At 32.6% G+C, this 72,089-nt stretch overlaps 2 protein-coding genes across 2 annotated transcripts; one reads left to right on the plus strand and one right to left on the minus strand.

Moving 5' to 3' along the window:
• The first annotated feature begins 30,015 nt into the window (after positions 1-30,015).
• On the plus strand, positions 30,016-32,019 carry LOC139904078 (uncharacterized). The gene is made up of 3 exons (XM_071886012.1): positions 30,016-30,208; positions 31,516-31,716; positions 31,831-32,019. Exons 1-3 carry the CDS (start codon positions 30,098-30,100, stop codon positions 31,864-31,866), a joined length of 348 nt encoding a protein of 115 aa, XP_071742113.1. The 5' UTR covers positions 30,016-30,097; the 3' UTR covers positions 31,867-32,019.
• A 32-nt stretch (positions 32,020-32,051) lies between these two features.
• On the minus strand, positions 32,052-35,725 carry LOC139904077 (transcription factor bHLH35-like). The gene is made up of 5 exons (XM_071886011.1): positions 35,575-35,725; positions 34,875-35,040; positions 34,420-34,656; positions 34,147-34,317; positions 32,052-32,503 (listed from the first exon to the last, which is right to left on the minus strand). The coding sequence occupies exons 1-5, from the start codon at positions 35,646-35,648 to the stop codon at positions 32,414-32,416; spliced, it is 738 nt and encodes a 245-aa protein (XP_071742112.1). The 5' UTR covers positions 35,649-35,725; the 3' UTR covers positions 32,052-32,413.
• Between the last annotated feature and the right edge of the window lie 36,364 nt (positions 35,726-72,089).

A 72,089-nucleotide genomic window follows, 5' to 3' on the forward strand; every position in this document is an offset into this window, starting at 1 on the left:
TGAAATCCAAATCAATGAAAAACTCCAATTCATCGAAGAACTCGTCGAAATAATGGATCGTGAGGTTAAAAGACTTAAGCAAAACAAGATACCAATTGTTAAGGTTCGATGGAATGCTCGTAGAGGACCCGAGTTCACCTGGGAGCGTGAAGATCAGATGAAGAAGAAATACCCGCATCTATTTCCAGAAGATTCGTCAACACCTTCAACAGCTTAAAATTTCGGGACGAAATTTATTTAACGGGTAGGTACTGTAGTGACCCGAACTTTTCCATGTTTATATATATTAATTGAGATTGATATTTACATGATTAAATGTTTCCAACATGTTAAGCAATCAAACTTGTTAAGACTTGATTAATTGAAATATGTTTCATATAGACAATTGACCACCCAAGTTGACCGGCGATTCACGAACGTTAAAACTTTTAAAAACGACATGACGATATATATATGGATATACATATAGTTAACATGAGATTATGATAAGTAAGTATCTCCATAAGTATATTAACAATGAGTTATATACATATAAACAAGACTACTAACTTAAGGATTTCGAAACGAGACATATATGTAACGATTATCGTTGTAACGACATTAAAATGTATATATATATATAGCATATTAAGATATATTAATATATCATAATATCATGATAATATAATAATTTAACATCTCATTAGATATAATAAACAATGGGTTAACAACATTAATTGAGATCGTTAACTTAAAGGTTTCAAAACAACACTTACATGTAACGACTAACGATGACTTAACGACTCAGTTAAAATGTATATACATGTAGTGTATTAAGATGTATTAAAATACTTTTGAAAGACTTCAAGATATATATCAAAACACTCATACTTAACAAAAATGGTTACAGTTACTTTCCCATTCTTTTCTTTCATCAAGAATTCTAGTCGTATTTTTACCCGTATTATACACAGCTTCAAAACGTACTTACTATGGGTATATACCAATAGGAACTAGCATGGGATTCCACTCTTGATTATGTCATGTATGAATAATCAATTTTAACTTCTACCATGAGCTAGTCAACTAACTAGAACTCTTTTTAACCCCACTCACCACTCACCAATTACCACTCATCATTCACTCCATTTCACTTCCAATTCTCTTTCTAATTCTCTCTCAACACACACACACTATTATGAACGTATTTTTCCAGTAGTTAATCATCATATTTATCAAAAATCACTTCAAGAATCAAGCTATAATCATCATAGGAAGAACACTTCAAGAACACTTCAAAAATCCCTTCAAGTTTACTAATTTACTTCCAAGCTTTCTAATCCATTCCAAGTAATCATCTAAGATCAAGAAACCTTTGTTATATATAGTAGGTTATCTTTCTTATTTAAGGTAATATTCATATTCAAACTTTGATTCAATTTCTATAACTATAAACTATCTTAATTCGAGTAAAAATCTTACTTGAACTTGTTTTTGTGTCATGATCCTACTTCAAGAACTTTCAAGCCATCCAAGATCCTTTGAAGCTAGATCATTTCTTGTCACTTCCAGTAGGTTTACCTACTAAACTTGAGGTAGTAATGATGTTCATAACATCATTCGATTCATATATATAAAACTATCTTATTCGAAGGTTTAAACTCGTAATCACTAGAACATAGTTTAGTTAATTCTAAACTTGTTCGCAAACAAAAGTTAATCCTTCTAACTTGACTTTTAAAATTAACTAAACACATGTTCTATATCTATATGATATGCTAACTTAATGATTTAAAACCTGGAAACACGAAAAACACCGTAAAACCGGATTTACGCCGTCGTAGTAACACCGCGGGCTGTTTTGGGTTAGTTAATTAAAAACTATGATAAACTTTGATTTAAAAGTTGTTATTCTGAGAAAATGATTTTTATTATGAACATGAAACTATATCCAAAAATTATGGTTAAACTCAAAGTGGAAGTATGTTTTCTAAAATGGTCATCTAGACGTCGTTCTTTCGACTGAAATGACTACCTTTACAAAAATGACTTGTAACTTATTTTTCTGACTATAAACCTATACTTTTTATGTTTAGATTCATAAAATAGAGTTCAATATGAAACCATAGCAATTTGATTCACTCAAAACGGATTTAAAATGAAGAAGTTATGGGTAAAACAAGATTGGATAATTTTTCTCATTTTAGCTACGTGAAAATTGGTAACAAATCTATTCCAACCATAACTTAATCAACTTGTATTGTATATTATGTAATCTTGAGATACCATAGACACGTATACAATGTTTCGACCTATCATGTCGACACATCTATATATATTTCGGAACAACCATAGACACTCTATATGTGAATGTTGGAGTTAGCTATACAGGGTTGAGGTTGATTCCAAAATATATATAGTTTGAGTTGTGATCAATACTGAGATACGTATACACTGGGTCGTGGATTGATTCAAGATAATATTTATCGATTTATTTCTGTACATCTAACTGTGGACAACTAGTTGTAGGTTACTAACGAGGACAGCTGACTTAATAAACTTAAAACATCAAAATATATTAAAAGTATTGTAAATATATTTTAAACATACTTTGATATATATGTATATATTGTTATAGGTTCGTGAATCAACCAGTGGCCAAGTCTTACTTCCCGACGAAGTAAAAATCTGTGAAAGTGAGTTATAGTCCCACTTTTAAAATCTAATATTTTTGGGATGAGAATACATGCAGGTTTTATAAATGATTTACAAAATAGACACAAGTACGTGAAACTACATTCTATGGTTGAATTATCGAAATCAAATATGCCCCTTGTTATTAAGTCTGGTAATCTAAGAATTAGGGAACAGACACCCTAATTGACGCGAATCCTAAAGATAGATCTATTGGGCCTAACAAACCCCATCCAAAGTACCGGATGCTTTAGTACTTTGAAATTTATATCATATCCGAAGGGTGTCCCGGAATGATGGGGATATTCTTATATATATGCATCTTGTTAATGTCGGTTACCAGGTGTTCACCATATGAATGATTTTTATCTCTATGTATGGGATGTGTATTGAAATATGAAATCTTGTGGTCTATTGTTACGATTTGATATATATAGGTTAAACCTATAACTCACCAACATTTTTGTTGACGTTTAAAGCATATTTATTCTCAGGTGAATACTAAGAGCTTCCGCTGTTGCATACTAAAATAAGGACAAGATTTGGAGTCCATGTTTGTATGATATTATGTAAAAACTGCATTCAAGAAACTGATTTTATTGTAACATATTTGTATTGTAAACCATTATGTAATGGTCGTGTATAAACAGGATATTTTAGATTATCATTATTTGATAATCTACGTAAAGCTTTTTATACCTTTATTGATGAAATAAAGGTTATGGTTTGTTTTAAAATGAATGCAGTCTTTGAAAAATGTCTCATATAGAGGTCAAAACCTCGCAACGAAATCAATTAATATGGAACGTTTTTAATCAATAAGAACGGGACATTTCAGTTGGTATCCGAGCATTGGTCTTAGAGAACCAGAAAATTTGCATTAGTGTGTCTTATCGAGTTTGTTAGGATGCATTAGTGAGTCTGGACTTCGACCGTGTTTTCTTTAAAAATGATTGCTTAACATTTTTGTTGGAAACTATATATTTTTAACATATGAATATTATGTGATATATTAATCTCTTAACGTGTTTGATATTATGTGATAGATGTCTACCTCTAGAACAAGTCCCATTGACTCACCTAATAATAATGAAGAGTCAAATGTAAATTGGAATGATTCGTGGACTGATTCACAAGTTCCCGAAGAGGAACCGGAAGAAGAGTCGGAACCGGAAGAAGAATCGGAACCGGAAGAAGAATCGGAACCGGAAGAAGAAATAGAACCGGTGGGGGAAATAATAAAACGGTTAAGTAAAAGAGAATCCTCAACCAACCGACCAAGGTTAATTATGGTCAATGGTGTTTCCGCCAAGGAAGCAAAATATTGGGAGGATTACCAATTCTCCGATGAATCGGATTCCGACGAGAATTCCGATGATGTTATAGAAATTACCCCAACTGAATTTAAAAAGGCAAAAGAAAATAATAAGGGAAAGGGCATAAAAATAGAGAAATCTAATTCCAACCCCGATGAACTTTATATGTATCGTCAACCCCCAAAGTCCTTAAGTTGTAACAATGACCCGGGAACCTCTAAACCACCAGGTTTTTCTAAACCAATGTGGATAACGACGGCTCGTATTAGGGGAACATCATATATCCCTAGAAACTTGGCAAAACGAACCAAAACCGAAGAAGAAGAAACAAGCGAGTCGGAATAAGATAGTTGTATTCGTGTGGTGTAATATAAGTAATATAGTGTGCTTATGCTTTATGATATATGTAAAAATTGCTTGTATTAATAAGTATTTTTTTTATGAATCTAACTCTTGTCTATTTTACAGTATAAAAACACAAAATGGATAGACAACCCAATATTTTAAGAGACCTACCCGGAGACATGATTGATGAAATCTTGTCTAGAGTCGGCCAGAATTCCTCGGCACAACTATTTAAGGCGAGATCAGTTTGTAAGACATTCGAAGAACGTTCCAAGAATGTCTTGGTTTATAAGAGACTTTGATTTGAAAGATGGGGGATATCACATTGGGAAACCCATAAGTTACGATGTGTTTACTTTGACGCATATATTGCGGGGAACCCAAATGCTATTTTACGCAACGGGTTAAGAAATTATTTTGACTCAATATATCCGAATATTGGACTTCGTGATTTAGAAAAAGCGGCTAACATGCAACATAAAGAAGCATGTTATGCTTAAGGATTAGTAATGTTCGCTTCTCACCAAAGTGAGAACAAGAACATCGGGCTACAACTATTAAACAAAACGTTTCCACAAGTGACGGAGTCGGTAATTGGGGTAAGAAATGAGGTTTTTAGATTGTTACGGGACTGTTGGACATTACGTAACCCTCGTCCCTTTGACGACGTTACAACACGCTGTCTTATCAACGGCCATAACGGTTATGTTCCACAAGACCAAGGATGGGAAGTAGTCCTAGTAAAACCAGAATGCATGACTTGTTTCTGGACGTATGAATTACGTGTCTTTATTGCCTTTGCTGAACGACTTGTGTACTAGCTAGAATTATCTTCACAACTATCTTGTATCAAAGTTATTGTAACATCCCGCGTTTTTCCGTTAAATTTATTTTTAACACCGTCTTTTTTTTTAAATAATACTTTTCGTTATTTAAATTCGTAGTTTCCGTTGACTAACGTTCATAATAATTCCGTCATTCAATTATAACATCTCTCGTTAACTTGCGTTTTAAAAATATTCGATCGGTTAAATCCCGCACCCGCTTTGAAACTCGAGGGACCGGAGTTGCCAAATGGGCAAACTAGTTGACTAGGTCAACTAGTCAACCCATTTTTCCACCATTCAATCCCTCCATCTATCTCTCTTTCTTTCTTTTTTTCTCTCAAGAACACAAACATAATTCATCATCTAAATTCGGATCGGGAAGCAAACTTCAAAACAAATTACATATTCGTGATCCTCTCATCATCCTCTTCGATTTGATACCAACTTCATCTCGTTTGGGTAACATTTCTAAAACTCTAGATTTCTCTAAATTCGTGTTTTTGATTTGAAATGGTGTTAGTTAGTGTCTATGGCTCAAGTCTAACATGAATATATGTTTGGTTTGCTCGATTTGTTGTTTTTGGAGTAACTAGCATGAACTTGAAATGGGTTTGCTTAATCCTTGATTTTGGATGAGTTAATGTTGTTAGATTGTTAAAGTGCATGTTTTAATTGTGTTACTAGTATCACTAGCTTCGTTTTGATGCGTAGGTTGATTAAGAAAACTTCAAAAACCCGATTAATGATTTTGTGATGTTTGACTAGGGTTTGATAGTTCTTGACATGAACTTTTGGATGCTTAAATGCCATGGAATGTTAATTGTTAGTGTTTAGTAGTAATGTATGCTTCATTACCTTCAAAACGGCATATCGTATGTGTAAATTGGATTCCCGGAACTCAAAATACGTTTTACGAACTTGAAACTTTGAAAATAAACTTTTCTTGATCAATTGACGAGTTTTCGGTTATTGTAAATGATGTTTTTGATTGATGATATGTGGTTAGTTGTATTTCTCGTCAAAATACCTTTTCGACGATATATGATAGGCATTATAAGTGTTTGCGGGTCAAGAATTGGGTTGGAAAAGGTTTTGGTTCGTGCACACTTGGAAAAACTGACCAGAATTCTCTGGCCAGGTAGTGGCGCGCCGCGCCACATCCCCGCGCGGCGCGCGGATTGGCCTGGCCAGATTCTGCCTTGTTTGGCGCATTTCACGCGAAATGTTTGACTAGCTACCGACCTCCGATTCACATGAAACTTGTTTTAATATACTTGTATATGAATATTTAGCATAGAAAAATAGTTCGGGACCCGACCCGAACGCGTTGACTTTTTCGTTGACTTTGACCAAGTTTGACTTTTAGTCAAACTTAACCAAACTTTTATGCAATCGTTCTAACATGCTTTTATACGTGATTCTTGTATGAAACTTGACAAATTGATTCACATGCTATATTTAATCGAGTCGTAACGAGCCATAGGACTAATTGAACACATTTCACCCGACTTTGTGTCGTAACCGGTTAATTGATACAACTTACTTGTTTAGGTCAAGGCTAAGCAACTTTCATGCACACGTTTACTTGTTGAAGTACCTTTATACTCGTGCACTCGAGGTGAGATCATAGTCCCACCTTTTCAACAACTTTTTATACTTTTAAATCGTGGGCTGAGAAACATATACATTACATACTTATATACATTTCACATGTATATATACTTTTCATACTTTTATACTTTGGACACAATACGAATACAAGGATACAGACGAGTTAGAACAAAAGTCCTCAATCCAATTATCATTAGTTCCACTTGCAGGGTGTAAGTGTAAGCGAGTGATTATGTTGTGTGGCCATACGGGTTTAACGAACCCTCATTCAGACGGTTCGCTACCGTTAGTGGATGAAATATAATTTCAACGTGCATAGTGTATGTTCTAACACTATATTCAAAATTCAGAGGGAAGATTCAGTTAAGCTTTGGTAATTGGGTGCTCGCAATACAAACTACATTCTTCGGAATAAATACGATTTGGTTAATCATCTATACAAACTATTGTGGTTCAAAATATACTTTTACAAATACATTTATGATCTCACCAACGTTTTTCGTTGACAGTTTTCTATATGTTTCTCAGGTTCATACATGGCTATTTGATACATGCTTCCGCGTACATTCATACTTGCTTGGGGTCAAGCATACATGCATACACTCTGATTTCTTGCTTGGGGTCAAGCATACATACATACATACGCTAGGGATAGCACTTTTGGATTCAAACTTTTGTTTACATACTTACGCTATTTATAGCAACTGTGTTTTTCAACTTATATTATGTCGCAAGTTATTTCATTTATACTTTATGACTTTTGTAAACTTAGACTTGCTGTCGAATGGTTTTGTAAACTAAACTTGCAAGTCTTGTGCCTTTCAAATGAATGCGACATAATTTTGGTCAAACGAGTCTCATATAGGGACTACGACCACGCAACGGGACCTAAGTTAACGGCGCCGTCAATAACGGTTTTGGTCGGGTCGTTACAGATGGTATCAGAGCGTTGGTTGTAGGGAACTAGGACGTGCATTAGTGTGTCTAACAGAGTCGTTAGGACGCATTAGTGAGTCTAGACTATAACTGGATAGTAGCATTTGCATTCTGAGATACATTTGCTATAGATAGCACTTACTTGACTACTTGTGCATTATACTTGAATCATTCTTAGGAAAACTTTTTAATGGTACCCAACCTTCATCATACGAACTCGTATTCCGCCACTTTTTGGTAACACACGTAAATTCATGATTCATACACGTATGGATGACGACGACTTCATTAGTCACACTTGTTCGGGAACTCTGTCTCCCGGATTGTTATTTGCCACCGTTTCAACTTACTATCGGTTTCCCACTGGTGTTTCTTACTATCTATTTTTTGGTATTACTACCATCACTACTCTAGGTGAGTATCGTCATCAACATTTATCACTACGGTTGCGTGCTACTCGTTATCATGACTCGTTACTCTTTTCATACCTAAATACATTATTGTTTGAATCGAACCGATTTGACGTTAACAATCATTTATACACTTCCCGCGGGGAAACGCTTCTTTAGAGTTGTAGGAACTATTTCGATTTAATACGAGTCACGTTTGAGACGTCGTTACATTTTGTTCATTTTAGATTTTCGCGATGACACGAACTTGAATCTATAGAGTGATGTGGGAATGGAGGTATGAGTTAGCGTAATATAACGACACTCGATCAACGTGGTTATATTACGGTAAGACATACCAAAGTTCTAGTGACGCGTGATGGTGGTTAGACTCGATCAACCTAAACACCACCATGTGCCATGTACATGACTTCATCTTTTCAGGTTTGGACATCCGAAACCTCCGAGAATATTTATAACAACCATATCGGGGACACACCTTCAATTATTGTCAAATTATATTTATGCTTCCGAATGAATTACCGATTCCATTCGACTTCAACCGTATGTCACACGAGTATACTAGCTCGTCCTCGCGCAGTCTTATTGACTAACTACAATTTACTCGTTATGCTCACATCGGGGCGGGAACTTCTCTTGCATCACCCTCGTACTTCCGGTTCAGGAGGTCCTTATTCTAAATTCTCAATGGAGAGCAACTCTTCACGTCATACAAGTATTCGCCGCGAGGGTGGATAGTCCTAACAATCGTTTTCAAAACCCGATAAGAACTTGCCCCGACGAACGTTTTTGGAAACCGATAAATCTTCTGCGACGCGAATTTTCTTGAGAAACTTGTCCTAGCTAACGTTTTCAATTCCTAGCAAACTTGTTCAATATGCCTTAGGGAAATGTACCCCGTTTCGGATCGAGATCCTCGTTTCACTTCTAGATTTTGGAATGCCTCACAAAAAGTCTCGGGACCACGTTTAAACATGAGTACAACACATCAACCACAACCCGACGGACCGAGCAAACATACGATTCAAACCTTGGAAACCATAAAACGAATTTGCGTTATCAACTTCAATTTACTTGAGAAAAGTAGTTTCCTTTAGCCGAATTCTCTTACTACAATAATTTTCATTCGAGTATTAACGTCACACTTTTCGAGGACCCGTATAGCCGCTATCATCGTTTTCTTAATCGTTGAACCGAAGTAGGTGACAAGCGAACCACCGGACCCGAAATCATTCATGAAACAACCGGAAAATTTTTCAATTCCAAGAAAGACCCAACACGACTCGTTGTCGCCAAATGAGCTACGCCGATTTAGACGTAAACATTTCAAATTCCACGTGGGAAACCGCGTCACGTTAAGAGTCGCACCTTGGAAAGGTGCAATCCGTTTCGGGAAAACGTAGGAAGCTAAATCCGCGATATTTTGATCCTTTAAATTCTTGGGGTGTTTTGGACCCGTCGCTAGCCGTTTAGACTTTTCCGACTCATTTTGAGTCTCCGTTTATCCTACATTCGATGTATCAACTCAAAGACGTGTTTTGCGAAACGAGAACTTGTTATCTCCTTTGATGAACTCACTATCGACGATAACCCTCACTTCCTAGGAGGACCGGTTGAAACCATGAATCATGGAAGCCAAACCTTAAAACAACATATGATCCCGACCGTCAAAATTCGTGGAAATACTCAAGGACGTACCTTCACTTATTCGTAGAATTGGCAACACAAAATCTCGAGGAAGATTCAACAACTACTACTTCCAACTAAATTTCGGGACGAAATTTCTTTTGAGGTGTGGATAATGTAACATCCCGCGTTTTTCCGTTAAATTTATTTTTAACACCGTCTTTTTTTTTAAATAATACTTTTCGTTATTTAAATTTGTAGTTTCCGTTGACTAACGTTCATAATAATTCCGTCATTCAATTATAACATCTCTCGTTAACTTGCGTTTTAAAAATATTCGATCGGTTAAATCCCGCACCCGCTTTGAAACTCGAGGGACCGGAGTTGCCAAATGGGCAAACTAGTTGACTAGGTCAACTAGTCAACCCATTTTTCCACCATTCAATCCCTCCATCTATCTCTCTTTCTTTCTTTTTTTCTCTCAAGAACACAAACATAATTCATCATCTAAATTCGGATCGGGAAGCAAACTTCAAAACAAATTACATATTCGTGATCCTCTCATCATCCTCTTCGATTTGATACCAACTTCATCTCGTTTGGGTAACATTTCTAAAACTCTAGATTTCTCTAAATTCGTGTTTTTGATTTGAAATGGTGTTAGTTAGTGTCTATGGCTCAAGTCTAACATGAATATATGTTTGGTTTGCTCGATTTGTTGTTTTTGGAGTAACTAGCATGAACTTGAAATGGGTTTGCTTAATCCTTGATTTTGGATGAGTTAATGTTGTTAGATTGTTAAAGTGCATGTTTTAATTGTGTTACTAGTATCACTAGCTTCGTTTTGATGCGTAGGTTGATTAAGAAAACTTCAAAAACCCGATTAATGATTTTGTGATGTTTGACTAGGGTTTGATAGTTCTTGACATGAACTTTTGGATGCTTAAATGCCATGGAATGTTAATTGTTAGTGTTTAGTAGTAATGTATGCTTCATTACCTTCAAAACGGCATATCGTATGTGTAAATTGGATTCCCGGAACTCAAAATACGTTTTACGAACTTGAAACTTTGAAAATAAACTTTTCTTGATCAATTGACGAGTTTTCGGTTATTGTAAATGATGTTTTTGATTGATGATATGTGGTTAGTTGTATTTCTCGTCAAAATACCTTTTCGACGATATATGATAGGCATTATAAGTGTTTGCGGGTCAAGAATTGGGTTGGAAAAGGTTTTGGTTCGTGCACACTTGGAAAAACTGACCAGAATTCTCTGGCCAGGTAGTGGCGCGGCGCGCCACATCCCCGCGCGGCGCGCGGATTGGCCTGGCCAGATTCTGCCTTGTTTGGCGCATTTCACGCGAAATGTTTGACTAGCTACCAACCTCCGATTCACATGAAACTTGTTTTAATATACTTGTATATGAATATTTAGCATAGAAAAATAGTTCGGGACCCGACCCGAACGCGTTGACTTTTTCGTTGACTTTGACCAAGTTTGACTTTTAGTCAAACTTAACCAAACTTTTATGCAATCGTTCTAACATGCTTTTATACGTGATTCTTGTATGAAACTTGACAAATTGATTCACATGCTATATTTAATCGAGTCGTAACGAGCCATAGGACTAATTGAACACATTTCACCCGACTTTGTGTCGTAACCGGTTAATTGATACAACTTACTTGTTTAGGTCAAGGCTAAGCAACTTTCATGCACACGTTTACTTGTTGAAGTACCTTTATACTCGTGCACTCGAGGTGAGATCATAGTCCCACCTTTTCAACAACTTTTTATACTTTTAAATCGTGGGCTGAGAAACATATACATTACATACTTATATACATTTCACATGTATATATACTTTTCATACTTTTATACTTTGGACACAATACGAATACAAGGATACAGACGAGTTAGAACAAAAGTCCTCAATCCAATTATCATTAGTTCCACTTGCAGGGTGTAAGTGTAAGCGAGTGATTATGTTGTGTGGCCATACGGGTTTAACGAACCCTCATTCAGACGGTTCGCTACCGTTAGTGGATGAAATATAATTTCAACGTGCATAGTGTATGTTCTAACACTATATTCAAAATTCAGAGGGAAGATTCAGTTAAGCTTTGGTAATTGGGTGCTCGCAATACAAACTACATTCTTCGGAATAAATACGATTTGGATAATCATCTATACAAACTATTGTGGTTCAAAATATACTTTTACAAATACATTTATGATCTCACCAACGTTTTTCGTTGACAGTTTTCTATATGTTTCTCAGGTTCATACATGGCTATTTGATACATGCTTCCGCGTACATTCATACTTGCTTGGGGTCAAGCATACATGCATACACTCTGATTTCTTGCTTGGGGTCAAGCATACATACATACATACGCTAGGGATAGCACTTTTGGATTCAAACTTTTGTTTACATACTTACGCTATTTATAGCAACTGTGTTTTTCAACTTATATTATGTCGCAAGTTATTTCATTTATACTTTATGACTTTTGTAAACTTAGACTTGCTGTCGAATGGTTTTGTAAACTAAACTTGCAAGTCTTGTGCCTTTCAAATGAATGCGACATAATTTTGGTCAAACGAGTCTCATATAGGGACTACGACCACGCAACGGGACCTAAGTTAACGGCGCCGTCAATAACGGTTTTGGTCGGGTCGTTACAGTTATTGTGTGCTATATTTCATGCTTTATGTAAAATAAGCGGTATTGTAAGTTTGTAAAATATTGTATAAAAGTTTGAACGCGAAATATTATTATAATTAGTTTTTCATATAGAATTGTAGTAGTTGAATTGTATATTAGCTACTAAGTATGAACTTAACGGGTAGGTACTACCCGAATTTAAACTTATAAAACGCTAATATGAAGAAAAAGCTTTTATAAATGAGTTCATATTATGCTACGAAATACTATTAACTACTCTTAATATTCTGTATGATTAACTTGTTCCATTTGATTATTTTGAAGGAAATGGCACCGACTACTCGATACACCGTGAATATGAATGAAGAGGAATTCCGTACTTTTCTAGCTTCAAACATAGCCGCAGTACAGGCTACGCTACATACCAACAATAACCTTGGATCTAGCAGTACAGGAAATCGTGTAGGATGCACCTACAAAGAATTCACTGCCTGCAAACCTTTGGAATTTGATGGAACCGAAGGACCGATCGGATTGAAACGGTGGACCGAGAAGGTCGAATCGGTGTTTGCCATAAGTAAGTGTACTGAAGAGGACAAAGTGAAGTACGCTACGCATACCTTCACAGGTTCTGCGTTAACATGGTGGAATACCTATCTAGAGCAAGTGGGACAAGATGATGCGTACGCACTACCGTGGTCAGCATTCAAGCACTTGATGAACGAGAAGTACCATCCCAGAACCGAGGTCAATAAGCTCAAGACAGAACTTAGAGGGTTACGAACCCAAGGATTTGATATTACCACGTACGAAAGACGATTCACAGAATTGTGCCTATTGTGTTCGGGAGCGTTCGAAGATGAGGAAGAGAAGATCGACGCGTTTATGAAAGGATTACCGGAAAGAATCCAAGAAGATATAAGTTCACACGAGCCCGCCTCCATACAACAGGCATGTAGAATGGCTCACAAATTAGTGAACCAGATTGAAGAAAGAATTAAAGAACAGACTGCTGAAGAGGCCAATGTGAAGCAAGTCAAAAGAAAGTGGGAGGAAAACGGTGATAAGAATCACCAATACAACAACAACAGCAATTACAACAATAATCGCAACAATTATCCCAACAATCGCAACATCAATCGCAACTACAACAAACGGCCCAACAACAACAACAACAACAACAACAACAGCAACTACAACAATCATCCCAACAACAATAATAACCGCAAAAACAACAACAATCAGAAGCAGCTATGCCAAAGGTGTGAAAAGTATCACTCGGGGTTCTGCACCAAATTTTGCAACAAGTGTAAAATAAATGGTCATAGCGCGGTGAAGTGTGAGGTCTACGGACCAGGGGTTAATAGAACGAAAGGAACAAATGGTGTCGGAACGAGTAATGGAGGAGCAAGTAGTGTCGGAGCAAGTTATGCCAATGTAGTTTGTTATAAATGTGGAAAATCGGGCCACATTATTAGAAATTGCCCGAACCAGGAGAACACGAATGGACAAGGCCGCGGAAGAGTTTTCAATATTAATGCGGCAGAGGCACAGGAAGACCCGGACTTGTTACGGGTACGTTTCTTATTGACAATAAATCTGCTTACGTTTTATTTGATTCGGGTGCGGATAGAAGCTATATGAGTAGAGATTTTTATGCTAAATTAAGTTGTCCATTGACGCCTTTGGATAGTAAATTTTTACTCGAATTAGCAAATGGTAAATTAATTTCAGCAGATAATATATGTCGGAATCGAGAAATTAAACTGGTTAGCGAAACATTTAAGATTGATTTGATACCAGTAGAGTTAGGGAGTTTTGATGTGATAATCGGTATGGACTGGTTAAAAGAAGTGAAAGCAGAGATCGTTTGTTACAAAAATGCAATTCGCATTATACGAGAAAAAGGAAAACCCTTAATGGTGTACGGAGAAAAGGGCAACACGAAGCTACATCTTATTAGTAATTTGAAGGCACAAAAACTAATAAGAAAAGGTTGCTATGCTGTTCTAGCACACGTCGAGAAAGTACAAACTGAAGAAAAGAGCATCAATGATGTTCCCATTGCAAAAGAATTTCCCGATGTATTTCCGAAAGAATTATCGGGATTACCCCCACATCGATCCGTTGAATTTCAAATAGATCTTGTACAAGGAGCTGCACCAATAGCTCGTGCTCCTTACAGACTCGCACCCAGCGAGATGAAAGAACTGCAAAGCCAATTACAAGAACTTTTAGAGCGTGGTTTCATTCGACCAAGCACATCACCGTGGGGAGCTCCTGTTTTGTTTGTCAAGAAGAAAGATGGTACATTCAGGTTGTGTATCGACTACCGAGAGTTGAACAAACTTACCATCAAGAACCGCTACCCACTACCGAGAATCGACGACTTATTTGATCAACTACAAGGCTCGTCTGTTTATTCAAAGATTGACTTACGTTCCGGGTATCATCAAATGCGGGTGAAAGAAGATGATATTCCAAAGACTGCTTTCAGAACACATTACGGTCATTACGAGTTTATGGTCATGCCATTTGGTTTAACTAATGCACCAGCTGTGTTCATGGACCTTATGAACCGAGTGTGTGGACCATACCTTGACAAGTTTGTCATTGTTTTCATTGATGACATACTTATTTACTCAAAGAATGACCAAGAACACGGTGAACATTTGAGAAAGGTGTTAGAAGTATTGAGGAAGGAAGAATTGTACGCTAAGTTTTCAAAGTGTGCATTTTGGTTGGAAGAAGTTCAATTCCTCGGTCACATAGTGAACAAAGAAGGTATTAAGGTGGATCCGGCAAAGATAGAAACTGTTGAAAAGTTGGAAACCCCGAAAACTCCGAAACACATACGCCAGTTTTTAGGACTAGCTGGTTACTACAGAAGGTTCATCCAAGACTTTTCCAGAATAGCAAAACCCTTGACTGCATTAACGCATAAAGGGAAGAAATTTGAATGGAAGGATGAACAAGAGAAAGCGTTTCAGTTATTGAAGAAAAAGCTAACTACGGCACCTATATTGTCATTGCCTGAAGGGAATGATGATTTTGTGATTTATTGTGATGCATCAAAGCAAGGTCTCGGTTGTGTATTAATGCAATGAACGAAGGTGATTGCTTATGCGTCTAGACAATTGAAGATTCACGAGCAAAATTATACGACGCATGATTTGGAATTAGGCACGGTTGTTTTTGCATTAAAGACTTGGAGGCACTACTTATATGGGGTCAAAAGTATTATATATACCGACCACAAAAGTCTTCAACACATATTTAATCAGAAACAACTGAATATGAGGCAGCGTAGGTGGATTGAATTGTTGAATGATTACGACTTTGAGATTCGTTACCACCCGGGGAAGGCAAATGTGGTAGCCGATGCCTTGAGCAGGAAGGACAGAGAACCCATTCGAGTAAAATCTATGAATATAATGATTCATAATAACCTTACTACTCAAATAAAGGAGGCGCAACAAGGAGTTTTAAAAGAGGGAAATTTAAAGGATGAAATACCCAAAGGATCGGAGAAGCATCTTAATATTCGGGAAGACGGAACCCGGTATAGGGCTGAAAGGATTTGGGTACCAAAATTTGGAGATATGAGAGAAATGGTACTTAGAGAAGCTCATAAAACCAGATACTCAATACATCCTGGAACGGGGAAGATGTACAAGGATCTCAAGAAACATTTTTGGTGGCCAGGTATGAAAGCCGATGTTGCTAAATACGTAGGAGAATGTTTGACGTGTTCTAAGGTCAAAGCTGAGCATCAGAAACCATCAGGTCTACTTCAACAACCCGAAATCCCAGAATGGAAATGGGAAAACATTACCATGGATTTCATCACTAAATTGCCAAGGACTGCAAGTGGTTTTGATACTATTTGGGTAATAGTTGATCGTCTCACCAAATCAGCACACTTCCTGCCAATAAGAGAAGATGACAAGATGGAGAAGTTAGCACGACTGTATTTGAAGGAAGTCGTCTCCAGACATGGAATACCAATCTCTATTATCTCTGATAGGGATGGCAGATTTATTTCAAGATTCTGGCAGACATTACAGCAAGCATTAGGAACTCGTCTAGACATGAGTACTGCCTATCATCCACAAACTGATGGGCAGAGCGAAAGGACGATACAAACGCTTGAAGACATGCTACGAGCATGTGTTATTGATTTCGGAAACAGTTGGGATCGACATCTACCGTTAGCAGAATTTTCCTACAACAACAGCTACCATTCAAGCATTGAGATGGCGCCGTTTGAAGCACTTTATGGTAGAAAGTGCAGGTCTCTGATTTGTTGGAGTGAAGTGGGGGATAGACAGATTACGGGTCCAGAGATTATACAAGAAACTACCGAGAAGATCATCCAAATTCAACAACGGTTGAAAACCGCCCAAAGTCGACAAAAGAGCTACGCTGACATTAAAAGAAAAGATATAGAATTTGAAATTGGAGAGATGGTCATGCTTAAAGTTGCACCTTGGAAAGGCGTTGTTCGATTTGGTAAACGAGGGAAATTAAATCCAAGGTATATTGGACCATTCAAGATTATTGATCGTGTCGGACCAGTAGCTTACCGACTTGAGTTACCTCAACAACTCGCGGCTGTACATAACACTTTCCACGTCTCGAATTTGAAGAAATGTTTTGCTAAAGAAGATCTCACTATTCCGTTAGATGAAATCCAAATCAACGAAAAACTCCAATTCATCGAAGAACTCGTCGAAATAATGGATCGTGAGGTTAAAAGACTTAAGCAAAACAAGATACCAATTGTTAAGGTTCGATGGAATGCTCGTAGAGGACCCGAGTTCACCTGGGAGCGTGAAGATCAGATGAAGAAGAAATACCCGCATCTATTTCCAGAAGATTCGTCAACACCTTCAACAGCTTAAAATTTCGGGACGAAATTTATTTAACGGGTAGGTACTGTAGTGACCCGAACTTTTCCATGTTTATATATATTAATTGAGATTGATATTTACATGATTAAATGTTTCCAACATGTTAAGCAATCAAACTTGTTAAGACTTGATTAATTGAAATATGTTTCATATAGACAATTGACCACCCAAGTTGACCGGCGATTCACGAACGTTAAAACTTGTAAAAACGACATGACGATATATATATGGATATACATATAGTTAACATGAGATTATGATAAGTAAGTATCTCCATAAGTATATTAACAATGAGTTATATACATATAAACAAGACTACTAACTTAAGGATTTCGAAACGAGACATATATGTAACGATTATCGTTGTAACGACATTAAAATGTATATATATATCATATTAAGATATATTAATATATCATAATATCATGAAAATATAATAATTTAACATCTCATTAGATATAATAAATAATGGGTTAACAACATTAATTGAGATCGTTAACTTAAAGGTTTCAAAACAACACTTACATGTAACGACTAACGATGACTTAACGACTCAGTTAAAATGTATATACATGTAGTGTATTAAGATGTATTAAAATACTTTTGGAAGACTTCAAGATATATATCAAAACACTCATACTTAACGAAAATGGTTACAGTTACTTTCCCATTCTTTTCTTTCATCAAGAATTCTAGTCGTATTTTTACCCGTATTATACACAGCTTCAAAACGTACTTACTATGGGTATATACCAATAGGAACTAGCATGGGATTCCACTCTTGATTATGTCATGTATGACTAATCAATTTTAACTTCTACCATGAGCTAGTCAACTAACTAGAACTCTTTTTAACCCCACTCACCACTCACCAATTACCACTCATCATTCACTCCATTTCACTTCCAATTCTCTTTCTAATTCTCTCTCAACACACACACACTATTATGAACGTATTTTTCCAGTAGTTAAACATCATCTTTATCAAAAATCACTTCAAGAATCAAGCTATAATCATCATAGGAAGAACACTTCAAGAACACTTCAAAAATCCCTTCAAGTTTACTAATTTACTTCCAAGCTTTCTAATCCATTCCAAGTAATCATCTAAGATCAAGAAACCTTTGTTATATATAGTAGGTTATCTTTCTTATTCAAGGTAATATTCATATTCAAACTTTGATTCAATTTCTATAACTATAAACTATCTTAATTCGAGTAAAAATCTTACTTGAACTTGTTTTTGTGTCATGATCCTACTTCAAGAACTTTCAAGCCATCCAAGATCCTTTGAAGCTAGATCATTTCTTGTCACTTCCAGTAGGTTTACCTACTAAACTTGAGGTAGTAATGATGTTCATAACATCATTCGATTCATATATATAAAACTATCTTATTCGAAGGTTTAAACTCGTAATCACTAGAACATAGTTTAGTTAATTCTAAACTTGTTCGCAAACAAAAGTTAATCCTTCTAACTTGACTTTTAAAATTAACTAAACACATGTTCTATATCTATATGATATGCTAACTTAATGATTTAAAACCTGGAAACACGAAAAACACCGTAAAACCGGATTTACGCCGTCGTAGTAACACCGCGGGCTGTTTTGGGTTAGTTAATTAAAAACTATGATAAACTTTGATTTAAAAGTTGTTATTCTGAGAAAATGATTTTTATTATGAACATGAAACTATATCCAAAAATTATGGTTAAACTCAAAGTGGAAGTATGTTTTCTAAAATGGTCATCTAGACGTCATTCTTTCGACTGAAATGACTACCTTTACAAAAACGACTTGTAACTTATTTTTCTGACTATAAACCTATACTTTTTATGTTTAGATTCATAAAATAGAGTTCAATATGAAACCATAGCAATTTGATTCACTCAAAACGGATTTAAAATGAAGAAGTTATGGGTAAAACAAGATTGGATAATTTTTCTCATTTTAGCTACGTAAAAATTGGTAGCAAATCTATTCCAACCATAACTTAATCAACTTGTATTGTATATTATGTAATCTTGAGATACCATAGACACGTATACAATGTTTCGACCTATCATGTCGACACATCTATATATATTTCAGAACAACCATAGACACTCTATATGTGAATGTTGGAGTTAGCTATACAGGGTTGAGAGGTTGATTCCAAAATATATATAGTTTGAGTTGTGATCAATACTGAGATACGTATACACTGGGTCGTGGATTGATTCAAGATAATATTTATCGATTTATTTTTGTACATCTAACTGTGGACAACTAGTTGTAGGTTACTAACGAGGACAGCTGACTTAATAAACTTAAAACATCAAAATATATTAAAAGTGTTGTAAATATATTTTAAACATACTTTGATATATATGTATATATTGTTATAGGTTCGTGAATCAACCAGTGGCCAAGTCTTACTTCCCGACGAAGTAAAAATCTGTGAAAGTGGGTTATAGTCCCACTTTTAAAATCTAATATTTTTGGGATGAGAATACATGCAGGTTTTATAAATGATTTACCAAATAGACACAAGTACGTGAAACTACATTCTATGGTTGAATTATCGAAATCAAATATGCCCCTTGTTATTAAGTCTGGTAATCTAAGAATTAGGGAACAGACACCCTAATTGACGCGAATCCTAAAGATAGATCTATTGGGCCTAACAAACCCCATCCAAAGTACCGGATGCTTTAGTACTTCGAAATTTATATCATATCCGAAGGGTGTCCCGGAATGATGGGGATATTCTTATATATATGCATCTTGTTAATGTCGGTTACCAGGTGTTCACCATATGAATGATTTTTATCTCTATGTATGGGATGTGTATTGAAATATGAAATCTTGTGGTCTATTGTTACGATTTGATATATATAGGTTAAACCTATAACTCACCAACATTTTTGTTGACGTTTAAAGCATATTTATTCTCAGGTGAATACTAAGAGCTTCCGCTGTTGCATACTAAAATAAGGACAAGATTTGGAGTCCATGTTTGTATGATATTGTGTAAAAACTGCATTCAAGAAACTGATTTTGTTGTAACATATTTGTATTGTAAACCATTATGTAATGGTCGTGTATAAACAGGATATTTTAGATTATCATTATTTGATAATCTACGTAAAGCTTTTTATACCTTTATTGATGAAATAAAGGTTATGGTTTGTTTTAAAATGAATGCAGTCTTTGAAAAACGTCTCATATAGAGGTCAAAACCTCGCAACGAAATCAATTAATATGGAACGTTTTTAATCAATAAGAACGGGACATTTCAATGAGCATGGTGTTTGGGGTTAAACTACCCAAATCTCAGTTAAACTCCAAAGCTATCACATCCCAAATGCGTCCCCTAAACAACAAGCGGGATCTCTAATCCAATCGAAGTCCCTTACCCTTGTCAACGCCGGAGCCTATAAAAAGATAAACAACGAGAGGGTAAGCAAAGCTTAGTGAATGCAATAATTATACCCATATATATAATATACCTACTTGCAATCACTTACACATTTACCGCATACACGCTAGCAATACAATTATCATACCATCACAAGTACAAATCTAATATTCTCCAACAAACCGCTACTAGCGTAATCAATAACATATAATCGACATAATATAATATGCTACAAAACAAATACACGACCATGGATAACCATTCTCGCGTCATGGTGCTACCGGCTCTTTAGTTCACACCATACGCATTTGTCATGATGTTACCGGCTCTTTGGTTCACATCACAACTCGAGTCATACTCACACTAGAGTGCTACCGGCTCTTTGGTTCACACTCTAACAACGCTAAGGTGCTACAGGCTCTTTGGTTCACACCCTAACAAATCGTACTATAGCGCTACCGGCTCTTTGGTTCACACTATAACACACGTACTATGACGCTACCGGCTCTTTGGTTCACATCATAGCACGCTCGCACATACTATGGCACTACCGGCTCTTTGGTTCATACCATAGCATACAAATAAATACATTACATACATATGCATATAATCATTCCACTCACCTTTAACGATTTGGTGACGATTTTATACTTCCGCAAGCTTCAAAGCAAAGTACCTAATATAATAAGTACTTCAATCAACACATAATCTAGTTGGACTAAATACCAACAATTCACTTATGTGCATTTAATGACCTAATGCATTAAATGCCCCATTTTCACCAAAACCGCCCTTAAGGGTCAAGACCACCATTAATCACTTAAAAGCTAGTAATTAAGGTCCAACAACACTATCTACAACATAATTAGGGTAATTCATACCCATAATCCTCAACTAGGTCAACCATTAACCCCTTTGACTCATTTAAAGTCAACACACCCATTTCGGGTCATCTACTAACTCAACTAACACCCATTTACCAATTAGCTAGGTGTGCTAGTAATTTACTAACCAATTAGGACTCACAAACATCAATTACCACTTTGAAACCCTAGGTTAGTTACCATTGAGTCTTCATGACTCCATCTTACCCAAGAACACCCAAAATCACCAAATATGGGTTTTATGTTCTTCATTTACCCAAACCCTAACCCTTACACAAAATCAAAGTAAGGAAATTAAGGTTAGAACATACCACAACAACCACAACGGAGCTAGAGAGGAGATGAACAACTTTAATACCCGCACTTTGGTTCGAGAACAACTTCTTCCTCTTGGATTTAAGCTTTTTCACTCAAGAATCACACTCTCTATCTAAAATTTAAGTGAAGAGGATAAGGTTGTTGATAATGGAGTTAATGATAATCCACAAACTGACCAACTGGCCTTTAACTCGTCCACACGTGAAATTATCAAAATGCCCATCAAAATATCTGAATAAAACAAACAGAACCCGGCTACAGTGAGGAGTGCGCGGCGCGCTCCCTTTGGTGTGCGCGGCGCGCACTAAGCTCAGATCGCTCTCTGACTTCTGTTTAACTGCACAATCATTCCCACACTTTATGTACTCTATATACTCTGCTGTACAATGAAGATTAGGGTCTTACACAAATATTCCGAATGCCGTTAAAAAAGAAAGATTTTCTAAATCAAAATGGACCTCTTAACAGAGACTCGTAATCATAATTTAATGTAACTGTTAAATCAATCATTTGATAACATCTTCTAATTCCATCAATAACTATTTGAATATATATATTGAAACAATTACGTTTATGTAAAGTATCATACGTTTAATACTTTGTTGACGTTTTCAAGTTATAATTATTTACACATACATACCTAATCATATACATTCATTTAGTGGTTCGTGAATCATTGAAATTTGGTCGAGGTTAAATGAACGTATGAACACAGTTTCAAATTCTTGTGATTCAATTTAACATACTTTGCTTATCGTTTTAGAAATATATAAAGATTAAAGTTTAAATTTGGTCAGAAATTCCCGGGTCGTCACAACATTGAGCATCGTTAATTGATCTGTCGGCCGCAACTTTTTGTTTTTCGCTTTTATTGATATCGTTACATGTATTGGAACCCGTATTCCTGACCTTTCCCGAGGAAGAGTAATCCTTGCAATTCTGGTGAAGTTTCTCGAACCCTAGGCAGCCTGACTCTTCATCTTTTACCTCCATGTCATCCTGAATGTCATCTTTTCCGGCAACTCTGCTTAGAATGATAAATCGTTAACTTAATCATATATATATGCCACTGGCTTTTACGGAGTATATTTTGTTAACAACTAGTGTTGTATCAGCCGCGCGTTGCGGCGGCCTAGTTCTATTTGTTTTTGGTTATGGTTCTTATGATAATTGTATAATATTCACACAATTGGAAGATATTACACCTGCACAACACAAAAGAAATAAACCGATTATTACAAACAATAAGCACCCAGTAGAAGATGCAACATCTTAGTAGCGATAGAATGTTTATGATAGAATGTTTCACAAAAAATGTATTATTAAGCGGCCTACAAATGATATGGCAAAGGGAAGAAAAACCATACAAAATACGAAACCTAATAGATGGATAAAAAATGATAATGAAAGTAGTCAAGTAGGCAACAAAGTCGGCTATTCGTCTTCACTTCCTTTCACGGCGCACAAATCCTCTATATAATTAAGTTTACTTGAACGTAATATTGGTGATTGCACTCGTAACAATTTCATCAATTGATAGTCACTTGAACTTGCACTTTCTTTATCCAAGTATGCAGCTTTATATATCCAAGTATGCAGCTTTATACAGTAGTATAAAGAAACTTCCCAAGTATGCAACTTTATATAGTAGGCTTTTCTCAACTTTATACAATAGTATAAAAGAAATTGCTCAAGTATGCGACTTTATATATTAGGCTTTTCTCAACTTTATACAGTGGTATAAAAGAAATTTCTCAAGTATGCAACTTTATACAATAAGCTTTTCTTTTAGAGAGTGATGATGTGAAAAACTTCCCGAGGAATAAATACAACAAAAAAGAAACTACCAGGTACACAAAAAGAGAAGATAATAAACAAACTTACCAGCAAATCATTTTTCTTATGGGACTTCCTCATATAGAACAGGTGGCAAAACACTATTGTTGTTGTTATTGTTACCTGATGTCTGAATTATGAACCAAGATGAGTAAGGCTAAAAACACTGCCCAGATCATCATGTTAAAAGCTAATCACAGAAGGTGTAAAACAACCCGAGAGTCATTTTGACACTTTCACCAAAAACTATAAAATTATCCATTGATGACTCAAAATCCAATCTGGATGAACTGAAGGTTTGAATTTCACACCACAATCTAAAAGAATATTTTGGACGTGCTGGTAATTTTGGATTCCCATAAATACGCATACGGGTCAAAATAGACTCTTATGACCCAAATAGGTCAAAATTTCCACCTTAACCCAAAAGGTGGAAATTAATCTCTTTGTTCAATTAGTATATTGGTCAAAATTTTCACCTTAGCCCAATAAAGACCCTTATGTAACCAATATAATCTGTTTTTCAGTTAGTATATGTATTGTAGTTGATTATAAAACTAAATACTGTACGAAATTATTACAGGAGTTATTATAGTATAGCATGCAAAGTATAAAAATGTGTATTGTTATATAATAATTTTAGTAGTAGTGTATGTAAGTGAGAAGTAGTACAGATCGACTAATTACACACATGTACGAACATCCTAACTTATTATGATGCTGTAACGAATACCTATTAGACATTTTTCGAGATGACAACAACGGATCAATCAAACCGGAATTATCAGTACCCTATTGTTCATTAGAAACATCACTACTAAAATTACCCCCTCTTTGTCTCTTTCTCATCGACGTTATACTATCAAAGACTAACTACGGTGAATATAGTCTTGAAAAAAATCATAGTGTTGACTGTGCATAGTGTTTTTAGGTTGACTTAGTTTCATTCTGTCTATTGTAACTTGGCATGACTCATCTTAATAGAATGTTGTTAGACTACGTCACAATAAACACTGTCAAACTATGTCAACCTGGAATGATATTGTGGCAAACTAATGTCAGCCAAAGTAAAAATGGGTCAAACCATGACCAGTTTCACCTTTGTCAAACTGTACAAATTCACCCATGTTAAAACGGGTCAGACTTTACAAATTCACTCATGTTAAAATAGTACAATCTTTGACTAATTTTAGACCGATCAACATATTGAGCATAAATTTTCATCCAATAAAGCATTATGTAGTTATAACCTATTTTATCAAAATAGTCACTCGATCTAAAGTACAGCTGGTTTTTTTTGTAGTACCTTATTATGTACTCTCCCTTTGTCTAGTGGTTTGAACATTCGAGGTAACATATATATCCAAATAAAAATGAACTAAAAAAAAGCTGGTCACTTGAGTTGAAACACAGCCACTGCATATTCAGCAATACCAACAGCGACACAAATTTCAACAATTTATGGTACAGACAATAACTAAAAATCAAAAGAGAGTATGAAAGAAAAAACTGAAAACCTAACCCAAGTCGAAAATCAAAATAAAAACCCTAAAATCAACATTCAAATTCCACCAAAAAAAAAAAAAAACTGGAAAAAAAGGAAACATACCTGAATCTGCTAACGTAATTGATACCGGCCAGTTGGGGGTTCGTAACATTGAGTAATCGGCTTTGTGCAATCGATGATGATGGTGGTAGAGGCGCTGATCTGGAGGCGTTGTGGCGATTATTCTGGGAGAAAAGTGAAGCGTATGTATTTTAGGGCAAAATTTTGGAAGAAGGTTATGGTGTTTAATTTAAGAGGGAAAAGGTTGTGTGAGAGATGTCGTTACCCTTAGTTAAAGGACACAAAATGGGGTGTCATTTAGTATATAATGGTGGTGGTCGGCATGGGTGGTGGTGGTGACTGATTTGGGAAACTTGGAAAGTGGCTGTGAATTTAGGGTTAAAAAGAGAGAGGAAGATGGGGTTGAGGGATGATTTGGTTTTTGAGATATCAAACGATCAAACTTTGGGGCTCTTTTAGTATATAGAATAAAATAAAATAATAATAATAATAATAATAATAATAATAATAATAATAATAATAATAATAATAATAGCACGCTTCGATTTGAAACATATATTTGGGCCACATATAGCTGAGATGACTTGATCCATTATTGTTTTTTTCCGAATCTAATATGTGCAGCCCATATGTATATTTAAAACAAATAATAATAATAATAATAATAATAATAATAATAATAATAATAATAATAATAATAATAATAATAACACAAAACCTTTTTAGATTTAAATTACATATACATAGAAGATGGTTAAAAAGAATTAGGGTTATATGGAATTTGGACCTGAGGGAAGTAGCTGTGAAGGATTGTGCGCCATTGATTCGCTTGACCTGAATTGCTTGAAGGATTCAGGTATGTGTGTTTTGATTTGAAGCGAGGCTTTTCTCCCCCAATGAGTGCCCAAAATTGAATTGGGGTTTTATGTGTTTTTAAGGGATTATTAATTAATCCTATTATTAATTAATTAATTAATTAATTAATCCTTTAATCCTTATTATCGGTTATCGAAGCTTGATAGAATCAGAATCATATCTTCAGTTGCTTTTGTGTTGATGTTAAGGCTTTTAACGATCTGTTGAACTGTTGCTAACACCCTGTCTTGTCCTTCAACGGTGGTTGCCATTAATTGAGTGAAATTGAAGGAGTATATGTGTGTGTTTGTTTGTATTGAGAGTGATTAGTGGATTGGAATTGTGATATTAAGAAAGTGATGAGTGGATTATAGTCGCCGGAAAAGATGGATTTAACCGGGGAAAAGGGGAATGGCCGGCCGGAATTTAGGGTATGTTAAAAAACTAGGTATTTTAGCTATGCACTACAACTAAAGGTTGTGTGCAGTTATGTCGCATGCCACAGTGAAGTTTCATTGTCCCTTTGTGGGTCTTAGTGGCTGTCAAAATGGGAGTGGAAATGGGCTTGTTAGAAGTTCTCTTATCAAGCATCTTAGTGATCGTCATTGTGGTATCGATGCGCGGGATATCACTCGACATTCTCTTACTTCTAATTTGGGTGTTTATACTGAGGCTGATGTTACTTTTAGGAGTATGGGGATTTGGTTATGTGGTGTTTGCTTCAAAACACACACGGTACGTGCTAAGTGCCGTCATGGTAGGGGCCCGGATGTGCCGCCCCCCGATGAGGGAAATGGTGTTGTTCGTTTTGTGCTTCATAATTTTTCCAAGCCACTAGCTCCCTCTTCTCCTGCTCGACTTTGTATTGAGGATGGTTCGGTGCGTGATCATAATGATGGTTTTGACGTGGCTCTCCTGGATCAGTTGTTCTCTAAGGGGTTTCGCACGGTTAAGTCTATTCCTCCCAAGTGTCGTTTGGGGTTTTCTCGGGTTTTGAAAGGTGCTCTTGATAAGGTGATCTCTAAGCCTGATGACATTTCTAGTTGGGTCTCTTTGTTGGTGTTGCCCCTTTGTACCCTTAAAACCTTTCGGCCACGGAGTAGTCGTGAGTCTAGGTCTTCGATAAAGCGTCGGCATCAGGAAGAGAATATTTCCCGTGCTATTTGCTCTTGGGGGAAAGCGGGTGGGAGTTTACTGCTTGTGAGGGAGTATTTGGCAGAGGATTCTCCTATGTTCTCAGTGGTTGATGATGAGGTCCTTGATTTGGAAGAGCGTAATATTAAGCAGTGTCGTAGGAAGATTTGTGATGGCCATTACACCGCTGCAGCTCGTGTTCTTTCTTCATCAGGCGTTGCTCCTTATAATGACGCCACACTGGCGGACTTGCTGTCTAAGCACCCTTCTTCTATCGCTCCTTCCTTGCCTGATATGACGGTTGATCACCTTCACCTCGTTACGACTTCTGCTGTTGTTTTGGGCCAGATTAAAAGTTTTCCTCGGGGCACTTCATGTGGTAGGGATGGTTTACGTGCACAACACCTTATGGATTGCTTGAGTGGTGCTGCTGTGGCAGTCTCGGATGAGTTGGTTGGCTCTATTACCGGAGTCGTTAATCTCTTTCTAGCTGGAAGGTGCCCTATGGAATTAGGAGAGTATATTGCTAGTGCTCCCCTCACACCGCTTGTCAAGCCCGGCGGTGGTCTTCGTCCTATAGCTGTAGGTACTGTTTGGCGACGTCTTGTTTCGAAGGTTGGCGCTGCTATGGTTGGCCAGTCTTTGGGAAGTTACTTCGATGGTCTTCAGTTTGGTGTTGGTGTTTCTTCAGGTGGTGAGGCTATTCTTCATGCTGTGAATCGGCTGATTGAGGATCGTGGCTCTGATGTTGGCCTCTCTATGTTATTAGTTGATTTTCAAAATGCCTTCAATCTAGTTGATCGTACGGTCATGTTACGTGAAGTTCGCCGCCTTTGTCCGAGCATTTCTCGGTGGGTTGAATTTTGCTACTCTAATCCAGCCAGATTGTATTATGGGAACCACACATTATGGTCTTCTCAGGGGGTACAACAGGGTGATCCCCTTGGTCCGCTGCTTTTTTCTTTGGTCCTACAACCCTTGGTTTCTAAAATCAGAGATAATTTTGAGGTTTGTCTTCAGGCGTGGTATTTGGATGATGGTACTATTATTGGGGACACTTTGGTGGTGGGGAAGGTTTTGCATTTGATTATGGAGGATGGGCCTCGTTTTGGGCTGCATCTCAACGTTGAAAAAACAGAAATTTTCTGGCCTACGGAGGACCCTCGCAGCAGGCAAGTAGGTGTCTTTCCTCCTAATATTGCTCGGCCTTTAAATGGTGTTAAGTTGCTTGGGGCCCCCGCAAGTTCCGATCCTGGTTTTAGTAGTGAACTGGTGATGCAAAGGGTGACCAAGTCCATTGCGCTTATGGATAAGGTTGCTAAGCTTGATGATCCTCAGTGTGAGTTGTTGTTGCTTAGGGCATGTACGAGAGTTTCTAAACTCTACTTTTCCTTGCGTACTTGTCCTCCTAGTATATTTGAGGCGGCTCAACGCGCTTTCGATGGAGCCCTTCGATCTTCCTTGGAGCGTATTGTTACTGCTTCAGGGCCTGGGTTTGGTGATTGGCAGTGGCGGCTTGCCACCTTGCCATTTGCATTTGGAGGGCTTGGTGTTTATTCTGCGGGAGATGTTCGTCATTATGCTTTTCTGGCTTCTCGATTACAGTCTGCTGGATTGCAGACCAAGCTCCTACGCCATGCGGGTATTGTTGGTCTTGGTCGTGCTTTTGAAGATGCATTGGGTCTGTTTAATAAAACGGTTGGGTTTGATATTTTAGGTAATCCGAGTGAGGTCGCTGCCCCAATACTCATGAAGAAATTGGCAGATGTTTATTTCACAAAGGTTACCGCTTCTGCAGAATCCACTTTTTCGTTATCTCCCCGACAATCAGCCTTATGGAAATCACAGCAGAGTGATCACACCTCTGCTTGGCTAAGGGCAGTCCCTATTTTGGGGTTGGGTCAGACGATGAATGCAAAGACTTACCGATGTGTGTTGTGCTACCGGTTAGGTGTTCCATTGTTCTCTATCTCGACGGCATGTTCTGCCTGTTCAAGGGTTTTTACTAGGGATATTTTCGGGGATCACGCGGTGTCTTGTGCTGGTATGGTGGGTATTAAGCATCGACATAATATTGTCCGGGATTCCCTTGTTGATGTTTGTTATCGATCTGGGATTTCAGCGAGAAAGGAGGTTGACATTGGGTTGTCTGGAGGGAACGACAGGGCCCTCAGACCTGCAGATGTGTTACTTTATTCCTGGGATTGTGGTCGCGATGTTTGTGTTGACTTGACAGGGTCTTCTCCTTTGACACAGTCTGGGCTTTCTGACTTTGTCCCTGGACGTGCTGTGATTAATGCGGCTCGTCGGAAGCGGGTCAAGTACGAATCTAGTTGTCTGGCGATTGGTTATGGTTTCATTCCTTTCTCATTTTCTTCCCTTGGGGAATTAGAGAAGGAGGCTGTTTCTTTGCTAAAGCGGGTTCAGAAGAGTTCGATGGCGCAAGATATTGGTGCCGGTGCTGCTGCTCATATTTTTACTAGGATAGGTTTTGCTATTGCTAGAGGTGTGGGGCCCAGATTGTCTCTAGGCTTCCCACTAATTTTTTGTAAGTTTTAAAACTTTTAAGTTTATAATAATAATAATAATAATAATAATAATAATAATAATAATAATAATAATAATAATAATAATAATAATAATAATAATAATAATAATAATAATAATAAACATCTCAATTTTCGTTATCTTTCTCGATTTAACTTGGAAATTTTAAGGCCACCCGTTTACCCAATAACTTCTTAGACGCCCAAAAACTTAAGAGCAAAAGTAAGATGCCAACGTTGAATCTGTTCACTAATATTCCAGTTGATCCAGTAATTGCGTCTGACATCCTTAAAGATGCCACTAAAGTTGTTGCAAAGATCATCGGAAAGCCTGAATCTGTTAAGTTTCTCTCCAAGCATTGCCATTTTAATACTTTTTTTTTTGTGTATGCTCACCAACTGTTTGTTGAAATGTTTCTGAGAATAACCTCAGGTTTTTGTGCTGCACGTCCTTAGGTTCTATTTTATAAATGATTTATCCACTTTAATCTATCTAAGAACAACAACAAGTTGCTCTTTTTTTAGTTTGATTTCCACGTAAATTGGATTAATTTTCAACCCTTTTAATCAAATTTATTTTGTTTAATACCTTAGACCACCTTTAGCGGTGGCGTGTTGCCACCAACACCGGCCAACACGCGGTGTAGTGGTGGAGTGTTGGCACCATTTTGGTCGGCGTGCAGCAAGTTTCAACCGAACATCTGGTACGCGTGTTGTGTTGGCTACTTGGTCGACGTGGACTCCTCCCAGCCGCAACAAAATGCAACGGATGTTTGTGTTTTTTTTATTTTTTATTTTTTATTTCTCAACTATATATAACTTCAAACACATATATCAAACACGACAAAATCAAACATTTCTGTCGAACTTGGACATTAATAACATCGCGAATCCAAAAGAGAGAAAGCGTTGCATGAAGATGAAGAAGAACTTGCTCCAAGAGTACGGCGACTTGATTCAGTTGTCGGATGAAGACGACGAGTAGTAGTTTAAATTTTTAGGATTTTTTTTTTAAAAAATAAAGTAACTTTAGGTCGTCTTTTTATTTATTGTAATTTTCTATTTTTAGGATTGTAATCGTTTTTTTAATATTAAATTTGTGTGTTTTATTAAATTAATTTGTTATTATAATTACAAAATAATAATATAAACTAATTAAACAAAATAAATTAAATGCAAGAAAAATTAAAAAATACCCCAACACGCCACTCAGCACGCCACCCATTACCCAGCAGTCTGGCAGCACGCTCATCAAGCACCCCACCCCATCCAGCAACACGCCCATCATGGGCTTTAGGGATAAAGATGGTCTTAAAATCATATTGTATGGTACATGACTATATACATAGTATCCTACTCTATATTACATAATGTGTTGCAGACTTGTAGATGTCTATCAACGAGCTTAGATATTAGACAACATTAAGTCGATAACGCACAGTCCAATTATTCGTTGTAAATTTTAGAATTAAATAATCACAGGGGCTTGAATGATAGATCCGCCTACGATAAATCGTACTACATTTATCAGTATATTCTACGTGTAATAACGAATTCTTTTTTGCTCGCGTTCAGTGTGTTCTCTATGTATACTGTGTTATCGTGAGATGATAATTCGACATTGATTTTTGTTTTTTAATCAACAGTATGTTATGATTGTGCTAAATGGAGGTGTACCAATAGCGTTTGCTGGCACTGAAGAACCTGCTGCATATGGAGAAGTTATTTCTATTGGGGGCCTTAACTCTACTGTTAATGGCAAGTTGAGTTCAACCATTGCCGAAATTCTTGAAACAAAACTTTCTATTGATAGTTCGCGTTTCTATATCAAATTCTATGATGTTGAGGTACGTTTCTTTATCATTGACTAGTTACAACTTTCATCTTTTTATTCTTGAATGATCTGCAAAGATCAAAACTTATATTTCATGGGGTCGTAAATTAGTTTTTCTATTGTTCAGCGCTCGTTTTTTGGATTTAATGGGTCGACATTCTAAGTGGAACCTCGTTGCAAAGAACATGTAACCGATTTATGCTTTTATGGTACTCATGATTGGACAAAGTAGATATTTATTCTTATGTTGTATCTTAGTGTAACGGATTAAGGTTGGTTTTCATTTACTTAAATGTATCTGTGGAAAATTTGAATACATTTTTGTCCTTTTGAAAACAGAACAGATGATACAGATTTAACACAATATAATATATAACAGTATACAAATTCTACATAGTTAACATAATATAACATAAAACAGATACAAATTCCATAGTGAAAAGATAGTAAGAGATAATCTTATCGATATGCTCTAGGCTAAAGCAACCTTTTTAGTTTAAAAACAAACCAGGAAAAATCAAGAAGAAAAGCTCTCCTTTATCGCAAAGGGCAAAAAGGTAAATGACAAAGGGGGTGTTTACATCGTCTTTTGAATTTCGTCCGGGTTTCAGTAGAGTATTTGGGTCAATGTGACTACCTTTCGGAAAAAACCCTGTGTTTGACTCGTTTAGTCTGATGAAAGTTCAGAAAACCGAAAGGAAAAGAGGACACTAGGTGCTCATTGGACTTGGTGGGTCATTTAGGGCTGATATCGCTGTATGAATTTGTATCTTCAACACGTCTATTTCTTCTTCGTCAGCCTACAATATAGATAATGTTAATTACTTTTATTGAAGTGTTATGGATGAATGATAAATTTTAGAACAATAATACATATGTGGATTTTCCTTTTTACTTGATATGTTCAATTGTTCCTATTTGATTTCTAATCCTTGATTATACAAATCTTAATTGCCTAATCATTATTCATTAACATGACTTGAAACATGTTTTAATTATTTTTGTCATGCCCAAATGCGCAACTAGATGATGATTTTGTCTTCTAGACTAATCATTGTTATATCACCATCAATAATATTGTGTAAATTTTTATTAAACATAGTACTTGTAATGAGACCATGATGTAATTTAATACTTCGTAACTAACTAATATATATTCTGAAAAGATACACTATGTCGTCCCCAAAAAAATTCTTCATCTTGCTGTTTTTATTTGTCTCAAAAATATTATCTATTACTTTAAATAATCATAAAAATCATTGAAGTTTCAAATTAAATTTTTTATTATTGGAAATGTAACAATAAATATGTCAACTATTTTAAATAATTACTCTTTCAAAAACTTTCTTAATTAAAATATCTCAATAATGATGAGCAAAGTAGATAATTTGGTAATATATTCTAGATTTAACAAATAATTACAATTTTTCTTGACAGGGGGAATATTAGCCCACTATACAATATACGGGCACTGATAAATCCACTAAAATAGTGCATTAAGTAGTTGTATTGTACAAATACTTAATGCACAATTATAATGTATCTATCAATTTTATTAGTGAAAATATTTCATCATTGTATACATAGAATCAATAATTCATAATTAAATTAATGGATAGTTTTTGTGTATTTATCAATTTTGATGGGAATTAATCATTGACCAATATAAAAATTTGGTGATTTAGGATAGTCTAGATAAAACAAACAGAAGTATCAGCATCATCTTTTTGTAGGCAACATAATCTTTATTGTCTACAACATTTGTCAACAATATCTAAATATCGCTAGAGTTTGAAATTACTATTAAACTAAAAAATCTATTTATTAATTGTTATGTTATGTAATGTAATGTAACGTATTTTAAACAGAACTAACTCACGTGTGAACGAATATATACATATTCATATATGAATAATGTTGTCACGTTTCTTGTATGTTACCCTTTTGAAGCTAAGTTGTGTTTGGTGACTCTACTACCACCCATACAATATAAAACCAAGTTAAGTACTCCTACAAATATGGAATTATTAATTCAGGTAAGGTTCGATTCTAGTTAGCTTTTAGCTCGTTTAGTAGAGTTGCTTTACTGTTCTCGAGCCTGGTCGTTTCGTTTGTATCCTTGTTTGTCGCTTTCGTTTTTCATTGAAGGGAAATTCTTAAAATTATTATATTTAATATTACTTCATTTAAAAATAATCCTCTAGAAAGAACCCCATAAAATATTAGTATTTCTTAATTAAATACCCTGACATTATTAAACAGGTCATCAAAAGTATAATAAACTATACTTATCATTTTGTATAACTAAATATATCTGATGCGTTGTATTATTATAATCAGTAAACAATCATTTTGCAACTTATCATGATTATATATACTCTATATCATATCAGTAAGATAAAAATAATATACTGTACTCAATTAGAGTAAATTAGAAAAAGACCTGAATGAAGAGAGTCTTGAAAAGGGTATCAGAAAAAGCAGTGATGTTAGCAGTAACAACATTGAGCTTCAAAGATTCAAAAACCTCACAAATCTTCACCATTGTATCTCTTCTTTTTCTACATTTTAGGCTCACTAACACTGTCTTCTCTCCCACATATGATAATCCTAACTGTCAATTAATTAATATGTTACTTTTAGTAATAATATACATGTAAATTTAACTAAGAGGGAAAGTAACATAAGTCATACGATAATACTAGAAGCAACTTACTTCAAGAATTTCAACTGGATACACTCTCGATTCACTTGAATCAAGAGATTGTTCGGGTTTATTCATTTTTGATATTTCGGTTGATGTCATAAATACCGTCTCTTGATCATAATCGAACACCCCTGGTTCCAATTTTCGTGACTCAAGTTCCATGATTTCGGCTTGAATAATCCTCTCTTGATCATGTAAATGTTGAATGTAATCAATTGCATCTTTAATAATGGATGCTTTATCCATCTAATTAATAAAAAAAAAAAAAATCATAAATGACCGAATCTTACTTATAAAAAATAAATACATGTGGTACCACATTGCACTAAATACAATGGACATGGAGTATATATTTTATTAAATCTTGGGTGGCATAAGAAATGCCAGCCATGGAGTACCTAAAAGATAAAATCAAGGACACAATTATAATTAATTGGGTTATGATCAAGTATGAAGGTCCACACCTTACTTATGTTGGGGACCACTGCTCTAAGGGCAAACAACCTATCATTCAGCTTCTTTCTCCTATTTCTCTCTGAAACAATGTTTTTAGATGCTGCCGATGATTGTGGTCCGTCTGGAGAACTCGAATCGTAGTAGCCCGAAAACGTTTCTTCTAGTCCACCCCAACTGTACGTCAAGAATTTCACAAAAAAGGTTACAATAGTTTAACGGGGTGATCCATATACCATCGAATGTGATTTTAAGTTTTGTACAATATAATGCTTTAAAGCAAATTTTATAGTGGACGACTTTGTTGTATGAATCATCACCTAAGTTTAAGAATGTGGAAATGGACAAGAGTTTGTTTTGTTTCTATCAAGATAGACCGTCTATAACAGCACGAGTTGGCTGTATTCATTTTCCAATGTTCATTTCAAGATCGAAAATGGAACTTGAAATAGATTAAATTAGGGTGTCGTTCAGTGTCCCTGGTTCAGAGTCTTGCAGAAAGAAAATATGACGTGTACGAATAAGAAATAGAATAATTAAAAAAAAGACACCGTCGGTATACTGACGATGGTCAACCGACGCCGGAATAGACATCAAGCGACAGTGGGTTGGTATTCGTTACCTGTGCTGCGTCGATCTCGGCGGTGGGATCGACTTCGAATACCCAGAGCTCTAAGTGAAATAGGTAAAAATGAGTTACGTAGTAATTACCTATCGAATTCTTCATTTTGGAGAAACATATTAGTTTCCCAATAATTCTTGTATTCATTACCAATGTCTTCCATGGATTGTGTTGCTCCAACAGAATTTGAAAATGGTGTGAGATTTATGGAGAAAAGGCCGAAAGGTTGTTTTTGTAGTGTTATTGTTGTAAGGTTTTTATAATTTATATTAACACATGTGGTCATTTATAGTCTTAGTTGAGGAGTTTTTTAAACGTAAAATCAAACACCCCATGAATAAACATAGGAGGGCGGGCCAGTGGGCTAAGGTGAGGTTAATACTTGAGTAGCTTATAAGCCCCTAATTAGATTCAATTCATTCAATATATAATTAAGATAATGTTCGAAATAATACAATATCTCTGAGAGTGTTTTAATTTACATTTTAAAAGTTGATTATGTATTTTAGATAATTGGAATCAGATTGATAATCAGCTCTGGAAAAAATGTGTTTAAATAATACTACGTAGTTTTTGAATTTGATATACTCTTTAATGACGTAATAAGCAAATTATTAAGATGTAACTACAGAAATAGACGGAAATAGGATAATTTATCATCACGTTTTACTTTAGTGATTTGCGTTTTTATTTCACATATAAAAGTTTCTCAAATCGTAATTAACTGATTATTAACTTTAACTATTCATATACAATTAATGAAACGTAATTATCAAATAATTGTAGTTTAAACGTAAAATCAAACAGCCGGTTAATTATTTATTCTAAATTTAATTATACAGTATATTACTTGTTGGTTCACAATATGTGAACATGGTGAAAGGAATTAAGTATAGATGACAAAGGCTACAGAGCGTGCGCCACGTGATGAAAGTTCTATGGTGATACGTCAGATGTTAAATAATAAACAAATAATAAAACGTGGGAACATGGAATGGCCATATGTTAAATTTAGGAACAAAGGGGAGGGCCATTGTGTACTCCTTTTTAAATAATGAGTTTAGGTCAACATATAATATTTACCGCATTGTCTATGCGTTGCACGAATATAGTAAGCGTTGTTGCATCGTACTTGTAATGTTGGTACGTGAAGCGATTTATGTCGACGGTTAACAATACGAATCTGGAATATTTGAATATAAACATACGTAAATCAATTTGTGTCGTCTATTGTGAATATATATATATATATATATATATATATATATATATATATATATATATATATATATATATATATATATATATATATATATATATATATATATATATATATATCACAACCAAATACTATATAGAAGATCAAACATCTTAAAAAATAATGATAAAAACGTGTATTTGTATAATTCTATCAATTGTTTCATTTTAAAAGTGTCATTATTTCATTTGAAAAGTGTAGTGAGGTGAAAAATGAAAAATAGCATTTGAAGACAACAATAACTATCAATTTAATTAGGTACTATATATAAGGTAAGTGAAAAGGTTAAAACAATTGTTATTATTTATGACATAACATAAAGTTATTATGAATGTTTAGGAAAAATGAAAAGTTTAAAACTATTGTTATTATGCATAACATGCATCAATTTTAGTTATGATTAAAAATATTTAGGATCAAATTGAAGCGACCCGTTCTAATCCATCCGGACGAAGTCCATATCGATTACAAACGATTCACAATAGTTGGTTACATCGCGAGGTACTTGACCTCTATATGATACAATTTTACAAACATTGCATTCGTTTTTAAAAGACAAACTTTCATTAAATCGAAAGTTGACGGCATGCATACCATTTCATAATATATCCAACTATAATTGACTTAGTAATAATCTTGATGAACTCGACGACTCGAATGCAACGTCTTTTGAAATATTTCATGAATGACTCCAAATAATATCTCTAAAATGAGCAATTGCACAGCGAAAGATTTCTTTCGTACCTGAGAATAAACATGCTTTAAAGTGTCAACCAAAAGGTTGGTGAGTTCATTAGTTTATCATAGCAATCATTTCAATATTTTAATAGACCACAAGATTTCATTTCCAATTCTCATAAATATACGTCCCATGCATAGAGACAAAAATAATCATTCATATGGATTGAACACCTGGTAACCGACATTAACAAGATGCATATAAGAATATCCCCTATCATTCCGGGAAATCCTTCGGACATGATATAAAACAACATCGAAGTACTAAAGCATCCGGTACTTTGGATGGGGTTCGTCGGGCCCATAGATCTATCTTTAGGATTCGCGTCAATTAGGCGTGCACTAATTCTCAAAATTAGTGATGTTCCCTAATTCTTAGGCTACCAAGCTAAAAGGGGCATATTCGGCTTCGTTCATTCAACCATATAATGCAGTTTCGATTACTTGTGTCTATTTCGTAAAACATTTATAAAAATTGCGCATGTATTCTCAGCCCAAAAACATAAAGGGTATAAAGGCAAATGAAACTCACCATAATGTATTTTGTAGTAAAAATACATATAACGACATTGAACAACTAAATGATGCAAGGTTGGCTTCGGATTCACGAACCTATATCATTTGTATATATATTAATACATATAATCGTAATCGAACAATTTTATATATATTATAACTTTATATATTTAATTTGTATATATGTTTGAAAATGATTATTATTTATATATATATATATATATATATATATATTTTAAAATACCTAATTTGTTATATGTGAAAATTTATATAAATTTTTTTAATATAATTAATTTCATACTTGTATGAAATATTACTTATAAGTATATTTTTTATATACATAATAATATTAATAATAGATGTATGTATTTGATTATAATGCTAATGTTAATAATAACGTTACTTATAATAAGAATCATAGTAATAATAATAATAATAATAATAATAATAATAATAATAATAATAATAATAATAATAATAATAATAATAATAATAATAATAATAATAATAATAATAATAATAATAATAATAATAATAATGATACTAGTAGTAAAAATGATAATAATAATAATAATTATATAGTTGTAATGATAATAAATTAACATTTTTTTTGTAAAAATAATAATAATTTCTAATAATAGCAATACTAATAATGATAATCATATTAACAATACTTTTGTCAATAATAATAATAGTACAAAAAAAAATGGTGCTAATGCTAATATTTATGAAAACGATAATAGATTATATTATTTTCATAATAGTTATAATAATAATAATCATAATCATAAAAATGATAATCATACTAAAATGATAAAATTTATATTTTTAGTAATACTTATAATACTAATGATAAAATTATTAATAATAATATTAACAATAATTATACTTACATAATTATAAAAATAATAATAAAAAAATAATGATTAATAATACTTAATAATTAATACTAATATTAACAATAATAATCAATAACAATAATGATAACAATAATAATAAAAATAATGATTTTTAAAATTATGGAACTACCTTAGAAATCCCTTTATAAAAAAATTTGCACCAAGCAGGAATCGAACCCGAGACCTTTCGCTCCCCGACAAACACCCATGACCAACCATCCGTTCTTTTCATTTCTGGTTTATATTCACACATAAATATATTTAACCCGTTTTATATTTTGACTCAATTTTCTTCTCCTTCTTCGTGAGTTCAAATGCCCAGACGCCCAAATAATCATAACAATAATTATTAAATCGGTTTTAGGATTTAATGATAAACGTAAACACTTGTATTTGTGACTTCAGTTTTGACAGACACAAATAAATAAATAAATAAATAAATAAAAACGCTGTACGAAGAAGAAAAAAATAATTAAGAACTCAATGTTTGATTTTGATTTTAAGAACGATTTAGCTCATGATTCCTTCATAAAGTAAGTTCTAAATCCCTCATGAAAACTGTCTGGACAATCAATTTGACTTGAAACTTAAAAACAAGTTCGGATTTCTTCAAGAACACGACAGTTGACTTTTAAATGTAAAAACTTTGACTGTGAAATTCAAATTCGTTACGACGAATTGGAATTTGGTATTTTACAGAATGTTTGTTCAAATGATTCATAACAGAACGACATTACCACATTTTGATATAAGTTTTGAAATCGAGCTTTTTAAACTAAACCATACGAACAGAGCAGGAACCTGTTCTTGGTTTTATTTTGATTTAATTCAATTTGATTAAAGGCTGTGAAAAGTTTTTGTAGTTGTTATTTGACACTGTAATTCGACTGGTACCTCTTACACCGCAATTGATCTAATTTATGTCAATTATATGTCGACTAGGAGAATCAAATTAAAAAGAAAAACACAAAAATTAATAATAAAAAAATAAAGAAGGAGAACGACTTGTAACAAGAATTTGGATTCATTCAGTGATTTAAAAATCGTGATTTGTACTAGAGAATAATCATCTACAGGTTGATATTGATGTAAAACAGAATCCGATATCTTTCATGTATGAATACGTATAATAATTTTATTAGTAATTATTAATGCAAAAAATAATACTGATTATTGATATATATATATATATATATATATATATATATATATATATATATATATATATATATATATATATATATATATAACAACTAATTAATAAATGATTATTACTATAATACTTTTAATATTACAATTAATATTAAAAAAAGATCTATATTAATATAATAGTAATAATAATAATAATAATAATATTAATAAGATAATTACTAGTAATACATAATGATAATAATAATAATATGATGATGTTACCAATAACAATTATAGTTTAAATAAGTTTTTTTATAACAATCAATATTAATAAACTGCTAATCTTAATATTATTAATATTACTAATAATAATACTAATAATAATTATCAATAAAAATGTTATAACAACTCTTGCATATCTAATTTTCATATCTATATGTTATATATAATATTACAGATATTACTATTAATGTTGAAAATAATATCGCAATTATATTTTTATTTGCAAGTAAGTTTGATATTATATCTTATTAGCTATGTAATATTTAATAATTAAGTTATATATCATATGATAACATTCATTGAATCATAAATATACATATAGATAATAATATCATATATATATTTATATATAATCATTTTTAATAGTACTTGATTATTCTGGTTATTACTTTTGTATTTTTAATCCTAATTGCTTAAAGTTTATTTTATTATCCCAGATTATTATTTTACATTTTTAATTCCAATAGATTAAGTGTATTTTTTTTAATTTATTATATATACACTTATATATATATATATATATATATATATATATATATATATATATATATATATATATCTTTATTTACATATTTATTTACACGCAACTATTCGTGAATCGTCGGGATTGGTCAAAGGTAATTAAATATATGAACGTAGTTCCAAAAATTTTAAGACTCAACATTACAGACTTTGCTTATCGTATCGAAATCATATAAGATTCAGGTTTAAATTTGGTCGGAAATTCCCGGGTCATCACACAAATGTATGATAATAACTTAATATCAATAATCAAACTGAAAGACTTTATACGCAACATTTTATTATTAATTTTTTAGTTCTAAATTGTCTTATCCTGATTAATTAATCAACTATTTTTACCATCTTTATATTTTTATTTTCTTAAACACATCTATTATGAGTAATAATTAAGTAATTATAGTTACATGAAAACTTAAATATTTGATACGTAGTAAGTATTCACTTAATATTTAATAATAAGCAGGTTATTATTAAACTTGATGTAGTAAAAGTAACAATTATATGCTAATTAAACTACTCCGTAATAGCTACTCGATCAAACATAACATATAATATGGCTGACTTATTCAATACATGTTAAATTATCTTTGTTATTCAAGAATCAATTTTTTTTTACCATTGTTAATTACATTAATAATCATTTTACTATAATTTATCATAATAATAATGTTATATTGTTATTCATCATCATATGAAGTAAGTATTATCCATGTATAGAAGGCATAATTTTTTTAATCATATTATCTATCAAAGAACTCTATGATGTAAATGATTGCTAAAAGATTACGTTTAATAATAAAACATAAAAAATATTAAGAATCAAAATAAAAGTCAAATTAAACAAAACGTACATACAATTCAATAGAATAGCAAAAAAAATTGCATTCTTTAATATTTGTAACCTACATCCATAACAAATATGATACAAAAAGAAGGCATAATTTCTTTATCCATTATCAAAGAACTATATGATGCAAATAATTGCTAAAAAAAATATTTAATAATACAACGTTAAAAGGAAATATTGAACATCAAGAGAAAAGCTAAATTAAATAAATCATACTTACAATCCAATACAAAAATGAAACAATTTGTGTTCTCTAATATATGTACATATTCGCAACAGGAAATACTCCACAATGCTTTGTCCCTTAATGTTGTAATATCTGAAACTTGTCCGAGTAAGATGTTGACATCACTACATATTAACAATAAAAGAAACCTAAACAATAATAATAATAATAATAATAATAATAATAATAATAATAATAATAATAATAATAATAATAATAGTAATAGTAATAATAATAATAATAATAATAATAATAAAAATAAATAATTAAAAACACAACAAATACATTATTGACGAAGATCTATAATCGACGTAAAAGTAACACCAAAGATAGTATACAACAATAATATAAATCACATACAAATCTAATATATATATATATATATAAATATATATAAAAATATATATATATATATATATATATATATATATATATATATATATATATATATATATATATATATATATATATATATATATATATATATATATATATATATATATATATATATATAAACTCTAAACAACTATCAAAACGGATAAATTTCACATGATAATACAAAAATTCTCATGTACACCAATAACTTGTTAATAAAGTCATACCGTAGCATAAGTCTAACGTTCGTGTGATATATGAATATACAACATTACATGAGGAAATAATCTTACTAAATTAATGATGATAATGATGATGATGATGATGATTAAGAACTAACATATATAAAACTCTATCAATTATTAATCAGTATTTGCAATGTATGTGGTGAAATGAAAAATGTGTATTGTGAAAATGAATAATGAGTATTTATAGGCAACATTATAATAACTTATTTAATATAAGAAAAATGAAAAGGTTAAAACTTATTTATTTATTATAAGAATAATGAAAGGATTGAAATTAATCAATTTAATACATGGAAAATGAAAGGATTAAAACTTAGATATTATTATTAATGAATTTTCTAATTCTTTTATTTTTTTAATTATTACCTTATTATAAAATTAAGTAGGAAATAAGGGAAAATATTTTTTTAGTTGTAAATGATTAAATTAAGAGGTTTTAGTGCCCTCATTTATGACTCAAGGAGTCACTTTTATATTATATATAGATATAGATTGTAATCGTATAAAATAAAATATTGTAACTTAATTTTTAGTACTTCGTCTCACAGCAAAAAAAAAAAAATTAAATTAAAATAGTCAGTTAACTAATATCTATCACAATAATTTTTAGTTACAACTTTAAAATATCCGGTTAGTCAACTACTATAACAATAAAGAGTGATGGACTTTTTGAGTGTGACGGGCACACGACTCTTGCATCTCTTGGGCCTACTTTATAGGTTGTTTCAATTGATATCAAAGTAACTCATGTGAAGCAGAGATGTATTCGAGCATAGACAAGATAGACAATCTCATAGGGCCTAAAAATTTAAAGGGCCCAAAATTTTGAATATGTAAATATTTTTCTCAATATATTTAATTAAATCAAATAAAAAATTGTCAATTAAAGGTAAAACACCTTATGTTTAATAGTTAAATACATTGTAAGTAAATAAATAGATAAATTGGAGTATTATTTTTTATGCGTAGTAAAATATTTTAACGTATATGTGAGCCCATTTTTATTTTCATCTAGGGCCTTTAAATTGTTGAGACGACCCTGATGTGAAGTTTTGATTGGTTGGGGTTTAATTCAGCGAGGACGATAAGTGTAGCCAAATCCAACATTGACCATGGACACAAGTGATCTTGGAATTATGTTGGTCGGTTGATGACGTCAGGAATTTGAGTGTGGAAGTTTGTAACAATAGTTTCACATCGGATAGAGAAAGAAATTGAGAGTCTTTATAATTTTAAAATTATGACTAATTAATATCTTCCACCATTATTATTGGTTGAAATTTGGAGATATTCGGTTAGTTCACTACTTTAACATCAAGAGGTTTAAAAGTCGTTTCAAAGTGTAATGGACACATAGCTCTTGCACCTGTTGGGTCCGCTTTAAAAGTCATTTCAAAGTTTATAAATCACTATTACATTTATCCTCATTTAGACCCCTATATATAGACGTGTTAATAAATTAACATGTCTATATAAACAAACAAACACGTCTAATTAGAAAAAAGGTCGGAACACCTCTATTTAACATATTAGTTAGACGTGTTAACACGTCTAATTGACATATCAACGTATTATTTGGAGGAACACGTCTAATTAATCAACACGTCTATATGTTAATAACTACAAAGAACACGTCTAATTTAAAAATCAAGGAACACGTTTAGTTAATGATCACGTCTATGTTCTAAAAAAAGAATTCTTATTTTTTCTCAAATCAAGTTATAATCCAACTCAAAGTTAAGTATATTTTTAATTTTAAAATTACACACATACTCCATTATTCAGTATTATGCAATACGAGTAATAAAATTACATTAGCGATCCCAAAAAACTAATAACCACTCCTTCCTTGTGAAATTGAACTTAGGGTTCTTCATGTCATCCAACCTCTTATCCATGACCAAATCATATGGTCCTGATGGATAAAATCAAATAGGAACCATGAAATCGCGTTCCCTCTCCTAATAAAATTAGGGTTCTTCCTATTAGAAGCATATCGATACTCGAAGATGCGGTGATGAAGAAAAGGCAAAATACTCTAAGGTGCGGTGATGAAGACAAGGCAAAATACAATAGGAAAGGAAATGCTTTATCCATATACAATTAGGGTTCATCAAAAGCAAATCAAAGCATTCATCCAGATACAATTAGGGTTCATGAAATCAAAGGCAAATCGATTGTCTGAGTTGCGGTAGTGAGAACATCTGTGTTTGTAAAGGTACGTTTTTACATTAGGGTTTTAAAAGGGGTTTCTTGATCATTATTTTTTCATCTCCGTTTTCTAAGGGGAGTGATTAATTTGATTGATTTTTTATTCACCAGGGATTAAAGTCACTATATACTTATAGTTTATTTTTTGAGTTTTGGGTAAAGATCAGGTTTGAGTTGTTAGGGTGTTAATTGTTCAAATGTATGATTAAGTTTAACTGTTCGATACCTTTTAAGATTGGGTCTAACCAGAAAATGGAAATTAATTTGAATTCATGGTAAATTCTTACATCACCATCATTTTGGTTATTGTTAACTGGTTTGTGGTGCTTATAACATGTTAACAGTTCTAGTAAATATCACGGTATGGCTAATTTTGGAGCACTCCTTATGCTTTTTATATGTAGCCCTCCCTGTCAACCATCATTGCTGAAAACATCCAGGTATTTTTAATTAATCAAATATCAAAAAACCAGTTCGATAACTAGTTATTCAAATGGAATTACTGATTATGAGTGGTTTTGATATACTTATATGATTAGTTAATTACTAGTTTATTTAAATGGTTTGACTATATCCTTACACTCACTTATTATGATGAACAGATTGTCAAACAGACAATTTTGCTTCAAATGGTTTGACTCATCATGTTGTGTCTGCTAACGAGTTCTGCTGAGTTGTCTGTGATGGAAAAACTATTACAGTTTCAAGAAATATTTTTGTGATGGACAAACATTTTGCTATCCATTTTGATGAATATATGTCAAGAAATTATCCGGATAGTTGCATGATTATGCTGATTCAGTTTGGAATAACTAAGGACTACCATGGTACGAGGTTTATACATTATGTTTAAATTTATTGGTTTTAATGTTATCAATTAGACTGCTTATACTTAGTTATGTGTTAAAGTATTTTCCCTCCTTATTATTTTGTTTATATTTACTGCTGAATTTGTGTCCTTTGTTAGTTCGAGCTTACTTTCCATGAGTTTAGATAGAAGGATAATATATACACCGGAACTGTACATTTAGATGCAATTTGAGTGTCACTTCAATAGCCATTTTTCACATGATATGTATGAATAAAGGTATAATAATAAGAGAGGATATAAATCTTTATTTGCAAATTTTGGCTTTTCTGAAGTTGGACATTTGTTGGAACTGTATCTTGAGCAGAGGACAAAAAGTTTCTTCCTTGAGAATGTAAGAGTTTATTATGCTTATATAATTTGATGTTAGTTTTTTTTTTTTTTTTTTTTCAAATTATAGCATGTTGGTATTGAATACCTTTTAGGTAACTTGAAGATGTTCGTTGGATCTTTCCTAAGGTAAATTTTCTCCATTTTTATATATGTACATACATACTATATTAAGTGTATTGTTCGTTAGGAGATAACAAGAAGTGTAAAAAATAGCAGGTGCCTTTCTATAGTGTGCATGAGTTTATTTTGGATGTGATAGCAAATGACCATTTCGTGTGATTAATGATCGTTCATGTTATTATTGTTGATATGTTCATTTTTTTGCTAAGTGTATAATGCTTATATGGGACAATAAGCAAAAATGTATTAGTAATAACCACATTATATCATCTTAAGAAAAGTATATTATTTTTCATTGATTTGTGTCTTCTACTGATTAGGTTATGGACCTAATGAAATTTAACCCATTCAAGGTCCCTTCTGATATTAACTCTTTGGAAGATCAAATAAGCATTCAATTTGGAATTTGTCAACAGATACTGGAGTTTTATATTTGTAAGTTCCCGTCATATAACCATTTCTCAGTTGAGTGCTTCTGTAGATTATTAAAATCTTCAACTGATATGTTATTTAAATGTTGTCAACAACTACCTTGACAAAATATATACATATATATACAGGCTCATCAGTTCCGGAGAGAAGCGAATCAAAGCACAAGGACTGAAGCCCCGCACTGAAGGAAATCAAGCATGTAATTTTGTCCGGATACTAGAAAACATGTACAACATGCTCAAAGAAAATCAAGCATGTAATTTTGTCCGGATACTAGAAAACATGTACAACATGCTCAAAGAACCATTCCTAGCTATAGATACCTTTTTTTAATTTAGAGTTTTCTCCATTGTAAATTACATTTATGCTTTTTTGCAAATACTTTAAAGATATCTATATATAGTTTGGTTTTGTAGTAAATTAATTTGTTATATTTGGTGCATTGGGTATTTGGAGGGTATTATTTGAAATATTTGAGATTTTAATTTATTTGGCGCTAGAGAAATTTCTGGTATTTGACAGGTATTATTTGAAATATTTGAGATTTTAACCATGGTTAACATTTACCGGCAACACGTCTAATTGATCCAAAAACACGTCTAATTTAATCAATTAGACGTGTTACTTTACTCAATTAGATGTGTTAATATAATCAATTAGACGTGTTCCAGGAACACGTCTAATTCTGGAACACGTCAAATTGACAAAAAAAGGAGGAACACGTCTAATTGAGTTTATTAGACCGGTTCAAGGAACCACACTAATTAACATTATCAATTAGTGATGTGCCATCTAGACGTGTTAAATAACACGTTTAAATGGGCTTTTCCACACGTCTAAATGAGCCGATTTGTAGTAGTGAATGGATAAAATGTATTCGTGTTCATGTTTTAGTTGGTTTTCTAGTAATTAAAAGTGAATAAAAACCATTCAAATTTAGTTTATTATTTATCATAAATAAATTAATGAAACCCTATAATTAAGTCCGGTCAATACGATTAAAAAAGTACTCCCTCCGTCACATATTAATAGTCTACAGATAAAAAACACACAGTTTAAGAAAATGTCATAAAAATATTGTACTTTCTGTTTACTTTTCAATTTTACCCTTACATTTTCTTTCTTCTTTAATCTTATCCATATACATTAAGGGCATAATAGAACTTAAGCTTCTTATTCTTTTCTATTTATTTATGGAAGTGGACTATTAATTTGTGATATCCCAAAATAGAATATTGGACTTTTAATATGAGACGTAGGTTGTATTCTCGAGTCTTTCTTTTAGCGGAAAAGAGTGGAGAAGAAAGGGGATGAGAGTGTTTTACTATCCTTTCCAATCCGTCCAAATATGGGCGGAGAGTTTTGGTGACAAAATCTAAAGGTACTATCATTCCTAATCATCTCCTCTCCTCTCATTTCCGCTGAAATTTAAAACTCGAAAATCACTGTTATTTTTAATCCATTAATCTTCTCTCATTTCCATCCTAAATAAATCTCGAGAATACAGCCGTAGGGAGTAAAAGTTAATTGTGAATAGACTCTAGTTTTTTCATTTTTAAAAAAAGAATTTTTTATTGCTGTAATCCTTGCATGCAATCCTTCGAAGGATGGCCAAAAGCCTTGCATTCAATTCTTTTAAGGCGCGTCAAGAGAATGTGACTATATCTTACGCAGTATTAAAAAAATGTTAAAATTCGAGTTGTAAAAATTTAACGACCCTAGCGTTTGTTTCGGGTCATTAAATTTGACATTTTGAGGGCATTAGTTACAATTGCAACGGACACTGAAAAAATATAACACTCAATCAAAATTTGAAACATCATATTATCTTATTTATTTATTTTTTAACCCAATTTTCAATCATATTTTACCATATCAACCAAAAACCTTTTCACCCAAATTTAACATTCACCATAATACACCTTAAATTTAACATTGTCACGTCACAATTAAATTCTTCAATCTCTTTTGAAAAATATATAATTTAATTTCACGTCGCTGCTAAAAACGATTAAGGTAACAAGTGGTCTAAACAACTATACAATAGGCAATAGTAAAAAGTCCAAACAACACATAAATGACTATCTGTTGTAAATTTAGTAGTCAAATATGGATGGTAATTAGTCAAATATGGATAGTAAAACTTGTACTATATATATGTGCATAATGTAAGTTGCAAGATCATACACATACATCTTAATACACACATATTTGATAATAAATATACTTCTCATATTCTCTCTTCTACAAATTATTATTTGTAGAACCAGGCCACTAAAGGTAGTTATAAGCCTACTGAAATATAACACGTTTTCAGCACGAAGTGCTCCATATAATCAAGGTTTATCTAAGTAAGCACAAGTCACTAATCAAGGTAAGAAATTCTTTAACGATATCTTCTATTATTTATTAGTAAGGTAAATATTATTATCATCATAAGTAAAATTATATTTCTGTAATCTAACTTTTATTAACTTCACTAAGATTTATATTTATGTTATTTAAGTTATATATGGTCGGTTATACCGCCTGAATTATATTTCTGCAATCTAACTTTTATTAACTTCACTAACATTTATATTTATGTTAATACCGCCTGAATTATATTTCTGCAATCTAACTTTTATTAACTTCACTAACATTTATATCTATGTTATTTAAGTTATATATGGTCGGTTATACCGCCTGAATTATATTTCTGTAATCTAACTTTTATTAACGTCACTAACATTTATATTTATGTTATTTAAGTTATATATGGTCGGTTATACCGCCTGAATTATATTTCTGTAATCTAACTCTTATTAACTTCACTAACATTTATATTTATGTTATCTAACATTTATGATTACTTATGCAATTAATCATTATTTATTTCATGCATACTAATATTTATTCTTAAATTTATTATTTATGCATAATATGTTTATTCTCTTAATCTTCGTATTTATACTAAACGTATTTATACTAAATGTATTTATAGTAATCGTATTTATACTAATAAAATTCTTTTATTAAAATTATTATTAATACAATGAGTACATAACAGTCGTTAACGTCAACTAACGACGTTACAACGGTCATATATACATAACGGTTGTTAACGTCAACTGACAACGTTACAACGAATATATTTTTCAAATATAAAATAAACATATCCGTTTTCACATTTTCACAAATCAATCTTCATTTTCTCAGATTACCACTCTCAAAAGTTTTTTGTAAAAATAATTCACACATGGATGATTTTTCTATTGTATTGGTCATACTAACTATCATCATTATTGCTAATATACCACCGGGTGAACCTATATTTCTTATCCTACTCTTGTGGTTTTATTATTTGTAATCATGCCATTATTATGTTGTTTGCTACTTATGAATTTAAAATGATTCTAATTTCATTTTATTTTTCTATGAATAGAAGTTGATTATGATTATGATTTATGTTGTTCATTTTTTTTTTTTTTTTTTATAATAGAAAATGTGAAATTTGAAAAGGCTTAAATTTGCTCCTTTAGAATTAAGTGGGAACAACTACTTAACATGGGTTATGAATGTAGAAAAACATCTCGAATCAATCGGTATTTTAGAAACTCTGAATGAAAATAACAATTGTTCCGAACAAGAGAAAGCAATAGCAAGTATTTTTCTTAGCAAACATATTGACGAGTCCTTAGAATCCACATATTATATGATCGAAGATCCAAGTGTATTATGGAAAATAATTAAAGATAGATACGATATTAATTATCAAGAAATAACGGTGATCTATGAAAGAATAAAATTGAAGATGTTAGTAGACGCTCTTATAAGAATCCCGGAGATTCTTATTAATGATCTGGTAACATGGATCATCAGTCTAGTATTTCTTGAATACATGAACATCTTGTTTATCTCTACAAATAAGTCCTAAAATAAAAGAAAACGAGAGTGAATCTGTTGAAAAATCTTGATTAAATAAACCCTGAGCTCCCTTGAGACTTGAATGTTTTGAATAATCTAAGATGCCTAGCTTGTTATGTATCACTCATAAATAAATGGTTTTAGACCATAACGCATATGTTTATTAAATGTTATCTTTTATGTACTTCAGATTGTAACTTGTTTGCAGGTAATATAATTTGATTATCTTGCTGAAATATAACTCATTATTTGCTTATCTTATTTGAAGTTTTAGTATGAATCCTGCTGAAATACAACATCAATTAAATGGTAAAGATCTATGTATTGCAGATAGTGGTAACATACACACTATGATCAAATCTAAGAAATATTTCATTGATTTAAATCAAATGAAGGAATTATAAATACTATATCAAGTCTTGTAAACTTGATATAAGAAACGGAAAAGGCAAAAATTCATATTACCAAATGGTACGAATTTTCTGATAAATAATGCTTTGTTTTCTCCCAAATCAAAGAGAAATTTGTTAAGTTTCTCTGATATATATCATAATGGATATGATTATCAGTCAATGATAACCGGAAATGAGAAATACCTATGTAGCACCGAAAAGCGCATATGATAAAAAGCGCAGCGCATATGATTAAAAGCGCATATGATGAAAAGCGCAGCGCATATGATTAAAAGCGCATATGATGTAAAGCGCATATGATGAAAAGTGTGTATGATGAAAAACGCAACACATATGATTAAAAGAGCATATGGTGAAAAGGATATATGATGAAAAGCGCATATGGAGATTAATGAAAAAGCACATATGGTGATTAATGAAAAAAGTACATATGGTGATTAATGAAAAGCACATATGGTGATTAATGAAAAGTATATTGTGAAAAGGAATCACAAATGTTTCTTGAAAGAATTCAAGGTGATATATGGATCAATACATCCATCATGTGGACCATTTCGATATTTCATTGTTCTAATAGACACATCTTACAGATGGTCTCATATTTGTTTATTATCAAATTGAAATGTGGCATTAGGAAAGTTTCTTTTTCGAATTATTAAATTAAGAGCACATTTCTCGATTACACCATTAAAAGGGTGAGACTTGATAATGTTGGCGAGTCAACATCTCAAGCATTTTATGATTATTATATGTCTAAAGGGATTGTTATTGAACATCCAGTTGCTCATGTGCATAAAAAAATTGCTATAGCTGAATCAATAATTAAAAGCATGCAACTAATATCTAGACCATTAAAAATGAGTACATAACTCTCAGAATTTATATGAGGACATGCAAATTTACATGCTGCGACTTTATTTCACATTAAACAAAGTGCGACTCATAAATATTCTCCTCTACAACTTGATCTTGGCCAAGAGCCAAACATTTCACACCATTAAGACATTTGATTGTGCAGTGTATGTTCTAGTTGCACAACCACAACGCACTAAAATGGGTCCTCAAAGGAGGATGGGAATATATGTTGGATATGAAACATATTCAATTATAAGATATATTGAACCCATGACGGATGATGTTTTTACAGCACATTTTGCTGATTGTCATTATAATAAAAAATTGTTCCATATATTAGGGGGAGAAATGAAAAATAAAGAAAAAGATGTTTCATGATGTGAACATAAATTAATGTATCTTGATCATCGCACAAAAGAATGCGAAAAGAAAGTTCAAAAATAATACATATGCAAGAACTTGCAAATAAATTACCTGATGTATTTACAGATACAAAAAGTAGTGACTAAATAATATATACTAGCAGTAAATGCTTCAGCTAGAATTGAAATTCTAAAAGTTGGCAATAATGTCACTCATGAGTCTTTGCCACGCCAGAAACGTGGGAGACCAATTGGTTCCAAAGATAAAAATCCTCGAAAAAGAAAATCAGCTGATAATGAGTTAAAAGAAAGTGTTCAAGAAGAACCACAAATCAATACTCCTTCTGCAGAGGAGATTGATGATGTCAATACGGAAATTGCAATCAATTATGCACATTCAAAAAAATATTATGAAACCGAAATGACATGAAAAATCTTGATGAGATATTTTCATATAATGTTACATATGAAATCATGAATGATGATGATGATACAGAACCAAAATCTGTCACGGAAAAATAGACATGATTGGGATCATTGGAAAAGAGCAATACGAGCTGAATTTGAATCGCTCAATAAAAGAAAAGTTTTCAGATCTATCGTTCTCACACCTAAAGATGTGAAACATGTAGAGTATAGATGACTTTTTATGCGAAAATGAAATAAGAAAAATGAAGTTACAAGGTATAAAGCTAGACTTGTAACTCAAGAGTTTTCTCAAAGACTGGGAATTGATTATGATGAAACTTATTCCCCTGTTATGGATGCAATTACTTTTAGATACTTAATCAGCCTGTCAGTTTCTAAAAATCTAGAAATGCATCTCATGGATGTTATTACTGCTGAACATTATGGATCACTTGATAGTGATATATATATGAAGATACCTGAAGGATTTAAGGTATCAGAAGCATCAAATACAAAATACAAAGAAATGTACTCAATTAAATTACAAAGATTTTTATATGGGTTGATACAATAGTATAACTAATTAAGTGATTACTTAATAAGAAAAAGGGTATACAAATAATCTTATTTGAACATGTGTTCTTATTAAGAAAACAACATCCGGATATGTGATCATAGCCGTTTATGTCGATGATCTTAACATCATAGGTACAAATAAAGAGATCCATGAAGCCATTCAACTTCTAAAGAAAGAATTTGAAATGAAAGATCTCGAAAAAAATAAGTATTGCCTTGGTTTGCAGATTGAGCATATGCCTAATGGTTTACTTGTACATCAAACAACTTATACAGAAAAGATTATAAAATGTTTCAATATGGACAAGGCAAAACCATTAAGTATTCCTATGGTTGTTAGATCACTTAATGTTGACACTGATCCATTTCGTCCCTGTGAAGATCATGAAGATATCCTAGGACCAGAAGTACCATATCTTAGTGCAATTGGAGCTCTTATGTATCTTACAAATTGTACAAGACCTGACATTTCTTTTACAGTTAATTTGTTGGCAAGGTTCAGCTCAGCACCTACCAAAAGACACTGGAATAGGATCAAACACATATTTCAATACATTTGAGAAACTACTGATTTAGAATTTTTTTATTTTAACGAATCAAAACAAGATTTAGTTGGTTATGCAGATGCAGGTTATTTATCTGATCCACATAAAGCTAAATCTCAAAATGGATATTTATTCCTAAATAGAGGTACCGCGATATCATGGCGTTCTAAAAAACAAACACTTGTTGCAACATCATCAGATCATGCCGAAGTGATTGCATTATATGAAAATATTCAAAAATGTGTTTGGTTGAGATCAATGACACAAATCATTATTGATTCTTGTGGACTAGAACGCTATAAAAGACCAACAACTATCTTCACCAACAACTATATATGAAGATAATGCAGCTTGCATAATACAAATGAAAGAAGAGTATCAAAAGTGACAGAACAAAATATAAATGCTGACGAGGCGCCAAAGTCATAGACGGTCTTAACGGTTATAAGTTTGATGGTAAAGAATGGTATGTTGGTAAGGGTCAGAAAAGACTAAAAGAGAATAGGAATTGAAACAAGGGTTTGAGCAAACCATGAAGGAGACTGTAGACAAATCACAGGGGCTAAACTTGTACATAAAAGATTTAGATGATACAGTTTCAGATGAAAACCTCAGATTCTTATCATATACTCAAGATCTCATTAAGGACAATCAGAATGAAATGAGATATGTTCAGTCAAGCAAAAACTCTGCTGATCTTTTCACCAAAGCACTTCCAATTGCTATTTTTAGAACACACGTTCATAATATTGGCACGAGGCATGTTCAGAAGATGTAACAATTCAGGCGTTACCTACTTGAGGGGGAGTCAAATCCATGCTACATGCTTTTTCCCTTAGCCAAAGTTTTATCCCACTGGGTTTTCTTTAGCAAGGTTTTTAACGAGGCAGTACTAGTTGCTTTTTAAAAAAAATTACCATCCAAGGGGGAGTGTTGTAAATTTAGTAGTCAAATATGGATGGTAATTAGTCAAATATGGATAGCAAAACTTGTACTATATATATGTGCATAATGTAAGTTGCAAGATCACACACATACATCTTAATACACACATATTTGATAATAAATATACTTCTCATATTCTCTTTTCTACAAATTATTATTTGTAGAACCAGGCCACTAAAGGTAGTTATAAGCCTACTGAATTATAACACTATCACCTTATTTACACCTAGACACTACTGTTTACTTTTTTGCATTAATTTTTTTTATGTTTATGGATGGATATAGATGAGATTATGATGTCGCTTCCATCGGTTGTATCTTGGCACCTGCCCAACCACCAGCCCAGGAGGACGCCGTTGGCAGCGGGTCGCCCAGGCTCCCTCCCAGCTAGCCGCCCTCCTCTTCGTTCTTCTCATCGTGCTTTCTAGTCAGAATTATGGACGAAAGAGAGAAGAGAGAATAGAGAATAGAGAGAGATGTATTCTTGAGTTGTAAATGGTGTTTCAAAATTTGTACACAAATAATTAATTAATATAGCGGGTTCCAATTTATTTGAGAAAGAAGTGTCACTGTTGGGAGTATTTAGTCCTCGGTTTAATCCTGGAAAGGAAGTGTTGATGTGGCGCTGATGTGGCACCCAGGACTAAGGATGGAGGAACTTCTCCATTGGGAGCACTCAGAGTAATGGAGGATTATATGTAGCAACGAAACAATGAAAGTTTCGTTTACTTTTTATGATAACGTATTGACTGAATGACGGTAAATTACTATTTTAAACTTATGAATAGATGAATGATTTCAGTTCTTCGTGTTCTTTTATTTTCTCTATCAAATAATTCATCACCAAGGCATCTTCGAGCATAGGCAAAATGGACAATCTTCAAGAACTACAAAATTTTGACTATAAATAAAGTTTTCTCAAATAAGTCAATTAAAAAATTTATCAATAAAAAATGTAAACACGTTGCAAGTAAAATTAGATAAATTTTAGGATTATCTTTTATATGTATTAAAAAATTATACGTGTATGAGAGTTGTGACGACCCAGAAATTTCCGATCAAATTTAAACTTAATCTTTATATGATTTCGACACGATAAGCAAAGTCTATAATATTGAGTGTCAAAACTTTTGGAACTATATTCAAGCAATCAAGTACCCTTTGACTGTGCTCGACGATTCACGAACCATTAATTGTAAATAGATATGTGTGTGTGTGTATATATATATATATATATATATATATATATATATATATATATATAAATGGTAATTGAAAATATAATTTGAAATATTATATGTTATTGCTATTAAAATTTAATTATATAAAATAAAATAAAAATAGGATATTATAATAATTATTATTTAAAATATATCTATATAAATAAATAAAGTATATTAAAAATAAATATTAAATTATTGTAATACTCATTTGATGTCCCGATTGATATTAAGTAAGTTAAATTCAAACTTATATGATTTTAAAATAAACGGTGATTCGAAAATGAGTTCTATAAATTTTAGGCTTACTAAAAATGTATTTAGGATCTAGTTATTAAATTTTAACACTTTTTATATTTTACCCAGAATTGAGAGGGACAGTTGATGTAATTTTTATTTAATAAATTAATGATAAAATTTTATATCATAATGACTGAAATAAATAAAGATAATTAATTTAAAAATTTGGAATTTTTCTGAATACTTTTATCCGCCACTGATTAACAACGGAGCACGAAATAATACCCCTAAATTTGGATGTCGACAGATAATTACAAGTAGCATCCTAATCTTTCTGCTAGACATCTTGTCTCTTTATATTTAACATGTTATTAGTTTTAGTATATTATTAATTATTAATTACTTTATGAGCTGTAAAGTTTCATCTTGCGTATAATTGATTCATAGATTGGATGTTACTATTATTGCTTGGCTTTATATAATCTTACACTTACATACTTTCACTGACCAATAAAAAAAATCCCAAGAGATTTTCTTCAATTTAATATCACCAACTTGCTCCACAAAAATATACAGGTTTCTTCTATATTGTTCCTTTAGTTTAATCATTCTTTTGTTTTAAATCACCTTCATCACCCTTCACCACTTCTCCGATGAATCACACCACAATCAGTATTACAACCGCCACTTCAACCATGAACTAACCATCGTGAACAACCATAGCCACCACGGTTACCACTCAAGACAACCACCTACCACCATCAAACTGTGATCGTTTATGTTTCTGTTCGAGACCCAACACCATCACCGTCTTTATTTCGAACACCATATTCAAAACACCATAACCGCTACCATCCAACACCCACCAACACGAACCACCATCTTCATCTACTCTGGTCACTAAACAAACACCACCACCTCTAGTCAACCTTGAACCACCACACAAATACTACTGCACCAGCTTGTTCTACTCACTGTTCAAATCAATACCCACATGATGAAGACGATGAATAGTGACTGTACCTGCTATTATTTCGGCTTCTAATCGATAGCTGACTGCTGCTGCATAAGTTCCCGTTTCTGTTTCACTTTCCTGCTGCTGTAACTATTTTATTTTCGTGACCCAACCCACTTTCATATGAACGTGATGAGAGAATAGGTGACAGAAAGATATCGATGTGGAATAATGATGATGGTGTTTATGATGATGAAGCTTGTTTAGTTGATGATGATGATGTATGATTTATGATTTTATGATATTGATGATGATGAAGAACCGAACCTATCGAGTTTACTGTTGCTATCTCGTTATGTTTCATATTTTTTTTCTTTCCTGATGAACACGTAACAGATTGCAGAGAAATCAAGAGTTCATTGGGATTTTTGCAATTACTTGGGCCTGTTAAAATTAGTTATCAACTTAGGCTTCCATTTTAACATAATTGGATTAAATATAAATGGGTTACGAATTTAATCAAATATGAACGAACAGTGGAGTGGTTTGGGTGTGTTTTGGGTGAGCTAGAGGTCTCGGGTTCGAGCCCGGGTAGTGGCATTTTATTTTTAAAGCTTGTTTCTTTAAAGGTTGTACTCCTTTATTATTATTATTATTATTATTGTTATTAATATTATTATTATTATTATTATTATTATTATTATTATTATTATTATTATCATTATTATTATTATTATTATTATTATTATTATATAAGTATTATTAGTATTAGTGTTATTATTATTTATTATTATTTATTATCATATCATTTTTAATGTTAAGATGAGTATTATTATTACCATTAACATTATTATCATTATGAATATAAGTATTATTATTATCATGACTATTAAAAATTATCATTATTATTATTATTATTATTATTATTATTATTATTATTATTATTATTATTATTATTATTATTTACATTAATATTATTATTTTTAACATTATTATTATTATTATTATTATTATTATCACTTTTACTACTACTATCATTATTATTATTATTATAACTATATTATTATTATCAATACTACTATTAATATTATTATTATTATTATTATAATAAAAATTAGTTATATAAAAATATATTTAACAAAAACTATATTAATATTCTTATAATAAATATTAATTATTTATTTGATAGTATATAAAATAAATATATTAATTAAGTTATTAACAAAACATATAATTTATTAAGATAACATTTATATCACTAATAATATATATATTTGTTCGACTACAATAATATGTGTTAATAGATATACAATTGATATAGGTTCATGAATCTGAGGCCAACCCTGCACTTGTTCAGTGCCATCGTATGCATATTTTTACTACAAAATATCGTATTGTGAGTTCATGATGTTATGCGAGGGGTATATGAAATAGTATTATTTTTACTAAGAAATACTATTAAATACGATACAATTTTACACAAGATATTTATTTATTTATAGAATGGATATACCTAAACCTTGCTACAACACTTATAGGCAGTGTACCTAATCGTACAGTAGTGTAGTTTTTAGTAAGTCCGGTTCGTTCCACAGGAAATTCTAGCCAAGCTTAACGCTATATTTGTAACTTATAATTGTAAAAATACAAAAATATATATAAGTAGTATTATTATTATAAAATGGGGTTTTTACCGTTTAATGACCGGTTTGTCGATTTTAAAACTTAAGTCGCAGTTAAAACCTAATGTAAAATATTAAAAATAAATAAAACTTAATTTAAAGCGTAAAGTAAATAACGATAATGAAATTGCGATAAATAAAAGTGCGATAAAATAAAATTGCAATAATTAAAGAGTACGATAATTGAAAGTGCAATTAAATATAATGACAGTAAATAAAAGTGCAATTAAATATGAAATATATAAATTATGCTTATTTAAACTTCCGTAATCATGATGTTTGACGTGTTGATTTTAGTTTTATTACCATGGGTTAATTGTCCTTTGTCCTGGATTATTCGATATGTCCATACGGATTTGTCCATAATAGTCCATCAGTCGTAAATATAAAGTGCGAAAGTCTTCGTCAAATTATTCTTATTCCCGAAGTCAAATATTCCAACTAATTGGGGATTCGAATTGTAACAAGGTCTTAATACTTTGTTTAATGAATACACCAGGTTATCAACTACGTGTAAACCAAGGTTTTACTACTTTGTTAACAATTACACCAATTACCCTTGAATGTAATCCACCCCTGTTTCAACAAGTCTATTAACTATTAATCCAGTTCCGTATCCGGTAAAATGAACAATTATTGGTATTTATAGATATCCCGCCCACCGTACCCAGTCAAGCGTACGTGGTTATATATAAATACGTCAAATTATAAGTCTATATATTAATTTAACGAGGTATCATTTAGTTAATATAAAACCCATTAATAGCCCATAGTCTAATTTTCACAAGTGTCGTTCTTTTATTCAAACCCCAATTATGGTCCAAAACCCAATTACCCAATTTTAATATTTAGCCCAACATCATGATTACTTCGGCATTAAATAAGCATAATAATAACTTAGCTACGAGACATTAATTTAAAAAAAACATTAACCATAACTTACAGTGATTAAAAATAGCGTAGCGTTACACGGACAGAATTTCGACTTACACCCTTACAACATTCGCTAACATACCCTTATTATTAGAAATTAAAATTAAAATTAAAATTAATATTAAAATATATATATATATATATATATATATATATATATATATATATATATATATATATATATATATATATATATATATATATATATACACATACGTTTCTAGATAGAGAGATAGGATGGATATATGATCAACCAAAACTGCGAATTTATAGGTATGTGATCTGTCACCTACTGCCATGTGATCGGATGGATTTTTGCCTTCCAGGCCATGCCATCGCATGGCCCTTTTTTCCAGCGCACAAGACTTTGTTTCTTTGCTTACCGACGGTTTATAATAATATATATAATATATAAATAATTTTAAGAATTATTTAAATATTATATTATATTCGTGTGCATAGTTGACTTGTAATTTTTAGTCCGTTGCGTCGAGCGTTGAGAGTTGACTTTGGTCCCGGTTCCGGATTTTCGAACGTCCTTGCGTACAATTTAATATCTTGTATTTTGCGTTTCGCATCTTGTACTCTTGTAATTTTGAGACGTTTCTCATTTATAATTGGAACCACTTTGATTGTATTTTGTACTTTTGAGCTTTTTGGTCGTTTGCATCTTCAAATCGTCGAATCTGTCTTTTGTCTTCACCTTTTATTATTTAAACGAATATCACTTGTAAATAGAACAATTACAACTAAAAGCTTGTCTTTCTTGAGGGATAATGCTATGAAATATATGTTCGTTTTTAGCATTATCAAATATTCCCACACTTGAGCGTTGCTTGTCCTCAAGTAATATAGTCTTGAAATAAAAATACTAGAATCACTTCTTTATTCTTCACACTTTGTACATCAGTGATTTCTATACGGTGGTATAAACAATGGTAGTAACGTTGTGGTTTACAGTCCCACAAGACTATAAAAATTTAGATCCTTAAGGAAATTGGATCTTTATGAAAACATTTGATCTTTTGAAAATTTAATCTAGCTTTTACCCTAGATAAGTTTTCCGGAATAACCCTTCACCGGTGTTTGCAAATTGTTTTTGTGGGTTTCGTGGGTTTCAGATTTGAAAATTTTAGCTCAAAACTTGTGGTTTTGTGTCACCCACTTGCTAACCTTGTATTGGGAAAGCAACAAGTCCAGTATACTTGCTCCGTATATTACCTTTCGGTAAACTACCGTCCGGTTGTAAAGGAAAGCGTTGAACAAGCAACTGTTAAGGAAATGTCCCCTGACATGCTTTTAATTATGGTCTATAACGTGTCGGATGCAATTACTATCCTTTGTAGGAGCAATAGTAAAGCTCACCCTTATAATTTTTTTTCGGTCTGGCACAAGGTCCTGTCTTTGACAATGCTATGCAACCACCGTTCTTACGGTTGACACCCGATTTGGTTCAGGTGACCTAATGAATTCCAGGTGAATTCCCAGGATTTTACGTTCAATGGTAATGAACGCATTGAAAATAGATTTTCAGAAAACAAATCGGTTTGTAATTTTGATCAAAATATTTTCTCGTTCAAGCTCGAGTTTAGATATCATTGAATTCCATGAGTTTGTAATTCTCAATCTTTAAAAGTCAATCTCAAGGATTGAGTAATATCAGTCTTAAAAGCTGATTTATAATCTTTAAGGAGATTATCCTTTCTGGAGATCTGATTCATTAGTCTTATCAAGCTAATTTGCACGACGTCCTCCCCATTTTACGAGACAGATCCTCTCATGGTTAGGATAAGTCTGACCACTTGGCGACCCTGTTTGATGTTGAGGTCCGTGGATTTCCTGCTGATTTTAGTGATGACTTTTCTAGATTTTTCGTCAACCTACAGCTGGTCTGGACGACAACTTCATGACCTAAATCAAGAAGCGCGTTTCTTTTTCGGAAGACTTTACTTCCTTTTAATGATGGAATTGATTCATCGTGTAACTCCATCTTTCTTTCAAATATATTACAGTAAATCGGGTGAAACTGATTAGTTTAGTCTAAAGCAAAAGCATCTTCAGTTATTTGTACAAAAATATGTGATATATGTTTTAAATAACTTGGTATATTTTTCCCACACTTGGCTTTTATTTTCCTTTCTTTGCCTTTTTATTGTCCTCTATTCCATTTTAAATGAATTCTAACATTTTGGTTTGTTTCTCAATTTATGTCCTTTCCGAGGTAACAATAATTTCGGTGTTAACACCTAGTTTTATCGTTCATAAATATGTATAAACATGATTTTGAGTTCATTTAATTGAAAATTTTGAAAAATTTTACTAGAATTGGGTAGTCAGTATATAAGACTAGGGATGTTCTTTATTATCAGAGAGCACTAGATTCTAATACGACTACTGTGTTACTAGCATTTCTAATGGTAACCAAGTGTTTAAATTTAAAATTTTAAAAATCCGAAAGAATTTAACCCCTTCCCACACTTAAGATCTTGCAATGCCCTCATTCGCAAGAAATCAGTAACAATTTAAATTATTGAGGGTAATTAGCATAGAAAAATGATTAAATTTTACCAAACTTTCCAAACATATTGGCGTTTGTTTGTTGAATAATAAATGGTGCACATCATTTGTTCATTCCGTCTTGTTGTTACATCACATTTGTTTTTCATTTTGTCGTCAAAATTACTAGCTTTTGCTGAACTTAATGCCAGTCTTTGAAAATGCGCTGTTTTACCCGGAACTAAATCAATCTGGATAGGGGTTCCAGTTCATGTCGTCGTCCGGGTTCCATGGTTGGTGATAGGTGTACTGGTAGGCCTGGTTAGGGTTGTAGAGAGTAAATGGCAGTGTCATCTCGGGCTGGTGTTGAAGATAGTATGCTGGTCGGGTTGATGTCCTAGTCCGTCCCTTGACAAAATTTTAAAATTTGTCAATTCAAATCGCGATTTTAAAAGTAAAGATTTTTTTTTTTTGGGTTTTTTAAATGTTTTTGGCATACTTTAGTTCAATAAGATTAAAAATAATGATAATAAAGGTTCTCGTCCCTCCCTTGGGTAGAGCAATTTCGGTTCAACGACCTAGTCTTCAACTCACGACGAATTTTAAAAATCAAATTTTTAACTTAACGAAATAAAGTAAATTTTTGTTTTTAAATTCACACCAAACTTAAATTTAAAATGCATAAAATTAAAAATTCATTTTATTAAAAATTCATACCAAATTTATATTATATTTTTGTTTTTATACATACAAACTTATATTAAAAATATTAATTTTTCAAATATTTACAAATTTAAATATATTGATTTTAAAAAGTTTATAATATTAATTTAATATTTATATATTAATTTTAAAAACAAAGTAAAAATAAAATTAAAAATCTTTTTGGTATTTTATCCCACTTTAATCAATCAAATATTATCAAAAATATACGCCCCTCTTTTCGGTAAAGTAATTTCAGGTATATTACATAGTTTTACTCCTGACGAATTTCTGAAATATTTTTGGTTGATTGATTAAAGATATTTATACCTTAAGAATAAACGGTAAATTTCGTAGTGATGTAATAAATTTTTGTATGATATCAATAATTTCGGTCGCAAAACCTAATTTTATTGAATACCAATTTAATACTTTATAGCGAACGATTTAGCGTTTATTATCAAAAGGTTAAAAGCAATAAAAATAAAAACTGTACATACTTACCTGTGAAATAGAATTCTAAGTGACCTGCTTTAGCCCACTCATAAGATAGTCGGACTAATTGGTTTTCCATACCTACATAGGCGTAACCTCGAGCATTCAACGTTTTTTCTTCGAAACATATGAACGGTCCATCTCTGCATAAAGTAACGAATTCGGTATTGGAATATGTCTGATTCGTCGAACATTTTTCTTCGTGTGACCATTTTCCGCATTTGTGACATCTTTCAAGGTGTCGTTCTCTTCTTTTCGCTGCGGATTTGGATTTTCCTTTACCAAAATGTAACTTATTATTTTCGTTCCTGGATTCTTTTCTTACTCCGTCCAATTTACCTCTGATTAATGATACCAATTCACTTGGAAGGGTGTCATTATTACGTTTAGTGATCCAAGCGTGTAGCATTAGACCATGGTTTAGTTCACAGGAAGTCTTCATCTCGTAAAACCTAAAAAAAATAAAAATTCAGAATGGGGGGAGAAGACTAGTTCTTTAGGGTCTGTTAGGGAAAGACCATTCAGATTCCATTCTCGAGAACAACACGAAAACAGAAAATCTAACTCTAACAGAAATACATATTACCCTAAAAAGATTCGAACCTCCCCACACTTAGTTAGATGTGGTGTTGAAATTGTGATTAACTTCGTTGTCAACTTCCATCGGACCATGTATGTAATGTTTAACTCTATGACCATTAACTTTAAATTCAATCCCATTTGAATTTATTAACTCTATTGTTCCGTATGGGAAAACTCTTTTGACTATTGAATGGTCCAGACCATCTTGATTTCAATTTTCCAGGAAATAGCTTGAATCGTGAATTGAAAAGAAGAACTCTGTCTCCTTCCTTAAATTCTTTTGAACTTCTGATTCTTTTATCATGCCATTTCTTCGTTCTTTCTTTATAGATTAACGAATTTTCGTATGCTTCATGTCTTAATTCTTCTAATTCATTTAGTTGACTTAATCGTAGACGTCCGGATTCATGTAAATCAAGATTACATGTCTTCAAAGCCCAAAATGCTTTGTGTTCAATTTCTACTGGAAGATGACATGCTTTTCCGTAAACGAGTTTAAAAGGTGTGGTTCCAATTGGAGTTTTGTAGGCTGTTCTAAAAGCCCAAAGTGCATCCTCCAATTTCATGGACCATTCCTTCGGATTTGATCCTACGGTTTTCTCTAGAATACGTTTTAAAGCTCGGTTGGTATTTTCAACTTGTCCACTTGTTTGTGGATGATAAGCAGTGTAGATTTTATGAGTTACTCCATATCTTTTAAGAACTTTCTCAAGTTGATTGTTACAAAAATGAGTACCCCGATCCCTTATTAAAGCTTTCGGTGTTCCAAACCTTGCAAAAAGACGTTTTAAAAAGTTGACTACAACTCGTGCATTGTTTGTTGGGAGAGCTTGTGCTTCCGCCCATTTAGACACATAATCAATGGCAACGAGAATGTAGAGATTATTATGAGATTTTGGAAATGGACCCATAAAGTTAATACCCCAAATGTCAAATACTTCACATACTTGAATGAAATTTTGTGGCATTTCATCACGTTGACTTATTTTTCCGGCCCTTTGACAAGCATCACAGGATTTGCAAAGAAGGTGTGCGTCTTTGAAAATTGTAGGCCAATAGAATCCAGCATCGTAAACTTTTCTTGCTGTGAGTTGAGGCCCATAATGCCCTCCTGTTGGTCCTGTGTGACAATGGTTTAAGATTTGACTAGCTTCATCTCCGAATACACATCGACGTATTATTCCATCGGGACAACTTTTAAACAAATGTGGATCTTCCCAGAAATAGTATTTTATATCACTAAAGAATTTCTTTCGTTTTTGGTACGACAATCCTTTTTCAAGGAATCCACATACTAAGTAGTTTGCATAGTCTGCAAACCATGGAATTTCATTATAATCTATCTTCCATAGATATTCATCAGGAAAGTTGTCTTGTATGGCCGATTTATTTAGAACTTCTAATTCAGGATTTTCAAGACGAGAAAGATGATCAGCTGCGAGATTTTCTGCTCCCTTTTTATCTCGGAATTCAATATCAAACTCCATTAAGAGTAAGATCCAACAGATTAATTGTGGTTTGGCATCTTGTTTTGAAAATAGGTATCTAAGAGCAGAATGGTTGGTATAGACCACTGTTTTAGCTAGAACGAGATATGAACGAAATTTGTCAAAAGCAAAGACAATAGCAAGGAGTTATTTTTCAGTAGTTGTGTAATTCATTTGTGCTCCTTGTAACGTCTTACTAGCATAATATATAGGTTGAAATCGTTTTTCAATCCTTTGTCCTAAAACGGCTCCCATTGCAAAATCACTTGCATCGCACATTAGTTCAAATGGTAGATTCCAATTTGGAGTTATCATGATCGGCGCATTAGCGAGTTTTTCTTTAAGAATATTAAAAGATTTGATACATTCATCTGAAAAGATGAATGGAGCATCCTTTTCTAGGAGTTTATTCATAGGAGTGACAATTTTAGAAAAATCTTTTATGAAACGTCGGTAAAAACCGGCATGCCCTAGAAAACTCCTAACTCCTCTAACATTGGTGGGATGTCGAAGTTTAGCAATTACATCTACTTTAGCTCTATCCACTTCAATTCCTTCCTTTGAGATTTTATGTCCAAGAACGATGCCTTCTTTAACCATGAAATGGCATTTCTCCCAATTAAGTACTAGATTTGATTGTTCGCATCTAATAAGCATTCGTTCAAGATTAACTAGACATGATTCAAATGTATCATCGAAGACTGAAAAGTCATCCATGAAAACTTCCATGCATTCTTCTATCGTGTCGTGAAAAATCGCCATCATGCACCTTTGAAAGGTTGCAGGGGCGTTGTAAAGTCCAAATGGCATGCGTTTGTAAGTAAAAGTACCATAAGGGCACGTGAATGTGGTTTTCTCTTGGTCCTCGGGTGCTATTGGAATTTGAAAATATCCGGAAAAACCATCAAGAAAACAATAGTAACTATTTTCAGCTAATCTTTCCAATATTTGATCAATAAAAGGTAAGGGAAAGTGATCTTTTCTGGTGGCGTCATTTAATTTTCTATAATCAATACAAACACGCCATCATGTTACAGTCCTAGTAGGAATAAGCTCATTTTTCTCATTTGTGATGATAGTCATGCCACCCTTCTTTGGCACGCATTGAACTGGGCTTACCCATGGACTATCAGAGATTGGATAAATTAAACCTGCATCTAGCAGTTTAATAATTTCTTTCTTAACAACATCTTGCATATTAGGATTTAGTCTTCGTTGGCGTTGCACATACGTTTTATGACCTTCTTCCATAAGGATTTTATGTGTGCAATACGAAGGACTTATTCCTTTAATATCATGAATCTTCCATGCAATAGCTAGTTTATGAGCTTTTATCACAGAAATGAGTTGAGATTTTTCATTTTCAGTAAGAGAAGACGATATTATTACAGGTAATTCAGATTCACCATGTAAATAAGCATATTCCAAATGGTTCGGAAGTGGCTTTAACTCTAATGTCAGTGGTTCTTCTATCGATGATTTATATTGATATATGTCTTCTTCTTTTAGCATTTGAATTTCTTCTGTTGTTGGTTCATATCCATTAGCCATAAGTGTAGCTAACATTTCAGTTTCATCAATTGGTTCAGTTCCTTCTCCTAAAGAACATTCTCATGTTCCTTGTAATTCTGAAAATTCTTCTAACAATTCTGTATGTGATTCTATAGTTTGAATATAATAACATGTATCATCTGCAGATTGCAGTTGTTGCATTGCTCTATCAACTGAAAAGGTAACACTCTCGTCCTCTATACTGAGGGTCAATTTCTTACCAAACACGTCTATTATTGCTTTAGCCGTGTTTAAGAATGGTCTTCCTAATATGAGAGGAACTCGAGAATCTTCTTCCATATCCAGAATAACAAAATCTACTGGAAATACTAAAGTACCAACTTTAACTGGCATGTTTTCCATTATCCCTCTAGGATATTTTACTGATCGATCAGCTAGTTGTATGCTTATTCGTGTTGGTTTCAATTCTCCAAGGTCTAGTTTAGCGTATAGTGAATACGGCATTAAATTTATACTAGCACCTAAGTCTGCCAATGCTTCTATTGAACTAAGACTACCCAGAAAACATGGAATTGTGAAACTTCCTGGATCAGAAAATTATTCTGGTATCTTATTCAACAGCACTGCAGAACAATTAGCATTCATTGTAACAGCTGAAAGTTCTTCCATTTTCTTTCTATTTGTGATTAGATCTTTCAGAAATTTAGCATATCTAGGTATTCCTGAAATTACATCAATGAAAGGAAGATTTACATTTATCTGTTTAAACATATCCAAGAATTTAGATTGCTTGGCTTCAAGTCTCTCTTTTCTCATTTTACTTGGGTAAGGAAGTGGTGGTTGGTATGGTTTAACATAAGGTTTAGCCTTAACTGTGTTATCTTCATTAACCTTTTCAACTACCGGTTCTGTTTCCTTATCTTGCTCAGGTTGTGGTTCTTGTGGAGTAGGAATAGAGTCATCAAAAATTACAGGTATTTCAGGTGGTTTAAGTGTAATACCACTTCTTGTGGTAATGGCTTTAGCTGTTTTATTCCGGGGGTTAGCATTAGTATCACTAGGTAAACTTCCCGGTTTTCTTTCACCTATCAATCTTGCTAGGTTACTTACTTCTTGTTCCAGATTTTGAATAGAAGCTTGTTGATTTCTAAATGCTTGAGCATTTTTTTCATTCGTTTGTTTCTGAGATGTGAAAAATTGAGTTTGAGATTCAACTAGCTTCGACATCATATCTTCTAAATTTGGCTTTTTATCATCAGTTTGTGGTGGTTTGTTTTGAAAATTAGGTCTTTGCTGATTGTAAGTATTATTAGATACTTGTTGATTGTTAGGACCTTGTTGGTTGTTGTATGGAACATTTCGGTTATAATTCTGATTTTGATTGTAGATTGGTCTTGGCGGTTGATAATTAATCTGATAATTATTTCCAGGCCTTTGGTTTATGTATGATACATTTTCTCTTTGTTCCATTGTTAGTTCAATACTGAGACAATCTTTTGTCAAATGTGGTCCTCCACACTGCTCACAACTAATTCGTATTGAGTGAATATCTTTAGTCATCTTTTCCATTCGTCTTTCGACAGCATCTATCTTTGCGGAAATGGAATCTAAGTCATGGCTAGAATCGGCTCTAGCTGCTTTAGATGATCTAACGATATCTTTTTCTTGGTGCCACTCATGTGAGTGGGAAGCAGTGTTATCAATAATTTTGTAAGCATCAGTTGCTGTTTTCTTCATAATGGAACCACCAGCTGCTATATCGATGTCTTTCCTTGTAGTGATGTCGCATCCTTGGTAGAATATTTGTACTATTTGACAAGTGTCTAAACCATGTTGCGGTCATCCTCTTAATAACTTTCCAAATCTTGTCCACGCCTCATACAGAGTTTCATTTGGCTTTTGCGTAAACGTAACAATTTCTCCATGAAGTCTTACGGCTTTAGATGCCGGAAAGAATTGTTTAAGAAATTTTTCAACTAAAACGTCCCATGTATCAATCGCCCCTTCAGGTAACGATTCTAACCAATCTTTGGCTTCTCCCTTTAAAGTCCAGGGAAATAACATGAGATATATCTGTTCATCCTCAACTTCTCGGATTTTAAATAGTGTGCAGATCCTATTAAAGGTACGAAGATGTTCATTTGGATCTTCCTTTGGCGCACCACTAAATTGGCATTGATTAGTCACCATGTGTAGGATTTGTCCTTTGATTTCATAATCTGGCGCATTAATGTCTGGTTGAGTAATTGTGTGACCTTGGCCAGTGCGTTTAGCTCTCATTCGATCTTCCATACTTAGAGGTTCCAGATTCTCCATAATTGAATTTGTTGAATCTGAATCACTATAGGATTCTGATTTAATGGTTGGTTCCTCAACAATCTCTGTTTGAATGATTGGTGGTTCCGGAGGAAAGATTAATGATTCAGGATCTATGAATTGTCCCTGAATATTCTCCGGATTCTCAATTGTGAGGTCGGGTTCAAAAAATGGATTATCAAAAATTTGAATTGGAGTACTTGATCGACTAGATGACGATTCTAAAGAAAAATCAACGGCGACAATATTTGCTAGATGTCTTGATCGAGTTACAGGTGGTGAACGTACAAAAGGTGGTGAACGTTTTGCTCGGTGTATTAACTGAATATCCTATTAGTTATAAAAGATAAAAAATTATTTAAGTTATCAAATTAATAGACTTTTCTGCTTTTGCCCACGTTTCGAATAGCCAATAGATGCAGCAGGGAGCCAGAACCCTTTTAATCGGAAGCTCACAACTCAGCCACTAACAAATCCAACTATTACTACGAAGCAGAAAATTTGGATGTCTATCAATTTAACCACTCAAAATAATTTTTCGTTGAAGTTTAAAGAAATTTTAGATAAGAAATAGAAAATAAACTAAGTCCTAAAAACTAGAGCGGCGAAAAATAAGAAAGAAAAAGAGCGCGTCGAAAAACGTCAAAAAATAAAAGGGCGTCGAAAAATAAAAATAAGAAAGTAGCGCGTCGAAACTTAAAAAGGAACTAAAAACTAAGAATTAAAAGTTGCGTCTAAAAATATTAAAGCTTAAAAGAAATACTATATCCCAAATGACAATAACTTAAAAAGTTATTAAAATTTTAAAAACGGTGTCGCAAAACTCTAAAGCACCTAAATCTTAGTCTAAAGAAAAATCACGTAAGGGATTTTACGGCAAAGCCTAATAATCTAGAAATAAAAATAACTATGACAAAAACTATATCTTAGAACTAAATACGAGCGAAAAATACAAAAATTACGCTTAAAACGAATAAAAAGATACAAAATATAAAAATAAACTTAAAGTTGTAAAAAGTACAATTTTTATAAAAATATTATTTTTATATTATTTATTTTATAAAACTATTAATTTTATAATTTAATAAAACTAATTTATCTAAATAAAACAAATTAATTAAAACTAATACTTAATAATAAAATACTAAACCCTAATTAGGGTTTTAATAATAATAATTAATAATAATACTCCGTAATGATTGCTGTTGGAGTCAACTGTGACGTGTCAGAGACCCTCATGCGATCGCATGAAAATTTGCCTTCGGGCTCATGCGATCGCATGGGCTAGGGTTTTGGGCCAGTATATGGGCTGCTACAGTACGGGCCGAGACTTTTATATTTTTTTTTCTGTTTTTTGATTTAGATATTTATATAATATATTTATATAAATTAAATAAAACTTATATTTTTACAAAATAAAGATAAAGAAACTTTATAGAACATATATTTAACAAACTCTTAAAAATACTTAAATTTTGTTTTTTTGTTTTTATATTTTTGTATTTTTAAAATTAAAAACGCATATTTTTACAACAAAATAACTAAAACTTACTAAAAATCTTTTTTTCTATATATCATTGCGCTTCCGGCGTTTATGTGTTCCCCGACAGCGGCGCCAAAAATACTTGATGTTATGCGAGGGGTATATGAAATAGTATTATTTTTACTAAGAAATACTATTAAATACGATACAATTTTATACAAGATATTTATTTATTTATAGAATGGATATACCTAAACCTTGCTACAATACTTATAGGCAGTGTACCTAATCGTACAGTAGTGTGTTTTTAGTAAGTCCGGTTCGTTCCACAGGGAATTCTAGCCAAGCTTAACGCTATATTTGTAACTTATAATTGTAAAAATACAAAAATATATATAAGTAGTATTATTATTATAAAAGGGGGTTTTTACCGTTTAATGACCGATTTTTCGATTTTAAAACTTAAGTCGCAGTTAGAACCTAATGTAAAATATTAAAAATAAATAAAACTTAATTTAAAGCGTAAAGTAAATAACGATAATGAAATTGCGATAAATAAAAGTGCGATAAAATAAAATTGCGATAATTAAAGAGTACGATAATTGAAAGTGCAATTAAATATAATGACAGTAAATAAAAGTGCGATAATTAAAAGTGCAATTAAATATGAAATATATAAATTATGCTTATTTAAACTTCCGTAATCATGATGTTTGACGTGTTGATTTTAGTTTTATTACCATGGGTTAATTGTCCTTTGTCCTGGATTATTCGATATGTCCATACGGATTTGTCCATAATAGTCCATCAGTCATAAATATAAAGTGCGAAAGTCTTCGTCAAATTATTCTTATTCCCGAAGTCAAATATTCCAACTAATTGGGGATTCGAATTGTAACAAGGTCTTAATACTTTGTTTAATGAATACACCAGGTTATCGACTGCGTGTAAACCAAGGTTTTACTACTTTGTTAACAATTACCCTTGAATGTAATCCACCCCTGTTTCAACAAGTCTATTAACTATTAATCCAGTTCTGTATCCGGTAAAATAAACAATTATTGGTATTTATAGATATCCCGCCCACCGTACCCAGTCAAGCGTATGTGGTTATATATAAATATGTCAAATTATAAGTCTATATATTAATTTAACGAGGTATCGTTTAGTTAATATAAAACCCATTAATAGCCCATAGTCTAATTTCCACAAGTGTCGTTCTTTTATTCAAACCCCAATTATGGTCCAAAACCCAATTACTCAATTTTAATATTTAGCCCAACATCATGATTACTTCGGCATTAAACAAGCATAATAATAACTTAGCTACGAGACATTAATTTAAAAATAACATTAACCATAACTTACAGTGATTAAAAATAGCGTAGCGTTATAGGGACAGAATTTCGACTTACACCCTTACAACATTCGCTAACATACCTTTATTATTAGAAATTAAAATTAAAATTAATATATATATATATA

Source organism: Rutidosis leptorrhynchoides, chromosome 4 (genome assembly GCF_046630445.1).
Source record: "Rutidosis leptorrhynchoides isolate AG116_Rl617_1_P2 chromosome 4, CSIRO_AGI_Rlap_v1, whole genome shotgun sequence".
In the NCBI taxonomy this organism is placed as follows: Eukaryota; Viridiplantae; Streptophyta; class Magnoliopsida; order Asterales; family Asteraceae; genus Rutidosis; species Rutidosis leptorrhynchoides.

Bases quoted from the DNA above. Each gene is read 5' to 3' on its own strand.
- LOC139904077 (XM_071886011.1), bottom strand. From the start codon at position 35,648: ATGGAAGACATTGGTAATGAATACAAGAATTATTGGGAAACTAATATG. The intron at 35,041-35,574 runs GTAATTACTACG...CTTGACGTACAG, and splicing joins CAAAATGAAGAATTCGATAG to TTGGGGTGGACTAGAAGAAA. The intron at 34,657-34,874 runs GTGTGGACCTTC...TTTATTAATTAG, and splicing joins TGGTCCCCAACATAAGTAAG to ATGGATAAAGCATCCATTAT.
- LOC139904078 (XM_071886012.1), top strand. From the start codon at position 30,098: ATGCCAACGTTGAATCTGTTCACTAATATTCCAGTTGATCCAGTAATT. The intron at 30,209-31,515 runs GTTAAGTTTCTC...TTTAATCAACAG, and splicing joins TCATCGGAAAGCCTGAATCT to TATGTTATGATTGTGCTAAA. The intron at 31,717-31,830 runs GTACGTTTCTTT...TCTATTGTTCAG, and splicing joins TCAAATTCTATGATGTTGAG to CGCTCGTTTTTTGGATTTAA.